General features: G+C 42.4%; 3 protein-coding genes across 4 annotated transcripts in view; all 3 read left to right on the top strand.

Moving 5' to 3' along the window:
- Positions 1–17,374: 17,374 nt before the first annotated feature.
- Positions 17,375–23,701, top strand: dusp5 (dual specificity phosphatase 5). Its single transcript, XM_071389311.1, has 4 exons — positions 17,375–18,007; positions 18,987–19,150; positions 20,281–20,500; positions 22,830–23,701. The coding sequence occupies exons 1-4, from the start codon at positions 17,644–17,646 to the stop codon at positions 23,282–23,284; spliced, it is 1,203 nt and encodes a 400-aa protein (XP_071245412.1). The 5' UTR covers positions 17,375–17,643; the 3' UTR covers positions 23,285–23,701.
- A 3,232-nt stretch (positions 23,702–26,933) lies between these two features.
- smc3 (structural maintenance of chromosomes 3) lies at positions 26,934–53,863 on the top strand. Of its 2 annotated transcripts, XM_071389309.1 has the most exons (30): positions 26,936–27,139; positions 27,799–27,874; positions 28,035–28,073; positions 28,198–28,265; positions 28,370–28,441; positions 28,548–28,627; positions 28,744–28,822; positions 29,523–29,640; positions 29,959–30,134; positions 30,372–30,452; positions 31,069–31,233; positions 32,218–32,339; positions 32,660–32,873; positions 33,054–33,157; positions 33,963–34,062; positions 35,641–35,801; positions 36,072–36,213; positions 36,375–36,525; positions 36,814–36,964; positions 39,286–39,439; positions 40,031–40,189; positions 44,348–44,455; positions 44,997–45,105; positions 45,359–45,501; positions 45,939–46,043; positions 47,298–47,510; positions 47,924–48,115; positions 51,298–51,475; positions 52,320–52,426; positions 52,622–53,863. In XM_071389309.1, the coding sequence occupies exons 1-30, from the start codon at positions 27,125–27,127 to the stop codon at positions 52,691–52,693; spliced, it is 3,654 nt and encodes a 1,217-aa protein (XP_071245410.1). In that variant the 5' UTR covers positions 26,936–27,124; the 3' UTR covers positions 52,694–53,863. The 2 variants fall into 2 exon arrangements, with proteins under 2 accessions (XP_071245411.1, XP_071245410.1); XM_071389310.1 differs by lacking the exons at positions 47,298–47,510; positions 47,924–48,115; positions 51,298–51,475; positions 52,320–52,426; positions 52,622–53,863 and adding an exon at positions 46,969–47,064 and having other exon boundaries at positions 26,934–27,139.
- Positions 53,864–65,066: 11,203 nt separating this feature from the next.
- Positions 65,067–72,089, top strand: part of rbm20 (RNA binding motif protein 20) — a 75,483-nt gene continuing 68,460 nt past the window's right edge. The window contains exon 1 of the mRNA XM_071389312.1: positions 65,067–65,656. Coding sequence (XP_071245413.1) covers positions 65,523–65,656 — 134 coding nt within the window. The 5' untranslated portion in view covers positions 65,067–65,522. The remainder of the gene's footprint in view (positions 65,657–72,089) is intronic.

Consider the following 72,089-nt stretch of genomic DNA (forward strand, 5'->3'; position numbering starts at 1 on the left):
TGTGTCCTGGGCCAACAGGAAGCAGTTTCCTCCCGCATGCCAAACATTGTCCTCTTCTTCTACAGTCGGGGAAACTGATGTTTGGACGACCTGTCTGATCTCAGCCAGCGAGTTTTAGTGCTGAATCCACATTTTGTGTTGTTTTGTGTGGATTGGAAAATGTATTTAGAGTTACAGTTGGTTTATGAGACTCCTTTTCGTGGCTGGTTACGTATGGGTTGTGAAATGTATTGAGAGTGACAGTGGGTTTATAAGACATTTCTAATGTCATTCTGGTTGCACAACTTACTCAGTTTGTAGTCACTGTGATGGAAAACACCTTTCCTATAAAATGCTCTTTAACAGGAAACAACTCTCTCAAAAAAGAAAATCACCTCATATGTTTCATACAGGAAGTTTAACAGGTGATCTACCCTCACCACAGAAACGAAATGTCTCTGTGTCACTTTGCATCTAAATAAAGGGGAAATACTTGTATTTTTGTCATTGGTTAACATTTTAAAGCACTGTTGAGACAAAGTAGCTTCTTTCACATTGTCGGCTACAACAAGACTACCAGCTGGTATCTTCTGCTTTCCCCCCTTACACTACATTAGGATCTCTCACCCTTTCACCCTCCATCCAACCAGCCTACGTGTTTTTCAGCCTGAGAAGAGGATCTCACTAAAAAACTGCACCAGCTCAGTTCTGGTAAATTTGACCTAAAATGGGCATCGCCACTGAGGTCATCAACATCCTCCTGATGATGGCAGCTGCTAATAAGTGTGTGTGTGTGTGTGTGTGTGTGTGTGTGTGTGTGTGTGTGTGTGTGTGTGTGTGTGTGTGTGTGTGTGTGTGTGTGTGTGTGTGTGTGTGTGTGTGTGTGTGTGTGTGTGTGTGTGTGTGTGTGTGTGTGTGTGTGTGTGTGTGTGTGTGTGTGTGTGTGTGTGTGTGTGTGTGTGTGTGTGTGTGTGTGTGCGTGCGTGTGTGCGTGTGTACTTGTTTGTGCGTGCCTGTGTGCGTGCCTGCGTACGTACATGCGTGTATGTGTACGTGAGTGTGTGAATGGCTGTCTGGAAGGCCAGTGAGTCACCGCGTAAAGCCCTGGCCTGGCCTGGCCAAACAAGACGTTAATGAACCCTGCTGCCGAGGGCTGCTAACATACGCATCTCCGCATTATATGGGATTGGCTGACCAAAGTTAATAGGAAAGTGGGTGGGTGATGGGGAGGATAGTGGGGAGACTATCAGTAACATTTCAACTAACTATCTCCTAACCCTAAACTGAACCCGTATACGAACCCTAACCTTAACCCTTATACTAACCCTAACCTTAACACTTACCCTAACCCTTATTCTAAACCTAACCATAACCTTAGCAAGCAGTTGCTTATCAACAGATAGTTTGTTGATAGTATGACCAGAGCATCTACAAGTGAACATACCAGACAATCCAAATAGTGTAAGTGTAACCGCCAAGTCAATTTCAAGCCAATGAGGGATAAGAGAGCCATAATATTCAAGTCATGCAGGCAGTGTCCTCTTTGCTCTTGAAATTGGTTGATCATTTAACCTTTTAGCATTGTGTAATGCTCTTTTGCTAACCTGTGGTCTGTCACAGTACTTTCTAAGGTAACACTCCACCCTACCCGTGTCTTCTGAGTGAGAGAAGTCTAGCCCATCTAATCAGCAGCCAGGGTACTTCTGAATGAAGAGGTTTAGATAACAAGGTTTTAACTGCAAAAGCAGCATTCAACTTCCTTTGTTGCAAGACAAATAGGGCCTTTTAAGGTCAATGCTGTGACCTTAATGCTGTGACCTGCATATAGGAAAATACTTTTATATTGGATATATACATTTCCAACTCCATCACAACATACAGAAAACAAATGAGACATCTGTACATTTCCAACACCATTCTTTAAGGGCAAAATTCAGGCCCAGAGATTTTCCCAATCAGCTTTAGGAACGGCCCTAATTATATGAATGAGAAATCGCTACTGTCTCTACACCTTAATTACTAATGTCAGAGAAGGCAATAATCTTTACAGGAACAAAGGAACCAATTCGATGGTATTCTCTGAATTACTACAGTACGTCGGCTAGAAACATCCGTGATTGCCCAGGGGATATTGCAGAAATTTTCTGTGAACTTCCTCCAGACAGACCTACTGTTACTTACGTATATGATTCATGTTTTTCAGGTTTGAAATACAGTTTGAGGTGGTTGGGTTGGTTGAGTCATACCGGTTCGTTTTGATCATCTGTCATAGAAATAGAGGGTTGAAAGAAAGGACCGCTCTCTTGTTCTCTCTCTGGGAGGCAGGGAGGATTTTATTGAACTGATGCGTTGAGTAACTGTAGAAACTTTGACAGCTGATCTGATTCCATGAAGTCCACTTGTACTTGTATTTGTACTACAGTTTTGGTGTATCCTTCAGCTGGCCAAAATTAGACTCACATAGCATTCTAATTGTGATTCTATGGTTCAGTAATGTATAATATACTGCTCCATTGGTGTATTTTTGCTCATGCTCTCTCTCCCAGCCCGTCTGACCCACATGTCTCTAACGCTGTCTGCTACCCTCCTACCCTGCCGATTAATGGTATTTTCTCACAGATGATAGCGCACAGGCTTAGTGGTGTAAGGGTACACACACACATGCACATATACACACAACCGTGCACTCGCACACACACTCGCACACACAAACACACACACACACATATGCGTCCTCTGCCTCTGATTTGTCTCTGCCTCCCTGACTCAAATCCATGAGTCACCAACGGAACAGATTACAGATGTAAGATCTTAATTTGATCACTCTTTTGTGGCTGAGAATTTTGAGATCCAAAAAGGCTTCTGCCGTTTCAAATATTCACTTTAAAATGTCAGAATTGATTTCCCCTAACAAATAAATGTCTCAACTCCTACAAAAAAATGTCCATTATTTATAATCCACATAACAATTCACATTTCCTGTGAATTATATGTGATCAGAGAAAAAGGGAGACACTCTTATAATGGGAGTTTTTCTGTTGTGATTTCTGCTACCATAGTTTCCATTATATGATGATTATGCTAGTAAAGCACCGGTAACTGAGAGGTTGAGACTAGAAAAGGACAGACTGTCTGGGAGAGTTCCTGCCTGTTCGATTACTCCCTGCTTAGAAATGCATAGGGCTTTAGCTCAGCAGGCTAACACAGTCTTGTGACGTGCATGAAACCTGGATTTGAACCCAGACGGTTATACTATAAGCAATCACGACCAACAGACTGGCACCCATGGTAAAAATAACTATCCTGAAAATTGAGATTTCCATTATTTATTCTCCTCATTATGATTCATAATTTAAAGAGGGGTTTAGATAGATACCTCTCTATCTCCTGAGGTTTAAAGAGGAATTTAGATAGCTACCTCTCTATCTCCTGAGGTTTAAAGAGGAGTTTAGATAGCTACCTCTCTATCTCCTAGGTTTAAAGAGGAGTTTAGATAACTACCTCTCTATCTCCTAGGTTTAAAGAGGAGTTTAGATAGATACCTCTCTATCTCCTGAGGTTTAAAGAGGAGTTTAGATAGCTACCTCTCTATCTCCTGAGGTTTAAAGAGGAGTTTAGATAACTACCTCTCTATCTCCTGAGGTTTAAAGAGGAGTTTAGATAGATACCTCTCTATCTCCTCCTGAGGTTTAAAGGGGAGTTTAGATAGCTACCTCTCTATCTCCTGAGGTTTAAAGAGGAGTTTAGATAGCTACCTCTCTATCTCCTGAGGTTTAAAGGGGAGTTTAGATAGCTACCTCTCTATCTTCTCCTGGGTTTAAAGAGGAGTTTAGATAGCTACCTCTCTATCTCCTGAGGTTTAAAAAGGAGTTTAGATAGCTATCTCTCTATCTCCTCCTGAGGTTTAAAGAGGAGTTTAGATAACTCCCTCTCTATCTCCTGAGGTTTAAAAAGGAGTTTAGATAGCTATCTCTCTATCTCCTCCTGAGGTTTAAAGAGGACTTTAGATAACTCCCTCTCTATCTCCTGAGGTTGTTGTCACTGATTGTCTTGTGGTGAAAACGATTCCTTTTCTTAGCAGCTCAGCCAGCCACTTATCAGGCAGAATCAGTCTTCACTAGTCAAGGTAGTGGGTTAGGCACGGTCAAATTATTCTCTCAATTCAATTCAAAGTGCTTTATTGTCATGGGAAACGTACGTTAACATTGCCAAAGCAGGTGAAATACATAATAAACAAAAGTGAAATAAACTATATAAAATGAACAGTAAACATTACACTCACAAAAGTTCAAAAGGAATAGAGACATTTCAAATGTCATATTATGGCTGTATACAGTGTTGAGAGTTTGATATCTGTGTGAGAAGGGGAAGGGGAGGGGGAGACAGGGCAGGAGGGGAAAAGTAGGAGGGAATTTTATTTATATATTTTTTATTTCACCTTAATTTAACCAGGTAGGCCAGTTGAGAACAGGTTCTCATTTACAACTGCGACCTGGCCAAGATAAAGCAAAGCAATGCGACAAAAACAACAACACAGAGTTACACATGGGATAAACAAACGTACAGTCAATAACACAATAGAAAATCTGTATACAGTGTGTGCAAATGAAGTAAGGAGGTAAGGCAATAAATAGGCCATAGTGGTGAAATAATGACAATTTAGCAATTAACACTGGAGTGATAGATGTGCAGATGAGGATGTGCAAGTAGAAATACTAGTGTGCAAAAGAGCAGAAAAAAACCCCAAAACAAATATGGGGATGAGGTAGATAGTTGGTTGGATGGGCTATTTACAGATGGGCTGTGTACAGCTGCAGCGATCGATAAGCTGCTCTGACAGCCGATGCTTGAAGTTAGTGAGGGAGATATAAGTCTCCAACTTTAGTGATATTTGCAATTCGTTCCAGTCATTGGCAGCAGAGAACTGGAAGGAAAGGCGGCCAAAGGAGGTGTTGGCTTTGGGGGTGACCAGTGAAATATACCTGCTGGAGCGTGTGCTACGGGTGGGTGTTGCTATGGTGACCAGTGAGCTGAGATAAGGCAGGGCTTTACCTAGCAAAGACTTAGATGATAGATGACCTGGAGCTACTGGGTTTGGCGGCGAATATGAATCGAGGACCAGCCAACGAGAGAATACAGGTAGCAATGGGTAGTATATGGGGCTTTGGTGACAAAAAGGATGGCACTGTGATAGACTGCATCCAATTTGCTGAGTAGAGTGTGGGAGGCTAATTTGTAAATGACATTGCCGAAGTCAAGGATCGGCAGGATAGTCAGTTTTACGAGGGTATGTTTGGCAGCATGAGTGAAGGAGCCTTTGTTGCAAAATAGGAAGCTGATTCTATATTTAATTTTGGATTGGAGCTGCTTAATATGAGTCTGGAAGGAGAGTTTACAGTCTACCCAGACACCTAGGTATTTATAGTTGTCCACATATTCTTAGTCAGAACCGTAAGAGCAGTTGGAGGCCAAGGAAGGAGTGTTGTATGGCATTGAAGCTTGTTTGAAGGTTTGTTAACACAGTGTCCAAAGAAGGGCCAGATGTATACAGAATGGTGTCGTCTGCGTAGAGGTGGATCAAAGAATCACCCGCAGCAAGAGCGACATCATTGATATATGCAGAGAAAAGAGTCGGCCCGAGAATTGAACCCTGTAGTACCCCCATAGAGACTGCCAGAGGTCCGGACAACAGGCCCTCTAATTTGACACACTGAACTCTATCTGAGAAGTAGTTAGTGAACCAGGCAAGGCAGTCATTAGAGAAACCAAGGCTGTTGAGTCTGCCAATAAGAATACGGTGATTGACAGAGTCGATGGTCGATGGAGACGGCTGCACAGCACTGTCTTTTATCGATGGTGGTTATGATATTGTTTAGGACCTTGAGCGTGGCTGAGGTGCACCCGTGACCAGCTAGGAAACTGGATTGCATAGCGGATAAGGAACGGTGGGATTCTAAATGGTCGGTGATCTATTTGTTCACTTGGCTTTCAAAGACTTTAGAAAGTTGCATATCGTGGGGACTATTCGAAGCTAGTGCAGTGCGCCACAGGATGTTTTTGTGCTGGTCAAGGGCAGTCAAGTCTGGAGTGAACCAAGAGCTATATCTGTTCTTAGTTCTCCATTTTTTGAAAGGGGCATGCTTATTTAAGATGGTGAGGAAGGCACTTTTGAAGAACAACCAGGCATCCTCTACTGACGGGATGAGGTCAATATCCTTCCGGCATACCCGGGCCAGGTCGATTAGAAAGGCTAAAATGTTTTAGGGAGCGTTTGACAGTGATGAGGGGTGGTTGTTTTACCGCAGACCCATTACGGATGCAGGCAATGAGGCAGTGATCGCTGAGATCCTGGTTGAAAACAGCAGAGGTGTATTTAGAGGGCAAGTCGGTCAGGATGATATCTATGAGGGTGTCTGAGTTTACGGATTTGGGGTTGTACCTGGTAGGTTCCTTTATAATTTGTGTGAGATTGAGGGTATCTAGCTTAGATTGTGTTAAGCATATCCCAGTTTAGGTCACCAAACAGTACAAACTCTGAAGATAAATGGGGGGCAGTTAATTCACATATGGTGTCCAGGGCACAGCTGGGAGCTGAGGTGGGTATATAACAAGCGGCAACAGTGAGAGACTTATTTCTGGAGAGATGGATTTTTAAAAGTAATAGCTCGAACTGTTTGAGCATAGACCTGGATAGTAGGACAGAACTCTATCTCTACAGTAGATTGCAACTCCGATGCCTCGAAGCTATAGGATGTGTCACCTTCCTCCTCCACAACTGTCCCACCACAACCCTCCCTCACATATTTCTCTACCTACCCAATGGGGAAGAGGAAAAGACAGTCACACCCTCGCTTACGCACACTTACACACACACACACACACACACACACACACACACACACACACACACACACACACACACACACACACACACACACACACACACACACACACACACACACACACACACACACACACACACACACTAAAAAAGGGAAGTTAGATGGTGACTACAGACAGTATGAGTCACTCACTTCGGCTCCATCGCCAGCCTCAAGAGACAACGTTAAAGGAAGGATGGTATAGAAGAGAGAGAAAGAGAGAGAGCGAGGAAGAGAGAGAGAGAGAGAGAGAGAGAGAGAGAGAGAGAGAGAGAGAGAGAGAGAGAGAGAGAGAGAGAGAGAGAGAGAGAGAGGGAGAGAGAGAGAGAGAGAATGTCAAAACCCACAGCTGTCTGCCAACCCACCTGCCAACTCATCCCCTAGACAGGCAACTGTAGGCCTATGTCTGATTTAAAACTCCCACAGTGGCAGCTACATGTAATTGTTCAAGACTTACTGTATGTGGTGTATAGCACTTTGATGATACTTCTTCAGCCCCTGATAGTTACACGGCGTGTGGTGTCTTACGTAAATTGGAAACAGTGTTACTTCTGAGTCAGATCAGACAGAAGGTTTGTTGTGGTGGTTTCAGTAGGGGGGCATCAATTCCATTCTGTCTGTCTGACATCCTACTTCAGATAAATCCCCCAAAAACGGATGACTTCTGTCTGTCTGACATCCTACTTCAGATAAATCCCCCAAAAACGGATGACTTCTGTCTGTCTGACATCCTACTTCAGATAAATCCCCCAAAAACTGATGACTTCTGTCTGTCTGACATCCTACTTCAGATAAATCCCCCAAAAACGGATGACTTCTGTCTGTCTGACATCCTACTTCAGATAAATCCCCCAAAAATGGATGACTTCTGTCTGTCTGACATCCTACTTCAGATAAATCCCCCCAAAACTGATGACTTCTGTCTGTCTGACATCCTACTTCAGATAAATCCCCCCAAAACTGATGACTTCTGTCTGTCTGACATCCTACTTCAGATAAATCCCCCAAAAACTCATTACTTCTGTCTGTCAGAATATCAAGTGTAATTTGACTTGACTGTTATAATTAAGCAATAAGGCCCGAGGAGGTGCTGTATATCTCCGTGTTGTGTCTTGCCTAAGAACAGCCCTTAGCCGTGGTATATTGGCCATATATCACAAACACCAGAGGTGCCTTATTGCCATTATAAACTGGTTAACAACGTAATTAGAGCAGTAAAAATAAATGTTTTGTCATACCCGTGGTATACGGTCTAATTTCCCATGGCTTCCAGCCACTCAGCATTCAGGGCTCAAACCACCCAGTTTATAATGGAATTTTAAATATAGCATTGAAGCTACTGTACACCCCCCCAAAAACCTAGCGATTAAAACACTAATGGAAACCGTTTACTGTTCTTGTTCCTCTTTAAAAGCAGAAGGGTAGAGAGAACACAAATATATGTTTCTATGACGTAGTGACGATACTGTAGGTGTTACCCAGATAGGATCTGTCTTTGTGTTTGTCTCATGCTATGTCAAGCCTGCCACAAATTACAAATCCATTTCTCGGACACTCCAACACCTGCTCCTGATGACGACAGAGAGTGTGAGTGTGCGTGTGTGTGTGTGGGGGGGTCAGGAGAAACTCTTCCTATGACGTGGATGTGCTCCAACCCCCCACCTCCACCTCACCTCCATCCCTCCCTCCCTGCTCTGGGTGAGTGGAGCTGTCTGTCTATGTGTGATTAGGGAGGTAGGAGTGGACCGGTGCAATCTGTGGTCCTGCTGCCTTTAATTCCGGCTGAGTGGATTTGGCTTTCTGCCTCCCACACAGGTGAAGAGAGGGAGGGAGGGAGGGGCAGAGCTGCAGGGATGGAAGAGGGGTGGAGGGGGATGACACAGAGAGTAGAGTGACAGAGTCAGAGAGAGAGAGAGATGGCAGGATAAGAGAGAGGGAATGACACATCCATCCCTCCCTGGTCCACAGGATAGAGAGAGAGAAAGAGAGTGAGAGAGAGAGAGAGAGAGAGAGAGAGAGAGAGAGAGAGAGAGAGAGAGAGAGAGAGAGAGAGAGAGAGAGAGAGAGAGGGAGGGAGAGGGATTATTTTAGAATTTTTTTTCATTTTTTTTTCAGATTCTTTAATAGGACCTCTTTATCTCTGTTGCATTTGTGCTGTTGGTGATCTCTGACATGGTTTCCCTCCACTGGACCCTGTGTTTACTTCTAGCGTCGGCCATTTTGTATTAATAATAGCTTCTGTTGTTGTGAAGTCGTGTGGAACGATGGCTTGGGTTACAGGTAAAATCCCTTTCTTTACTTTCCTTATTTTCCCTAAGACGCTTACAGAGGTTCTTGCAGGCACCAAATGATTTATAGTTCATATTCAATTCTCTCCCCCTCTGTACACACTTTCACACATCCCACACAGTCGCATGGCACAACACAAATGTCCAATTGTTTAGTGGAATGTTTTTGAGCTGGTAAGGGAATGTACTTCCTCCAACAACAAAGGCTGGCTTGCCCTTCTCTCCAATCTTCAGGAAATGTTCCAGAAAAGTTGAAGGTTGTTATTTTCAGCGGCTGACCGCTTTTCACACCAACGTTCCTGTGAGATGATGAATGTCACAACAACAACAACAACAAAATAAAGGATACTCTTGGTGCAAGTTGTGTGTTCTATTGAAAACCTCTAGGATCAGAAGGAAACATTCTCTCATCCTGTCAAACTTTTAAAAATCAGTAGCCTACAGCAGACCCCTTTATTGCAATAGATGGCCGACAGTATATGGGTCTTTCTTGTCTCAGTGTCCTCTTGAAATGATGACAACACACTGACAAGGAAATAACCAACGTCAGTATTTGAATGACTTTTTCACAATGTCACTCACTGCTTCCACTAAGTTTGCCCTCCATCCTTGCCTTGGTAGCTAACTGAAACCCAGTTCTTGCAGATACTGTCTCTACATTACGTATAGTCTTCCTCAATGCAGGCACGGATGAGATTATTTGCACTGTGCTCTGAGGTTTATGAGCCTAGCTCGTCTGACTCATACTAGGGACTTGAAACTCTATTTATAATTCCTCCTTGAAGTAGCATTAAAGGCCCACTCCGTTATTTGAAAAACAACAAAATGACAGCCCAATAAAGCTGAAAGATGGGGATAAAGAATTGAACCACCAGCCACTGTAAAACTCATGGATGGAGCTATGGATGCAGGGGCTGACAGTCCATTATGATCCATAGGCTTGAGTCCCAAATGGCACCCTATTCCTTATGTAGTGCACTACTTTCTCCCAGGGCCCATTGGGCTCTTAGTCAAAATCAGTGCACTATATACGGAATAGGGTGTCATTTAGGACATTGATCCAGTCTGACTTATACCATGGAGCTTAAACCTATATTGATTTCCTCCTAGAAGCTGCATTGAGGACTTCAGTATGAGGCAAACTCAATCTCGGCTAGTGCCTCACCACCGCTCCATCCACTCACCAAGTCTATTTATCTGTCTGTTTCCTTTCGCTGTAAGACGGCTTATATATATATTTCTGGGAGGTAGGGTGATGGGCGGGCAGATAGAGATGTGGGGGTTTGGAGGGGGGTGACTGACAAGCAACCCTAGTTGCTAGGGGGATGGGAAAGGGGTGGAAGACATGCTTTCAGGGTGGAGTTTTTTTACTCTGTGATCATAATGTTTAATAGTTTGTATTCATGTACAGTATATATACATATTTATACAATATACTCTGAGATATACACAGACTTTGTAGAAAGAGGACCGTAGCTTTGGAGGAGTAATATTGTTCTGTATATTGGAGAGGATTTATTGAGATATGGCAGCAAGACAAAGGGTGGTGGTTCAGACAGTTTCCACTGTCTGTCAAGTCTTTGTAGAATTCTCACAGTGGTTTCCAAATTTCCCCTCAGTTTGCCCTGTAAAGTCTGAAATGGCACCCTATTCCCTACATAGTGCACTACTCTAGGGATCCCATAGGGCTCTGATTAAAAGTAGTGCACTATGTAGGGAATAGGATGCCATTCAGAACGCAGCCTCTGACTAAAAGCGGAAGTTGACAGAGAACTGACTAAGCACCAAAGTAGCAGTGTCAGTGATGCCTCTGTTGTGGTTATGGCACTAGTACACCACAAAGATACACAACATAGTGTAGAGAACTACCAAAGTATGTACTTTCTATTCTGATCAAAGAGGAAATAGGGACAGGGTATTTCAATCCATCAATACCAGGCTTTCACTTTTCTTTGGGTCATTTAAGGTCATTATTAACAGATGTACTGGAGAGTTGAGTCTGCTGCACTGCAAAATTATTATTTTTAAACTAGCTGATAATGTTGACAGGAAATAATGACGCGTCGGCTGATAATGTTGACAGAAAATCTGTCGCCACCTGAGGCCCCTGCTATTTCTATTTTCACAGAGCAGACTTTCTCTCTGAGACTTCTGAACAACAGAGGTGGATAAAGATGAGACTTTATTTTCTTCTTCTCCTCTATCCCGTCTCTCTCTCTCTCTCGCTCTCTCTCTCTCTCTCTCTCTCTCTCTCTCTCTCTTGTGACACGGGAGGAGCAGTGGGTGGAATCTAGGGTGAGTCAGTCAAGTCTCTGGAGTGTGTGTGTGTGTGTGTGTGTGTGTGTGTGTGTGTGTGTGTGTGTGTGTGTGTGTGTGTGTGTGTGTGTGTGTGTGTGTGTGTGTGTGTGTGTGTGTGTGTGTGTTCATCTGTTGTGATATCTCGTATGCTCTTCTTTCATTTCCAGTTCGTTGTGCTATTCCGAGCCAGGGTCTTCACCCTGTAGTTACTAATAAAAGTGACTCCCTTTCTTGGGTAGCAAACCATCCCTTTATAAAGTATAAAACCCTTCATTCCATGGTAGTATTATTATCAGAATTGTCAGTTATTGAGAAATTCCCACTATAAACATTGCATTATTAGCTCGGAAGGGGTCAGTTTGAACATATCAAATCAAATCAAATCAAATGTTATTTGTCACATTACACATGGTTAGCAGATGTTAATGCGAGTGTAGCGAAATGCTTGTGCTTCTAGTTCCGACAATGCAGTAATAACCAACGAGTAATCTAACCTAACAATTTCACAACAACTACCTTATACACACAAGTGTAAAGGGATGAAGAATATGTACGTAAAAATATATGAATGAGTTATGGTACAGAACGGCATAGGCAAGGTGCAGTAGATGGTATAGAGTACAGTATATACATATGAGATGAGTAATGTAGGGTATGTAAACATTATATTAAGTGGCATTGTTTAAAGTGGCTAGTGAAACATTTTTTTACATACATTTTTCCATTATTAAAGTGGCTGGAGTTGAGTCAGTATGTTGGCAGCAGCCACTAAATGTTAGTGGTGGCTGTTTAACAGTCTGATGGCCTTGAGACAGAAGCTGTTTTTCAGTCTCTTGGTCCCTGCTTTGATGCACCTGTACTGACCTCGCCTTCTGGATGATAGCGGGGTGAACAGGCAGTGGCTCGGGTGGTTGTTGTCCTTGATGATCTTTATGGCCTTCCTGTGACATCGGGTGGTGTAGGTGTCCTGGAGGGCAGGTAGTTTGCCCCCGGTGATGCGTTGTGCAGACCTCACTACCCTCTGGAGAGCCTTACGGTCGTGGGCCGAGCAGTTGACGTACCAGGCGGTGATACAGCCCGGCAGGATGCTCTAGATTGTTAATCTGTAAAAGTTTGTGAGTGCTTTTGGTGACAAGCCAAATTTCTTCAGCCTCCTGAGGTTGAAGAGGCGCTGCTGCGCCTTCTTCACCACGCTGTCTGTGTGGGTGGACCAATTCAGTTTGTCCGTGATGTGTACGCCGAGGAACTTAAAACTTACTACCCTCTCCACTACTGTCCCGTCGATGTGGATAGGGGGGTGCTCCCTCTGCTGTTTCCTGAAGTCCGCGATCATCTCCTTTGTTTTGTTGACGTTGAGTGTGAGTTATATTGTGCAACAGTCGATGTCTCCATACTAGTTACTGTAGTCATAAAAATGGCTCCCCAATAATCCACATTGTTGGTCACGACCAACCCCTCTTAAAGAATGTATACAAACGTTCCTTGGAACTACTACCAACATTCCTTAGAATAGCTATTGTTAAAGGGCATCCAAATCAAGATAAAGAGAAAATGAGCTGAATTCCTTGGATCCACTGCCAGATTGGGAAGAAATTCTTTGTTATGATTGTGAAATCCCCATCAGCAATACATTACCATTTTTGGAAGGATTCATTTGGAACACACATTGTACAGCAGTCAGTGTCTGCGTCCCCAATTGCACTCTATTCCCTTTTTTGTAAGATTGTATTATTTATTTATTTTATTTTTTAAACAATACAAGACATACATACACAAACAACAACGCCATCACACCTGCCCAGACACACCTCCTCACACCCTCATCTCCAGCGCCCGCATCACTCTCCGCCACATGGCCTCAAACTGCACCATTTTGTTTCTCTCTGTCGCCTCACGTACTTTCAACATCTAGATAATAAAGCATTTGACCTTTCCATAGGGTTAACAATGGAGGATTAGTTGACTTCCTGTTTTTAAGTATACGTTTTTTCAAGATGATTGACGAGAAAGGTATCGCCAACCCATCGGGTATCTCACTGCACTCTCATATACCATGTCTTGAAAAATGCAGACAGACGCTGGCTTTGTCCCAAATGGCACCCTATTCCCTATGGGCCCTGGTCAAAAGTAGTGCACATTAATGGGAAAAGGGTGCTATTTGGGATGAAGCCATTGTCTTCATAACTGTGGTTGTCCTTAGAGTCACACTCCCTTTGTTCTCTCTTCGTTGTATGTCACTGCCCACTGGACAAAAACTGGTTGAGTCAACATTGTTTCCACGTCAATTCTCCCGAATCAATGTGGAAATCAAAGGTAACCAATCAGTCATCAACGTGAGGACATTTCGTATTTTTTTCACCCAACTTTTAACCTAGGTCTGATGAGATGGTGAAATGTTATGTTGATGTAACGTTGCATTCCAGTTAGTTGACAACAGTGGAGCTAAAGGAGGAGGGGCTTGTTGTAATGGAATAGTATCGATGGAACGGAGTCAAACGTGGTTCCCATATGTTTGATGTTCGATACCGTTCCATTCATTCCATTACAATTAGCCCTTCCTCCTTTAGCGTCTCCCACCAGTAAATCAAAACTAGACGTTGAACTGATGTCTGTGCCCTGTGTGTGACCGTTAACCCCCACTGCTAAAGTATGTAACCAACATTCCTCTGAATTACTACCAGTATTCCTGGCAATGAGAAATTAAGATATTGAGAGGAATATAGGTAGACATTCCATAGCCGATAGTGTTATGATTGTGACATGGACGGAATGGGCCAGGAATTGGGCCGGACACTTCTAATACAGCCCCTGCTCAGGGCCCACGTTATTAGACAAATTACAGATGTAGGATCTTAATTTGAGCCAGTTTTCTACCGCAGGGAAATAATCATGCAGCAACAGGAAATGTGAATTATTATGTGGATTATAATTAATGGAAATGTTTTGTAGGGGTTGATACATTTTTCATTAGGGTAAATCAAGTCTGACATTTTAAAGTGGAAACTACAAACTTTAGTAGCCTTATTAAACCTTGAATACACTACAAGTTTCATTTTCTGCTGTGCAGGAAAATTCTCAGCAACAAAAGAGTGATCAAATTGAAATCCTACATCTGTATGATAGTTTTTTACAAAGAAATCCCACACAGACAGCCCAAATGGACCAGCCCATCTGGCCTTTGCCCAAACTGCCCTATGACCAGTCGGCCCCTGGATTGTGAAATCCCCAACATCAGCAACACATTACCATTTTGGGAACAATCCTTTAGAACACACATTGTCCAACAGTCAGCTGAGGTGAGTAATCGTGTGTTCTTATTGGGGGAAATGGTGTTTTGCCATAGGAATTTGATGGGTTGTCAGAGAACCAGGAAGCACCTGTGTGTTGCACAGGGACCTGTCTATGTGGCGGCCATTGTGTGAGAATCTTTTTATAAACCCCATGATGGAAGTATCTATAGTTCTTCTTGAAAGAGGAAGCCACTGGATGCGTAGGCTACATACCACCACTGTGTATGTAAGTGTGTGAGCGTGTGTGCGTGTGTTTAAATGTATGTGTGTGTGGCTATATTCTTTCAGGAAGTCACTCAATGCGTAGGCTACACATACTACCACTCCAGAGAGAGAAGTGATTGTTTACTCTCCTGTAAATAAATAAACATCCGTAGCTTGAACAAATTCAGAGGAAGAGAGACCATGTGAGACGAATGATTTGGTTACATTGATTGAAATCTCAACCAAGTTACCCAAAAACCCAGTGCATTTTCATGGAATATAGTATGTCGGGACATTGACATGTCATTGAGCCTGTCTGGAGTGACAATGCTCCATGCAGGCATGCCTAATCAAACAAAGCCCAAGTGTTAGAGAAAACAAATACTATTTGAACCAACGTCTGCTTCCCGTATGTCTTGACATATGTGTTGTACATAAGTGAAGTATGTCCTGACATATGTGTTGTACATAAGTGAAGTATGTCCTGTGTTTTGGTTTTTGTGTATGTGTGTGCCAGGAGCTGCAGTATGTTTCCAGAAAAATGTCAGCTAAAGGGACAATAAAGTATTCAATCAATAATTACCACTAGGCCTAAACGGTCCTTATCACTGTCAGACTGTCTGTAGCTTCAGTACAGTATATTTAGTGTATCAGTCATTCACAAAGACCTCCCTGTAAGAAGGATTAAGGCCTGCACAGGCTGCAGACAACATCCTAAACATATTAGCTACAACACTGCACTGAGGCATGAACAAAACCAAGGCAATCCATATTAGCTACAGCACGTGCACTGAGGCATGGGTGTGTGTGTGTGTGTGTGTGTGTGTGTGTGTGTGTGTGTGTGTGTGTGTGTGTGTGTGTGTGTGTGTGTGTGTGTGTGTGTGTGTGTGTGTGTGTGTGTGTGTGTGTGTGTGTGTGTGTGTGTGTGTGTGTGTGTCGAAGACTAGAGAAACGGATGGTGGATGGTGTGAGTGCTTCCCACTCCTCAGTAAGAGATGTCACGGCCCCAGATTAAGCAAATACTGCCTTACTGCCTGCTGTCTGTTCTGCTACTAATACTGCCTTACTGCCTGATGTCTGTTCTGCTACGAATACTGCCTTACTGCCTGATGTCTGTTCTGCTACTAATACTACCTTACTGCCTGCTGTCTGTTCTGCTACTAATACTGCCTGCTGTCTGTTCTGCTACTAATACTGCCTTACTGCCTGCTGTCTGTTCTGCTACAAATACTGCCTTACTGCCTGCTGTCTGTTCTGCTACTAATAATGCCTGCTGTCTGTTCTGCTACTAATACTGCCTTACTGCCTGCTGTCTGTTCTGCTACGAATACTGCCTTACTGCCTGCTGTCTGTTCTGCTACTAATACTACCTTACTGCCTGCTGTCTGTTCTGCTACTAATACTGCCTGCTGTCTGTTCTGCTACTAATACTGCCTTACTGCCTGCTGTCTGTTCTGCTACTAATACTGCCTTGCTGCCTGCTGTCTGTTTTGCTACTAATACTGCCTTACTGCCTGCTGTCTGTTCTGCTACTAATACTGCCTTACTGCCTGCTGTCTGTTTTGTAATCCACTGGCATCCACCTTCTTTCCTTCCTGTTATCCTGGCACCATGGATCCCTGTTTCACTTACGTCAAGCTCACGTTTTGGACTAGCTAAGGAGCAGAGAAGATTGAAGTATTTTTTTCTCTCATTCTTTCTCTGTTTGTTTTTGTTTATTCTCTCTCTCTCTCTCACTCTGTCTCTGTGTGTGTCTGACAGAGAGAAAAATAGGCAGGCTACAAAGGAAGAGAGAGAGTAAAGAGAGAGAGACTCTCACTGTCTTACTTATCTTGTAGCATTATTCACATCTATCCATTCCCAGTCTAAGACACATACACAATGGCACAGTCTATCTAACTGTTGTCTATAGCCTAACATACAGTATTGCATGAGTCCAGTAGCATGACATTTAAGCCCCATTAGCCCATAATGAGATTACAACCAGCAGATATTGCCTAAAACAGCCGGCTAAACATGGAATAACAGACAGAGTTTACCTTGCTTTAGTCAATAGGCTACATAGTCCAATAGAGTCCTCTCTCTTTCTCAGACTATTCTGTCAATCATTGATTTAGTTTCCTAATTCATCGACCTATAGGCTATCAATGGGCTGGTGGTGGTGAGGTCAGGTGTATAGAAATCGAATCTAAATTGTATTTCTGTTGTATAGAGTCAATAGTCTCTATTGGGGCAGGGGGCATTTCAGATATTGTTAGTTCACGATAACACGGATAATATTCTAATGTCTACTCAGATATGAGAGGCGTTCATAGTATTTCGTTGAAGAATGCTGTTGTTGTGGTTCCTAGAATGGCCAGTATAAACATGAGAGCGAAAGGTTTGAATAGCCATGGGTAATAGTTAACTCAAACTGAGAGCATAAATTCACTTCACCCCAGACAGAGCGGGGTTAGAACGGTTAGAACGTAGTCAACACTCCGGCGTGGGCAGGCTCTCTTTTGATCATACTTGTCGGTGTCCATATATGGTTCGTGATGTCACGAGCCGGAGGTTCCGTCGATATAAAACCGATCCGACGGTATCCCCTTGGAGGAAATCTAAGCAACTACCAGTTTCACTAGGGCGCGTTCAGTTTACTCGTCTCTGGCGGCCCGTAAACAGTAATTGCTTATAAAATAATTCACACCGTTAGAGGCAAACATGAAAGTCTCAAGCATAGATTGCCGTCGTCTTAAAAAGATTATCAGGAAGGAATGTGGAACCTCTCTCATTGTGGATTGTCGACCTTATTTTTCGTTCTCGAACTCTAATATCAAAGGCTCTGTCAATGCCAACCTGAACTCGGTTGTTGTCCGGAGATCCAGAGGAGGGCCGGTACCTCTTCAGTTTGTGATCCCGGATGAGAAAGCCCTGTTACGCCTGCGAGAGGGGAGCATATCAGCAGTGGTGGTTCTTGATGACCGAGCTTCTCACTGGCAGAAACTGAAAAAGGACAGTATCGCACAGATAGTGATTAATACGCTCAATAATCTGGCGAGTGGGACAAACATCTGTTTCCTAAAAGGTGAGAATTGTTACAAAATTCTGAAATCATTGGACTATAAAACTCTAAATCCATTATAAGTTTGTCTGGGTAACTTTTTCACTAAGTGTCCAGGGCTAATTCACTGTCGGAAGCCACTTGAACACAATGTTTATTATAACCGATTGGCTTCGCTAATAAATTATGCTATTATAAAAACTATATTTTGGAGATAATAACATGAAATGGTTGACATTCAATATGCCTTATAACATCCTCCCTTTTTGTTTAGAAAACTATGTGTGTGACCCATATCCCCATATCTTCAAATCAACACATTTTTTAAAAGGCCTTAGTATAGTTTTCCATGGACTGACCTATGACGCAAAGTCATTGTTTTATTTGACCGTGTTGTAGCAACCCTCCCATTTGAACATTACACTTCTCAGCTCGAGCTCTGGTGAGATAAATGTAACGTGTGCGCCAAAGTAGTCCAGATGAGTCAGTGCGCGAAAGGCTTGTGAGAACTCGAGAACGTCATGACTGGTTGTTCTGAGAATGTTCTATGTGTGAAGGTTCACAAGGAAAGCATACATTTTCTATAATTCGTTTCGAACATTTATACCTCTTCCTTTCGACTATGTGTCAGAACCATTCATTTAAAGTCTGTCAGATTGTACTCATAGACCTAAATTGATTATTTTAATTGAAACGCAGATTAATTACTATGTTAGAATAAGGTTATATGACGTTATAATCCATTATAAGCACATCGTTTTCACGGCCTGGTATGAGACCTAAATCTAGTTGGCAAATGCTGACATTCATGACGCACAAATAACCATTTTATCATTTTTTATAATATTTTATTTTACCTTTATTTAACTAGGCAAGTCAGACAAAGCTGTCTTGGGTGTATAATTTCTTTAAAAATTTCCCCTGGTGGAATACATTCAATTGTAGGCTATTGAATTTCATAAAAATATTAAATGTATTTTGTATTGTTCTGTGTATTTACCAGGGGGGTTTGAGAACTTCCATGGCCAGTACCCTGAACTTTGCACTGAGGTCGTGAAGCCCGTCGGCGTCGACCAGAACAACGGAACCGAAACCGGGAAATGCAGGCCGGGTATCGCCCTATGCTGTGAGAAACTGGGCTCCAACCTCAAACCAGATTACGATCAGGTATGGAAACGAAAACAACTTCCTTTTTTAGCCTGCTGCCTATTCTTTCAGGGTTAGGTGGCTAGCCACTTCCCCTAGGTTGGGCTGGGGTTTAGGGTTGAGGCTGTGGCTGCAGGGTTTTTGACTGAGTGGAATATCCCTGTTAGATAAGAATGACTGTTCTGTACTCGGTTTAGTCATACTGTCTTCTTGGCAATTCAAAATAGATTTATATAGCTGAATGTACTGTATGTTCAGAGATATTTGTGGACTTGATAGAGCACATTTAGTTTCATTCAAGGAAAGACATAAAAAAAACAAAAAGCCTACTCATAGGATTATAAAAGGCACATATTGTCTAGCTGATCTTAAATGTACAGCTGTACATTCATAATGATATATTTTGTCTATGGAGTCAGATATGTTACTGACCATTCTCACAACAGTGGCCACCACCATTCAACATTCTCTCTGTCACACGCTTGATATTAGCTTTGACCTTCACTGCATCCCAGTCATCAAGAGAAGATGGCCACTAGTCAGAGACCCCCAGCTGACATCAGAAGTCCTTTTATAACCTTTTCATCCCTGACCTTTTCCCTACCTCTTACACCATCACGATAGGCTAACACAATCTGTTTACAGTACAGAAAATGTACTATTGCGTCTTGCACCGTACATGCCTCTCAGTATTTCCATTGATATATGTACTAAAGGTGTAGGATCTTAATTTGATCACTCTGTTGCAGAATAACTTTGTAGTGTATTTGAGGTTTTAAAAAGGTTTCTGAAGTTTGTAATTTCCACTTTGAAATTTCAAACTTGATTTTCCCTTATGAGAAATATATCAACCCCTACAAAAAAGTCAATTTATAATAATCCACATTTCCTGTTGCTGCAGGATTATTTTCCTGCTGTAGAAAACTGGCTCAAATTAAGATCCTACATCTGTATTTGATCTCTACCCCCTCCCCTCCCCATTGTTGTGTCTTTAGGGAAACCCTGTGTTTCATGTACTGTATCTCTGCCACACTCTGTCTCTACCGCTCACGGATTTAATATCACTTTGTTGTGTCTCCCCTCTATCTTGGCTCACACACTGTGGTTCTTATGTCTAATATCTCCCCCCTTTATCTACCCTCTCTCTTCAGGGCAAGCCGGTGGAGATCCTTCCTTTCCTGTACCTGGGCAGTGCCTACCATGCCTCCAGGCAGGACTATCTGAGTGACCTTGGAGTCACAGCCCTGCTGAACGTCTCCAGGAGGGACACCAGGCCCTCCAAGGGCCACTACGACTACAAGTGGATCCCGGTGGAGGACAACGTCACAGCAGATATCAGCTCACATTTCCAAGAGGCCTTCCAGTTCATTGGTGAGTGTCGTGGTCTGGACATTTTGTTCTCTCTTTTTTCCTGCTCTCTTCTCCTTTTTTTCAGATTTCTTCTCTGCTCTTTTCTTTTTTCTTCTTCTCTCATGGAAAAGATAGGATTCCAAGTCCATTAACAAAGGGGATGGGGCAACTCAATTAAAATAGTTAATGGCTTCACTCCTCCCCCCCCACTGCCAATCTAAAAGGAGGACAGGCAACAACCTCTCACTAATCTGTTAGCCTCATCTGCCTTCTCTCTCTCTCTTTCTCTCTCTCTCTCTCTCGAAATCCCCAGATTGGCTTCATTCAGAGAACAGCTTCTGTGTGCTCCCTCTCCTCACTCCCTCCCTCCACCTCTCTCTCATCCTCCCCCATTTTAAGTTTAAAAAGAGATTCTCTGCAATGCCGTCATTGCCTCCCGGCTCACAGTTAATCTCGGCTAGTGGCTTATTGCGGGTTATTACCGGGTGTGGTCAGTTCACTCAGTCAGTTTGTCAGTGTGACAAATGTTGTTAGCTAGTTCTACTTACTAATGGTGGGTGGACGGTTTTTGAAGGAGAGAGACTGTGTTCACAGACACAAAGGTACACAAAGGTTGTTTAGTTATTGTTTATCTGGGTCATATTCATTAGGGCAAACCGTAGCGAAATGTTTCGCAACAGAAAATGAAAACATTTAAAGCATTTATTGGTCAACTTCAGGTAGTCACGCCCTCCCTGTTTCAGTCGTTTTTATTCTGTTTGGTACCAAAGTAACTCAACTATGGTGCATGTGTTCAGAGACAGAGCCTTGAGGGAACAGAGAGTGAATGTGTGATAGAAAGAGGCTTGAAGTGTTGGATAATAGCGCTCACAAAGATGTTGAGCAGCCTGCACTTCTATTTATAAATGTAGTATCCAGGCACAGCCGAGGACAAGCTTGAATCTCATTCTCACCCACCATGGAGGCCTCACCTGACCTGTATCAATGGTGGAGCTGTTGCTGTTGCTGTTCTTTGTTTTAAGCCCCCACATTTAAGCACCTTTGCCTAAAGCCTGTAAGCATTACGTAAGACAAAGAGGTGTCCTTCTCCGCCCAGGGCTGAATCTTAACAGAGGATGTCTCCTTGAAAAAACATTATCTTCAATTAAATAAAATCCAACTGGATTTATCACATGCGCCAAATACGATTGGTGTATACTGTACGGTGAAATGCTTGCTTTCGAACCTTTCCCAACGACGCAGAGTTTGAAAAATAATTACACAAAATTAAATAGTAACTAACACAAGAGGAATACAAATAAAATACACAAGAATGGAGCTATATACAGGGAGTGTTCAGATATTCACTCATTGCATCCAAATCTAAAACAATAGGCTTGTTTCTCTTTATGAAGAAGACACATCCCAATTCCCCTAACCTCTGGATGAATTCAATGTGGTGGAGGTAGAATATTCTTCTGTCAACCAACCATTTAGCTGGAAATAGAGGATAAAAACAGCAGTCAAAAACATCTTTAGGCACCCTATTCCCTAAATAGTGCACTACATTTAACCAGAGCCATATGGGTTCCAGTCAAAAGTAGTGCAATATGTAGGGAATAGGGTACCATTAGCCAGAGGATGGGTCATTAAAACACCCACAGGCTCTCTAGCTGCCTCTCAGAAAGCCTCCCAGCACTCCAGATGGGAGCAGCTTAATGATTCATTCATTTGGTTTTCACAGGATCGGAGCTGTCAGAAACTATCGCTGGCTGTTCCCCCCTGTGGCTCATACATGTGTGTGTGACACAGATAGAGATAATCTAGGTTTGTGTGTGTGTCAGATAGTGTGGAGGAAGTGCATGTAATACTGAAGTAGAATAAGTTCCCTCTCCCAGCCGTGGTGAACTTAGTATAGTACTGCTCAGCTCCCCCACAGGCACGTAGGAGAGAGAGACATGGTCTCGTGTGCAGCTGTGCAGGGTGAGTCAGTCAGCCCTGCCGCAGTGTGTGTTTCTAATGGGAGAGTGGTGACTGAGTGGCAGCAGGGCTCTTATAGGTTCTGTGTGGGCGAGAAGAGAGGAAGAGCGAAGGGGTGGGGAGGCAGGTGATGATTAGACACTGAAGAACGGGATTCAATCTCTGCGTTCACAAACTAAAATAGCTCTGACAGCACTCGTTTCCTGTGAGAATTTAGCCAGAGTGGTTCTATTCTAGGATGCAGTTATCCTATTCAATTCTTCTATATTTGAGTTACACAGTGTAAGTGGCTACGTGGCCATACTCCATTTCTGACCAAATGTAACAATGTATTATAGCTTATGTTTATCATGTCATTAACGTAAATGTTACCGTTTTGTCTCCTCTCCAGATGGTGTGAAGCAGACAGGGGGTAGAGTCTTGGTGCACTGTGAGGCCGGCATCTCCCGCTCCCCGACCATCTGTCTGGCCTATATCATGAGTACCAAGCGGCTACAGCTCGAAGAGGCCTTTGACATCATCAAACAGCGCCGCTCCCTCATCTCGCCCAACTTCAGCTTCATGGGCCAGCTGCTGCAGTTCGAGTCTGAGGTCCTGTCTTCGACACCTATTACCGTGGCAACGACCCCCGAAACCGCCACCGAACCCGCCACGCCCTGTTGCATCGGTAAAGAGACGGTCTCCTTCTTTGGGAGTTCGAAAGAGTACACATTCAACAACAATAACTTTGACTTTGAACCTTCCACAGTTTTCGCCCCCCTCCCTACCTCCTTCCTCACCCCCATGCCTCTTCAGACTCCTCCACTCCGCCATTTTAAATTGAGCCCTATAACTGCACTGCCTTAAGATGTTACTGTTTAGTAGGTCTCAGATTACTTGAAAAATAACAATAACAAAAAACAAATAAAATGCTCTATTTGTCTGGTGCTGGCTCAAGCCAGTAATGAAGTGGAACGGCTGGCTATACAGAAACAAAGACTGAGAGAAGATATTGCGTTGATCGTCTATATGGGATTTTTCATTCAAGTTGGGAAAAGTCCCTGAAATTCAGACTACAGTCTTTGTTTGAACTTTGAACTGCAGCGTGAAACCACAAAGACTACTGCAATACATGCCTTAGGTTGATAATGTGATGTTTTGCCTATTCACATGCCGCATCGAGGCATTTTAACCTAATTTATTTGATACATCTTGTCCGTCTGATTGTCTGTGTTTTTTCTAAATACAAATGTGGATGCCAATAAATGTTTCCACCAGAAAGTACCTTTGTGTTCATGTTCTCTTTTTCTCAAATATGAACCTTATAATAATAAAATTGTGATATATATATATGAGGCCCTATAAAGCCATGTTATATATACGTATATAAGACAGGGAAACATTGGAGGAGGCTGGTGAGAGGAGTTATAGAAGGACAGGCTCATTGTAAAGGATATGGAAACCAGGTTTGACACCGTTCCATTAATTCCATTCCAGCCATTACAATGAGCCTGTCAAATCAAATCAACGTTTATTTGTCACGCCGAATACAACAGGCGGGATACAATGCATAGTCCGGGTAGCCATTTGATTAGCTGTTCAGGAGTCTTATGGCTTGGGGGTAAAAGCTGTTGAGAAGCCTTTTGGTCCTAGACTTGGTGCTCGGATACCGTTTGCCATGCGGTAGCAGAGAGAATTTTTAGGGCCTTCCTCTGACACCGCCTGGTATGGAGGTCCTGGATGGCAAGCAACTTAGCCCCAGTAATGTACTGGGCCGTACGCACTACCCTCTGTAGTACCAGGCGGTCGGAGGCTGGGCAGTTGCCGTACCAGGCAGTGATGCAACCAGTCAGGATGCTCTCGATGTTGCAGCTGTAGAACTTTTTGAGGATCTGAGGAAACCATGCCAATCTTTGTCGTTTCCTGAGGAGGAATAGGCTTTGTCGTGCCCTCCTCACAACTGTCCTGGTGTGTTTGGACAATTCTAGTTTGTTGGTGATGTGGACACCAAGGAATTTGAAGCTCTCAACCTGCTCCACTACAGCCTCGTTGATGAGAATAGGGGCATGCTCGGTCCTCCTTTTCCTGTAGTCCACAATCATCTCCTTTGATTACGTTGAGGGATAGGTTGTTATTCTAGCACCACCCGGCCAGTTCTCTGACCTCCTCCCTATAGGCTGTCTCGTTATTGTCAGTGATCAGGCCTACCACTGTTGTGTTGTCTGCAAACGTAATGATGGTGTTGGAGTTGGGCCTGGCCATGCAGTCGTGGGTGAACAGGGAGTATTGGAGGGGACTGAGCACGCACCCCTGAGGGGCTCCAGTGTTGAGGATCAGCGTGGCAGATGTGTTGTTACCTTCCCTTACCACCTGGGTGCGGCCTGTCAGGAAGTCCAGGATCCAGTTGCAGAGGGAGGTGTTTAGTCCTCCCACCAGCCTCCACAGGGCAACATGTGCTACTACTTACAACTATTAAGCCTTTCTTTGTCCCGGGTGGGACATATAGGCCACAACAATCTTCTGCCACCAGAATCTGTCTTTGGCCACAGCAACATGCACAAGACAACATACAACATCAAATATTGCCAATCAATAAACCGTCCCTAGGAGGGGTGCGTCACTTGAGTGGGTTGAGTCACTGACGTGATCTTCCTGTCAGTGACTCAACCCACTCAAGTGACGCACCCCTATACTCGCCCTCGTCTCAGGATGGTAAGTTGGTGGTTGAAGATATCCCTCTAGTGGTGTGGTGGCTGTGCTTTGGCAAAGTGGGTGGGGTTATATCCTGCCTGTTTGGCCCCGTCCGGGGGGTATCGTCGGACGGGGCCACAGTGTCTCCCGACCCCTCCTGTCTCAGCCTCCAGTATTTATGCTGCAGTAGTTTATGTGTCGGAGGGCTAGGGTCAGTCTGTTATATCTGGAGTATTTCTCCTGTCTTATCCAGTGTCCTGTGTGAATTTAAGTATGCTCTCTCTAATTCTCTCTCTCTTTCTTTCTTTCTCTCACTTGGAGGACCTGAGCCCTAGGACCATGCCTCAGGACTACCTGGCATGATGACTCCTTGCTGTCCCCAGTCCACCTGGCCCAGCTGCTGCTCCAGTTTCAACTGTTCTGCCTGCAGCTATGGAACCCTGACCTGTTCACCGGACGTGCTACCTGTCCCAGACCTGCTGTTTTCAACTCTCTAGAGACAGCAGGAGCGGTAGAGATAGTCTGAATGATTGGCTATGAAAAGCCAACTGACATTTACTCCTGAGGTGCTGACCCGTTGCACCCTCGACAACCACTGTGATTATGATTATTTGACGCTGCTGGTCATCTATGAACATTTGAACTTGGCCATGTTCTGTTATAATCTCCACCCAGCACAGCCAGAAGAGGACTGGCCACCCCCCATAGCCTGGTTCCTCTCTAGGTTTCTTCCTAGGTTTTGGCCTTTCTAGGGAGTTTTTCCTAGCCACCGTGCTTCACTACCTGCATTGCTTGCTGTTTGGGGTTTTAGGCTGGGTTTACATCAGCTGATGTAAGATAAATAAATTTGATTGATTGATCACAATCATTATTTGAACCGTATTTCAAACACAATAACAAAGTAATCAGTGGAAGTTGGTGGGAGGAGTTATAGGAGCACAGGCTCATTTTAAAGACTGGAATGGAATAAATGGAATCAAACATATTTGATACCATTCCTTTGATTCCATTCCAGCCATTAATAAAATGAGCCCATCCTCCTATACCTCCTCCTACCAGCCTCTTCTGACACATATGCATAATTAGGATAATGGATACATAACCATACAGTGGTAGGGCTAGGCCAAGAGATTAACATTAGGCAACAGTGACACCTGCAGCGAACTAAAAACAGAGAGATCCAAACTAGAACACTCCACTGGCCACTGACTTTGAAATGCATGCATGGACACTCCCACAAATGTAGTCTATGATTACTACATTGTAGCAATTTTGAGTTTATTAATGATACAGAAAGAAGCATTGTTGACCATGCATGCTTAGACTTGCCTAGTTAAATTAAGGTAAAAAAAAAAGATTACATAAAAAAATATATATACTCTGAGTGGAAATCATAGAACATCATTCAGTGTCACATTTAGGAAACGATTATAAGAATGGGTGGCCTGTTTCTTCTCTCTCGTGTTTAAATATCCCTCCCTCAGTCCTTCGTTAGGCGAAAAAAATACAGTTTTTCAAAATACAGTATTTCAGTTTTAAATACTGTACCAAAATATACTTTCTCAGTCAGCTCTTTGGCGCCCAACAATCGCACGCATGAGGACCATACCAAGTACAAATAATGGGGATGTGATAAAACAGAATACTAATAATAAATATGTTGTATGTATTTGTATGAATCAAGTTCACATTTATACATATCCTTTGTAGATCGATATTTTAACGGGTAAACTAGTAACATTTTATATTTCGATTGTATCTAATATTCATTCATCTAAATATCTATGCTCCCCCTCTTTTCTCATTATTGACTGTTCCATTTCATCCCGCTCGTGACGCCATTTTCCTTGTTGTTTCTCTTTCGCCAGGATATTTCAACAAACTTGGATACATGCATTTTGAACAAATATTCACAATAATCACTTTAAAGGCCCACCTTCCCTTTATTGAAGGAGAAGGGATATTTATTTAAGTTGTTTGTTTCGCTTTCTGAGGAAAGTTCCTGATTAGGCGACCATGTACATCAAACAGGTAAACTAGCGGCGCGAGCTCCATGTCGTCGACCCGCTCTCTGAAAATGATGCTTGCGGCCTAGCCAGATAGCTAGCTTTAGCTAAGAAGTACTGTAAATAAATAAACATTTACATGTAGCTAGCTAGCTGGATATAGTCTACAATACTGCACTTAAAAAAGTAATCTACAAAAATTGTCATGTGCCGGATTGCAAACAATTCTGGACCATGTCTGTCAGTAGGCTAGTTAGCTCAGGTACTAGTAGTAGTGATGCTAGTCGCTAGCTAACGTTATAGTAGCTAGCAATATGTGGTAACTTTCTTCAATCCAGCTAACATAACTAGTTAGGGCAGCTAACTATTTTGCCAGTTAGCTATCAAGACAAGCCATTCATAAAGTAGTCACATTAGCTACCTATTAAGATAACGTTGTTTGTTATTAGCTAAGCTAGCTCGGAAGATACTGCCCCATCCAGCTTGCATAACATTAGTTTGCCTATTGACATAGCTAACAAGCTAGCTGGCTAGCAATTGTTGGCAGCTAATTTCAACATCCTGTGAAAATAAACTATTAATGGATGTCTGAATCGTTTATTCAATGCAATGGTGCTGTAACCAGCAAGCTTGGATAATTTCAGATTTGTGATAGCAGTTGCACTTCCCTTTTTGTCCTCTCAGGTCATCATCCAGGGGTTCCGAAGTTACAGAGACCAGACTGTGGTGGATCCTTTCAGTCCAAAGTCCAATGTCATCGGTGAGATTCTGTAAAGTTTACTCTCTCCCAAAACCTCTAGCTATCTTTAGTCATCAACAACACCTCACGATGTAGGTAGAGGAAACAATGGGCTGCTGCCTGTCCATCCATTGATTGATTGACTGACATTCCCCCCCCCCTGTATGTTGTTTTCTCACAGTGGGAAGAAATGGATCTGGGAAAAGTAACTTTTTCTACGGTAGGTGCGCGCTCTCCCCTGTCCTCTTCTGATGTTTTCTACCATATGAAATTAGAAGAATATAAAACATGGGGATGCATTTATTTGCTGTATATAACAAAAACAAATGTTTGTTTTCTTTCAGCCATTCAGTTTGTGCTCAGCGATGAGTTCAGCCATCTTCGCCCCGAACAGCGCCTGGCCTTGCTCCATGTAAGTAGTGGAAGTTATACTAACAGTAATGGATATTATATAATCCTCAGTCTGTTGTTAACCCCATAACACTGTTATAACAATGTTATTCCCTGTCACTGCAGGAGGGAACTGGTCCTCGTGTCATCTCAGCTTTTGTGGAGATTATATTTGACAATTCTGACAACAGGTTGCCGGTAAGATTCTCACCAAAAATTATTGTCACCTTTTTGACTATTTAGTCAGTCGTGTTTAGTTTGATATCTCTCCGTTCGTTTGTCAATAAATTCACTCTCCCTCCAGATCGACAAAGAGGAGGTGTCCCTCCGCCGTGTCATCGGCGCCAAGAAGGACCAGTACTTCTTAGACAAGAAGATGGTGACGTAAGTGTCTGTTGACTACACGCCTGTTGTGACTGAGCAAAGATCGAAAATTGCCTCTCTGTTTGAATATGAAATCATCATGTAATCAGCAGTCATGTATGTTGATTTTTTTGCAGTAAAAATGACGTGATGAACCTCTTGGAGAGTGCTGGTTTCTCCCGTAGTAACCCCTACTACATCGTCAAGCAGGGGAAGGTAAGACGGCACTATGAACATATGCTCTAAACAGGCTCCGTTGTGCAACATTCATTGGTTATTTGATGCAAACATGTTTCTTTGCACCACTGTGCTGACTATATATCTGTTCATACAACCCAACGTCTCATACAGTGATATCTTAGATAACATGTTTTTCCTTGTCTGTAATCTGTGTCTAGAACAACCATATAACTTTCTACATAAATTTATACAAAGGATACCTTTAATATGTTTCGTCTCTCAAATGGCTACCCAGACTATTTGCGCCCCCTCATCTTTATGCTGCTGCTACTCTGTTATTAACTCTACCTACATGTACATATTACCTCGACTAACCGGTTACCTCGCACATTGATTGCTGTACCGGTACTCCCTGTATATAGCCTCGCTATTGTTATTTTACTGCTGCTCTTTAATTATTTGTTACTTTTATTTCTTATTTTTTTTAGGTATTTTTCTTAACTGCATTGTTGGTTAAGGCCTTGTAAGTAAGCATTTCACTGTAAGGTCTAAGGCCTGTTGTATTCGGCGCATGTGACAAATAAAATTTGATTCAACATGTATCCAGATCAACCATATAACTATACATATGATGTTTCATATGTTTCCTCTCTTTATCCTGTATCCAGATCACTTTATACGTAAGTTATACATGGGTATCGTTCATGTGTGTTTCTTCTCTTTATCATGTATCCAGATTAACCAGATGGCTACAGCCCCTGATTCCCAGCGTCTGAAGCTGCTGCGTGAGGTGGCAGGAACCAGGGTGTACGACGAGCGCAAGGAGGAGTCCATCTCCCTCATGAAGGAAACAGGTACAGTAGAAGGACCAACGTCTCTCTATATGTCTACGATGACACCATCTAAGACTCTGTTCACATGCATTCAGTCACCAGATCTAAGCAGAGGTATTCTGACTCACTACCTAAGATGGGCTTTGGCACAAACTTTCAAAATAAATGCGGCTCTTTCAATTTCCAAATTATTTTCCAAGGAAAAGCTATATAATTTAGTTCCCAGAATAAGCATCTCCCTTTCCTATTACAAATGGCCCTTGGTTGGGCCACCACAACTGTAGATATAACTGTAGACCTAAATAACATACTGGTGCACTGTTTTTGTGTTTCCCCCAGAGGGTAAGCGAGAGAAGATCAATGAGCTGCTGAAGTACATTGAGGAGCGTCTCCAGACCCTGGAGGATGAGAAGGAGGAGCTGGCTCAGTACCAGAAGTGGGACAAGATGAGGAGGGCTCTGGAGTACACTATCTATAACCAGGAGCTCAACGAGACACGCGCCAAGCTGGACGAGGTAATAAGAATAAAAAAAATCAACAAAATGTGTTTGTGGCGTTTGGGTCGAGAAAAATATATCTGTCAAATCAAATTGTATTCATCATGGGCACAGGATGTCTAACAAAAAGTAACTTTCAGTTGGTAAGGGTTTGCTTTTGTGGTCTGGCCTTTCAAATTCTTCCTTTTTTAAATGGCATTTTGATATTTTTGATTGCATAGTTAACTGTTCTTTAAATTCTGTTTCCTCTTTCAGTTGTCCTCTAAGAGAGAGACCTGTGGAGACAAGTCCAGACATCTGAGAGATGCCCAGCAGGATGCCAGAGACAAAGTAGAGGTAAGTGATTCTGCATACAGTATTTGCACAGAATGGCTTGGAGTGTAAATGGATCTGATCAGCTTTTCACACTACTGAACCAAGCTGTACTGAGCTGGCCTGGTTACGCATCCATCCACCACAGTTCCTGTAACTGTGATGAAAAGGACTAGGGGGGGGTTTGGGTTAGGGGAGGGTTTGGCCGGGGGGGGTTTGGCCGGGGGGGGGCTCATCGCGCTCTAGCGACTTCTTGTGGCGGGCGCCTGCAGCCTGATTTTGGTCATCAGTTGAATGGTGTTTCCTCCAACACATTGGTGCAACTGGCTTCCGGGTTAAGCGGGCTGGTGTTAAGAAGCGCGGTTTGGCGGGTCATGTTTCTAGGGGGCGCATGAGTTGACCTTCGCCTCTCCCGAGCCCGTTGGGGAGTTGCAGCGACGAGACAATATTGTAATTGGATCGCAATTGGAAATCACGAAATTTAAGAGAAAAAGGGGGTAAAACAAAAAAAGGTTTCTATCTTAGGGCTCTTGTGTATGCAAACCTGACCAGCTTTTTTTCTATTTTCTCTACAGTCAGTGTCCATCTAGTCTATGTGTTATTCCTCTCATTACCTCCTCTCCTCTTCCTCCCACTGTAGGAGACGGAGCGTGTGGTGCGTGAGAAGAAGTCTAAGATCAGTGCCATGAAGGAGGAGAAGGAGCAGCTGAGCTCAGAGAGACAGGAGCAGATTAAACAGAGGACCAAGCTGGAGCTCAAATCCAAAGACCTGCAGGAGGAGCTGGCCGGCAACAGCGAACAGAAGGTAGGGGAGCACAGTGGATGGGGGGATGAGTGTGTGCGTGTCTGAGATAGAGAGTGGTGTGTGTGTAGTTGGCAACAGTGAACTGAAGAAACGGGGCGGTCAGAAACCTCCTCATCTGCGTCACTGTGTGTGGGTTTAGATGTGTGTGTGAGACCCGCCATCCTTACCTACTACGTACCTACCTCTCCATCCTCGAACAGGAGCCTCTCCATCTGCGTCAGTGATAATCCCCCCCACACCTCCAACACCCCCTACCTCTTCTCCATCCCCCCCCCCCTCTTCTTTTCTCAGAGGGTAAGGACAGAAGCCTCTCCATCTGCGTCACTGATTCACCACACACCTCCATCCCTCTCCCCCTACTGCTAGTCTTAACCTCTCTTTCTCTCTCTCTGCATCCCTTCATTCTGGGCAGTGGCCCAAGGGAAGAGATCTGGCCCCAATCCCTGTGTGTGTTGCAGATTAGACAGCAGCATCTCAGCGAGGTTGGATTAGGCCCACCTGGCCGGGAGAATGTTGCAACAGCTTTCTTGTTAGCTTTGTTTTGTTGGGATGGATGGAGGGGGGCAGGAAGAGGGAAGTAGGGAGAAAGCGGGTGGGTGTACCTGCGTCATTTGCCTTTCTGACTGCTGTGAGTCACATGATCCTATCTGAGTGATATGGATCAAAGCAGACTTTAGGAAGCTCCCCGGGCGGCGACGACATCGATGAAGGCAGCTCCCGGCACCTCTCTTCTTCAGAGGGGTTGGGTTAAATGCAGAAGACGCATTTCAGTTGAATGCATTTTTGTGCAACTGACTAGGTATCCCCTTTCCCTTATGGTTGACATATCTAGAGTTATCACGTGTGTAGAGAAAAGATTATCTGCTGGCGTTTGAACTTATTTCAGTGATGACCCCACACACATATGAGTATCCTCAAATGCCTCTGAGTGTAACCCGTTGTCACCATTTGTTTCTATTTAATAATAATGAATTCCTCCTCCAGAAACGTCTGCTGAAGGAGCGGCAGAAGCTGCTAGAGAAGATAGAGGAGAAGCAGAAGGAGCTGCAGGAGACTGAGCCCAAGTTCAACACTGTGAAGGAGAGGGAGGAGAGGGGCATCGCCAGGTCTGTAGGAAACCCCTACACTGCTCAAGGCTCAACAATGAATTAATCGTTTAATAGGCAACAACTTTTTAATGTATTAGTAAAAGGATATTTACTCATTTTCCCCCCATGTAATGTTAGTTACACCTGATGTTGAGCCACTAGAAAGTGAATGAAGTTGGTTCTCTCGTAATCCTCATTGGTGAAAGACTGGAGTGTGTCCAACACGGCACCTTATTAGTAGGCCACTAAATAAGGAATAAGCCCCCCCTTCAGAATTTTTTCCCTGAACTTCCCTATGTACCTTTTAACACCTCCTGTCATTCCCTCGCTCCACCCAGACTGGCCCAGGCCACCCAGGAGAGAACAGACCTGTACGCCAAGCAGGGCCGTGGCAGCCAGTTTACTTCTAAAGAGGAGAGGGACAAGTGGATCAAGAAGGAACTCAAGTCCCTGGACCAGGCCATCAACGACAAGAAGAGGCAGATTGCTGCCATCCATAAAGACCTGGAGGACACTGAGACCAACAAGGAGAAGAACCTGGAACAGTATAGTGTATGGAGCCTAACTCATGACTCATTATGCTATAGTTCAATTGGAACTATTATGGTTGATTATAATGCCTTATAAGAATGATTTTGTTTAAATAGAATGTTCGATTCTGTTCTAGATTTCACTCTGTTCTATAATTCTTGGGATCAAGTTTCTATCTGACTGGTCTGTTTTCCTCTGTAGAAACTGGACCAGGACCTGAATGAGGTGAAGACCAGGGTGGAAGAGCTGGACAAGAAATACTACGAAGTCAAGAATAAGAAGGACGAGCTGCAGAGCGAGAGAAAGTAAGATCATGATCCATATCTTAATCATTTGTTTTGCTCCATCTTGTTTCTTGGGTTGAGTCATTGCACTGCTAGGCAAAGATATTGATTTGAACCTGTAAATCTTTACTTCGTCTTCTCGCTTTTCTTTCTTCTTTACTGCTTTTTGGTCAATGTTCGTTGAGTCATCATTTGCGCTTTTATATATTGATTCTAACTTGTAAATCGTAACTTTCTTTGCTCTTTTATTTTTTACTCTGCTCATTGAGTCATGGTTTGCACTTTAAATATATATCTACTTAGAAAATATGTATTTACTTTGTCTGGAATACAAGACGAAGGCCTATTAGCCATGACTCGACGTCCACTGTGTTAAAGGTTGGATGGTTGTTCCCCTTAAGACTTACATTCATCTTCCGCCTGGCAACCTTTATTTCCTTATCAGACTATGGTCTGCTCTGCTGTGAATGTCAGCATGCCTTTCTCCTCTCCTCTCCTTAACAATGGAGAGGTATTTATAACACTGTGAGATGGATGTTGGATGCTGCCTGGAGCTTTGCACTGTGTGCTGTAGAGAAGGGCCTTGAGATACTGAGTTGTGTGAGGAGGGAGAAGAACAGAGACGATGAATAGAATATGACATATGGGCCATTAAAGTTTACAATAGAGCTGCTCTAAAAATGAAGGCATTTTCCTGGAAATGATTCAACAAAATTATCATCTACAATATTTGCCCTGGCTGCATAATTTGGTACAATGTCTTTTGGACTGAATGACAAGTTAATGCATTAAACTAGCAGTGTGCTTGTCTGTGCGCCTCCACCAGCTATCTGTGGCGGGAGGAGAACGCTGAGCAGCAGGCCCTGGCAGCCAAACGAGAGGAGCTGGAGAAGAAACAACAGCTCCTTAGAGCAGCCACCGGCAAGGTCAGTGTGACTTCCTACTCAACGAAACACACACACACTCGCACCTTAGTATGCATCGTCATATCATGCATATCATCATACTGCCACCGGCAAGGTCAAAATAACCTCCTCCCCCTATGGCGTTAGATTGACCTATGAGTCATATTAATTATAGAAGACCCACTTTCACCTCTACATGAATGTCTATGTAATCCATATCATCCTACTAGCCTTATGCTAAACCATGTGTGGAAGTTCCATTTATCTATGAATCAATGCCAGATTAGAAAGGACACACACCTTCCTCTTTACATGTAATCATACTAGCCATGTGGTAAATCTTCTGAGGCAATCATAGATTACAAAGGTCACACCTTTACACACACCCATCCATTTATATACTCCCTGCCCCACGGCCAAGGAGAAAGAATACACACACCTTCACACGGACACACATTTCCACACGTTTCCTGTTTACTACCGGTCATGTCATGGGCCTGGTGTTACGGATGAATTACTAAGTCCACACCATGAAATAAAGGCTGCACACACACGCCGTCACACTACCTACTCAACCGATGGCTCGGCTTTAGCAACAATGAGTCACTGATGAAAGCAATCCCACCTGAACACTGAAGACTCACTTTGTGACTCCATTATTGGGGAAAGAAAGAGAGGTAGTGATTTTGTGACTCAACCAATTATTAGGGAAAGAAATTGCGTAGAGGTAAAGAGAGTCTAACAAAGAATCAGCCCACCCCTTTCTCCCCACTCTCCTAGAGATCTACAGTGTATGTCTGACTCAGCTGCTTATTACTTTTTCAGTTACACTCTAATCAGTCCTTTCTTCAATCAAATCTCCTCAAAATGACGTTCTATCAAAATTCCAGATGGTTACCTTGGTGATTGCCGTCTTTACTTAGCTTGAGTGGTCCGGTCGAAGCTGACTTATACCCGGGACGTCACAGAGAGAGTACTTATCTTTTGGACTACAGAATGTGGAAAATCACTATTTTCACCTACGTAGACTAGAGATGGGCATTATTATTATAAATATCCAAACGGACGTTAGTTTTCAACGACTTCCGAGAGTACATACAAAGATAGACCATGACGTTTTAATAAAACAACAGTTTGGCCGTTTTTATGACTGGGCCCCATAACAAACAAACAAAAGAGGTGTCGGTAGCCTACACACTTTACACGCATGTGCCTTATTGTGGGTCAATCAAAGCTTCACTACCATCAAGGGCTCCATGTGTAGCAAGTGAAGTGGGACATTTCTAATCCATGCTAAATGGATTTAGAATTACGGAATTAAATTGGCTAAATGAGGATTAGGCTACAATGAGCAACCAACGGGTAGGCTGTTTTAATATGAATTGAGTTGTAGACAAGGACGTGGGGATCAAAACAAGTGCTTTCTTTAAATCGCATCTATTTTGACTGTCCAAATATCTGAAAAAAATTCTGGATATTATTTGAAATCTTTTTAAATGCCCATCCCTAAGGAAGACACTTGTATGACGCCACAGATAAATATGCATTTAAAAAGTGTTGAAATGTTAAGGTAAATCTAGCTGTTTTTGTCCCCACTAGGCCATTCTGAACGGTATTGACAGCATCAACAAGGTGCTGGAGCATTTCCGCAGAAAGGGGATCAACCAGCACGTCATCAACGGTTACCATGGCATCGTCATGAACAACTTTGAGTGTGAGCCCGCCTTCTACACCTGTGTGGAGGTCACCGCGGGAACCAGGTGAGTGACGGGCTCTTTTTCAATAGTATTTTTTTTCTATTCCTTATGTCGTTTCTTTTCTCCTGGATTGGAGAACACATTGGAGGAGAAGATCTGAGTTTCTTCCTCTCTGACCTCCGGTGTGTTTTGAGAAGGAGACGGGGAGAGGGGACACGGCGAATCGTGGAAAGACCATTGAGAAAGCCAGAGAGAAGCTTGTTTCCTCAATGTAAAAGTAACTGTTACTCAAACTTATCGGCTCATACTCCTTCATGTCCCCCTTCCGACTAGGTTGTTCTACCACATAGTGGAGACAGACGAGGTGAGCACCAAGATTCTGACGGAGTTTAACAAGATGAACCTGCCTGGAGAGGTCACCTTCCTGCCCCTCAGCAAGCTGGACGTCAGGGACACCGCCTACCCTGAGACCAACGTAAGGGAATATTCTTGAATGGAATCGTCCTAAAAGTGTAACCAAGCAAAAAAATCAAACATACCTCAAATACTGTACTATGTATTTGACCCAGGCCTGCTATGACTTAGGGTCGTCAAAGAGCGTTAAACTGACCTATATTTCCTCTCTCTCTCCTTTAGGATGCCATCCCCATGATCAGCAAGCTGCGCTACAGCCAGCAGTTTGACAAGGCCTTCAAGCACGTGTTTGGAAAGACCCTGATCTGTCGTAGCATGGAGGTGTCCACCCAGCTGGCCAGGGCATTCACCATGGACTGTATAACTCTGGAGGGTAGGTATCGACTTACGTGATCAAGATGACAATTAATGTAAATGACACCAATTCTTGTCTGCCTTTTACAGTCTATGTTCAAGTAACTAGAGGTTTCTTGGTGTAGATTTTGAAGTGTTTCGGTTTTTGTTGTTGTGTTTGTGATCACGGGTGTTTTTCTGCTGGGTAGGTGACCAGCACAGTACCATACCAGTTAGTGTGGTGTGGGACAGTTTAGTTATTTTAATTGTAATTTAATTTGTTATTTTTATATATTTTTTGTAATTGTTTTGTTACTGTGTCTCTCAGGTGACCAGGTGTCCCACCGCGGGGCGCTGACAGGGGGTTACTATGACACCAGGAAGTCACGTCTGGAGCTGCAGAAGGACATGAGGAAGGCTGAGGAGGAGCTGGGAGAGCTGGAGGCCAAACTCAACGAGAACCTCCGCAGGAACATCGAACATATCTTTTAACTCCATTGTTAGTTTGTTGGTTCATTCATTCACACAGATCCTCCCCTAGTCCTCTAAATTAAAGACCCAAATTGTAGGGCCCTATAAAATTAGATTGTTTTTGTCTGATTTCCGTTTTGTTTCCCCCAAAATTCCGTTTTCTCCATTTTGTTTTTCCATGTTTCTGTTTTCCCCTGTTTCTTCAGGTTTTCTTTATCAAAATCACACTTTTAAAAAAAAAAAAGGGGGGGGGGGGACAACTTAATTGGAAATGTGTATTTTTGGGTGTAGTTACCCTTTTCATTCTAGTGCACACCAAGCACTTGGCTGTTGTTTAAATCAAATCAAATTTTATTAGTCACATGCACCGAATACAACAGGTGTAGTAGACCTTACAGTGAAATGCTTATGAGCCCCTAACCAACCGTGCAGTTTCAAAAAAATACGGATGAGAATAAGAGATAAAAGTAACAAGTAATTAAAGAGCAGCAGTAAAATAACAATATATACAGGGGGGTGCCGGTACAGAGTCAGTGTGCGGGGGCACTGGTTAGTTGAGGTAGTATGTACATGTAAGTAGAGTTCATTTGTGTTTTTGTAGCGCACGTGATGGTAGAGATTGCAAGACAAATACTGATGCAAATAACCATATCATTCTGCCAGGTAAGCATAGGCTATTTTGTAGTTATCATTTAAATGAAAAGGTTTTTGGGAAAGCCTTTCCATCTAACAGAATACTTTTCATTAGCATCATCGCTAACGGCTACACAAGGTGGCAGGAAATACGAATAACTGATGCATTCTGTTAATTTATTATGATAAACTTCGGCAAATTAATATTCAATACATTTAGTTAATTCCCTACTAAGTTCAATGCGTTTTTTGAATATTGTTGAATTCCGTTTTAATGTCTGGATTCCATGATTCTGTCCGTGTTTTCCGCATCGAGGGTTTTATAGGCACTGTTTTTGTTTCTGATTAGTCAGGAATACAGGCATGTGTGGATTTGACGCATTTACCATGGTCCTGTCTCAGTCTAGCTTGATGTACACTATCTCAACTCCCTACCCTACAGTGGACCTGAAGTGAGTCAGACACCAGAGATACTAATATGCCATTTTAGTCCTAAATACAGGGGCTCAGTAGGTGATGGTGTGTTGTCGTCTCTCTTGCGCTAAGTTGGAGGAGATTTAATGTGTAAGAGATGAGCAGGTTTCGTATTGAAATGGATGGGATAGTGTGTGTGGTGTTTCATGTCATTTAGTTGTAAAACATGGGGATTAAGCAGGTAATGGAGTGTGTCATGTTTTCCTCTCCCTGGTTCTCAGGAGGTTGTGTGTGATTGGCTGGTTGGAGGGGATTTCATGCAGCCAGGTTATGTCTTGAACCCAGCAGCAGGAGGGAGGAGGTGTGTGTAGGTGGATGTTGGAGGATTACATGTATAATATGAGTGTGTGTGATGGAGAGCCAAAGAGGATTAGCTAGAGTGTGAGAGGGAGAGCAGGAGCCCTCAGACCTCTTTCTCTGTGAGTCACTGGTAGCAGGCAGCACCAGTGCGTGTGCGTGCTTGAGTTGATTGTTGACATGGCATCACTCCTGTAAGCCCCCAGCAATGAGTCAGAGGTTCAATCAATGATTTTAAAAGCATGTTTTTTTTTAAAATATATATTTTTTTAATCTACACCACCTCTGGCCCTTAGCTAAGCTTGCCATTAGGGAGATGCCTGTCTGCCCCTTTAAAGACTGATTTAAAATAAAACAATCTGTAGTTGCTACATCATTTTTTGACTTAATTATGATATGGACCCATTTGATTCTTGAAGAATCAAATTTAGAAATGCCTGATGAGCTTAGTTCAGCTGTCATACCCCATCATACCCCAAAATATATACGCTTGTTTTACGCCAATGTTTGTAAACAAAGTAAATGTAAACTATATAGACTCAAAACATGGTTAAAACTATAATTTTGATATCATGGACGGTGAATTTGAGAGCGGTTACATTTCTCCAGCCCCGTCCCTCAGCTTTTAACCAAAACGGGCAGGGAGTCCAATTTTTTGTTGTTTAAATTGCTGATGGCCACTTCAATTGTATGGAAAACGAAAGCTCTAGTTTTGGATGATTTGAGTTTAACCAATACAATGTTATATGCTTTGAGCCTCTCCAAAAGTGTGTTATAAATCCCAAAAACAAACCAACCAATTGAACAATGATATCCATCATGTATGAAGTATGTTCCTTAACCCTCTCCTGTATGTATCAACAATGAGATCTATAGGTTATATAGGTCCTATTTGTTTATAAAGTATGTTCCTTAACCCTGCATCACGTATCAACAATGAGATCGACCAGCTGATGAACCAGATGCAGCAGATTGAGACCCAGCAGAGGAAGTTCAAGGCCTCCAGAGACTCCATCCTGTCTGAGATGAAGATGCTCAAGGAGAAGAGGCAGCAGTCCGAGAAGACTTTCATGCCGAAGGTGATGTTGAGTTGGACTTCAATGTGTCTCTTGGTTTCTATCGGGCCCTTTTCAAGGGAATCATGAATAAAATGTAGCCGTAGTTGACTGAATCAGACCTCGATCCAAAAAAATGTCAGATTGTTTTGAGATTCAGAAAAGTACCGTAACATCCAGGAGGATGATAAGAAGGGTGTATTTTTATACCCTACAAACGTCAGTATCATGCTACCATGGCAAGCACCACGCCTTTTTACATTTGAGAAAATGCAGCAGTCTGAGAAGACATTCATGCCTAAGGTATCCTACAGTTATATAGCTGACTTTATGATTGTTGCTGTCTTCTTCCGTCTAGACTTCTTGAATTATCTTGAACATGTAGTCCACCAGTTGAACACATTAACATATTGCTGCACTGTACTAGCATAAACTGTGCCTGCTGCTTGCAAACCAAATGTCATCTTTTGGGCATTGATTAAAGTAATTTCAATCCGTTCAATCTCTCCTCACAGCAACGCTCTCTCCAGTCTCTAGAGGCCAGTCTCCATTCCATGGAGTCTACCCTGTAACTCTTCCTCTCTTAACTATCTCTCCTCCGTTCTCTCCTCACAGCAACGTTCACTGCAGTCTCTAGAGGCCAGTCTCCATGCCATGGAGTCCACCAGGGAGTCTCTGAAGGCTGAGCTGGGGACAGACCTGCTCTCTCAGCTCAGTCTGGAGGACCAGAGACGTGTGGATGACCTCAACGACGAGATCAGACAGCTGCAGCAGGTAAGGAGACAGCTAATGAAAGACTACAGGGGGAACAAGTTTAAACGGGGCTCTGTGTGTGGATGTATGGTTGTATGTGGTGTTTGAATGGCTGGATAGCTGGATGGTTTTACCTACTGTTAAGACCTTGACGTCGAAATCAGACCGCTTCAACATGTAAACATTACAGCTAGAGACAGGGAACACGTTTAAAAGGGGCGCAGATTATATCTAGAATGAATGAATTACATTTTTATTTTTGTCAAATCACGAATTGGCAACCCATCCCTTATGGATTAATTGACACATAAACAAACATTATAATAATTCACTGTGGTATTGCAATGATCATTCTTCTTCTGGTGTTCTCTGCATTGCGCATCGCATAAAGAGTGAAAAAAGGTCAATCAATACATAATAGTAAATAAGGTTATCCAAACAATAATTATATTCCTAGAGCAGTATAATCATACATGCATGCATGCATATACAGATAAATAAATACAGAAAAATTAAACAGAAGGCATTTAAACCCAGTCTGGCACAAAGAGAAGATTCATATGGGAGACAAGCCTATACACAATCTATATACACACGTACAATTTACCACATAGAAGGTAAATATTTTTACAATTTAATTATAGGTAGCCCTTTTCTTTTACTCCAGGCTTTATCTAAATATTCCACAAATGGACACAATGGACCAAAAAATATGTGTTTCTCCTCATCGCTCAGCCACATAATGACAGGGTATATCTGGTGTGCTTTCTGGAATAAGAGCAAGCGTATATCGTGGTAGAAAGGGCAATGAAGGATAAAATTAGTTTAATTCTCCATTTCTTCGAGGTCATAATAGTTACATAGTCTTTCCTCTTCCATTTCACCACAATACCGACCTGTTTCAATACGCAGAGGCAATATCGCTGATCTGACCTGTGCACATAGCGAGCTCTTGCTTTTAGGTAGGTTATACATAATATATCTCTCTCACACGAATTCACCCTTAATCAAACAAAAGGTTCTCAATTTGGGTTTATAATTAATCTCCACCCATTTTTCTTTCCCAAATTGCATCAACTGTTGTTTTTTAATCGTATCTATGTCCCCCTTAATTTGGTTTTCGTACAGATGTTCACAGTCAGATTGTTGAAAAAGGTCGGACATTTCAGTTGCCCAGGCTCCCCCTATGGGTAGATCCCATTAAAAAACTTGACTAGCTATTCTGGCAGTTGGCATATCCAACATTCTATTCCAAAGTCTCAACATACACGCCCTCCATCTCACTTCACAGGGTTCCCAGCCCATGTCCCAAGTTATTGCAAGTATAGATGCAAACTTGTGGATACCTAATAAGTAACATACTGCTCTGTTATGGACATGTTAGTTTTTAAAATGCCTCTTAGCAACCCACACTCCTGCTGAATAGTCCAGAACAGGACACTGTCTGACACAGTTGGGAATACGTAGCGTAACCAATATCTTTGAGTGTTTTGGTTTTCCTATTAATCCCCCAAGAGTTCTACTTGCTGAGTCGGCCAGGGCAGATGTTCCGTATAGAAAGATAATATGTTCATCAATAAAAATACCCAAATATTTATAATTGCTAGTAAACTCAAGAATGTCTTCACCAAAACTGAAAAACACTTCTCACTTTAGAAAACCGGGTATTATCTGTGTTTTTGTCTGGTTGATCATGAGTCTCCATCTTTTACTCCAATTGACTGCACATAATAACATGTTCTGCAGGTCTTGGTCGGTTTCTGCCATCACAGTAATATCATCAGCATATAAAAGGATACTTAGCATTTCATCATATCTTACTCTAATATTTAACTGTTTTAAATTATTTTGCCAAATAATTTATAAACATAGCAAACAAAGTGGGTGATAAGGCGTCTCCTTGTTATACACCCGGGGGTGTGGGAAACCAATCTGTACCATAACATTTCCCATCAACCCCTGTCTTTAACAAACTATAGGCTAAAAGATCCCTATTTACAAAATCCATTTTTTAATTGTATTTAATTTAACCTTTTATTTAACTAGGCAATACAAAGTCAAAAGCTTTCTGGAAATCAATGAAACATGCAATAGTAGGCTTCTCTTCGTGTAATATATTTCTGATTATTGTACAGACCGAGAAGATATGAACTATACAGGCTGTGGACTTAGAACACCATTTTGTTCTTCCACCAGAATGTTTTTATCCTCCAAAAAGGTCAATAGCCTATTGTTGAGGATGGATGAATATAATTTATAAACCGTACTTAATAAACTTATGCCTCTATAGTTCAGTGGCACTCTCGGGTCATTTTTTTAAAGATTTGGGAATGGGATTCACTATAGACTTGTATGGCAGTATACTGTACCCAAAAACAAATTTGGAGCAAATTATATAGGACTTCAATTAATTATTTTTATTTTTATTTATTTGTAACCTTTATTTAACTAGGCAAGTCAGTTAAGAACAAATTATTTTTTACAATGACGGCCTACCGTCTATTTAGGGGATTTTAAACTTCATTAGGCCAAACACTTTCAAATTTTTTGCAGCGTCAATCACTTTCTTAACTTTTGCAGACAGCTGCTCATTTAAGTATGGGTTACATATATATGAGGGTTCTGACATTTTATTTTCCATTTTAGTTCTCAGGGAACATATGTCTTTATAAAATGATTCCTCAAAATATGCTACATTTTCGATCCCTGAGAACAAACTAGCAAACCCCTTCTCCCACTCCTTAAGAACCTGTGTAATATCAGAGTTCAGCCCTCACCGCTCTTCCCTGACTTCCATTGGAATTTTCTTATGTCGTTTTGGTAACACCTTGTTTATTTGGCTCAAACTGTTGAGGATGTATTGCCTCAAGGTGTAATAACTGTCCTCTCTTATATCTCTGTTTAAATAGGTGCAGTCTTTTATCAAACGCATGCTGATTTTTCTTAAATTCGTTCCTAAAATGTTCTCTTGTATTCCTATCTTTACACTGTAAAAAATAAGTACTCAGCCTTGCGCATTACTGACCATAGATCCTTTAGCTTATCATTCCAATAAGACTTGTTCGGCTTGTAAACCTTCCTGGACTTCTTTATTCGCATTCTTTCTTTCCTATTTCAGAATATATAATATCACAATGTTTCATACCACACATCTAAATCAAATGTTGTTTCTTGGCAAGGTATTGATGAGTTCCACCAGAGCTCTACATGCCAGTTCAGAACATAGAAAGTAATTTAGCACATTTATCTTCTTGTAATTAGGCCTGTACGGGGTATGTATCTTCTTGTAATCAGGCCTATACTGGGTATGTATCTTCTTGTAATCAGGCCTATACGGGGTATGTATCTTCTTGTAATTAGGCCTGTACGGGGTATGTATCTTCTTGTAATTAGGCCTATACGGGGTATGTATCTTCTTGTAATCAGGCCTATACGGGGTATGTATCTTCTGCCCCGAATGATGTAATACCTGGTTGAGAAAGTTTGTGGATATTATCAAGAATACAGACATTGAGTGAATGAATACCGAAAGTTCACTTGATTCTAATTTGTCCCCAATGATAGAAGAACATTTTGGCTTATGATCATTTCACTGTCTTGTTCCTTCCGTTGTTATATCATACATGGATTGTTAACAGCTTTGTCTTTGCCTTTTTGATACAAAAAGATACAAACACCCTCAGACTCACAGTCGATTTTTAAGTGGCCTCGATGAGTTGAGCGCTAGCTAGCTGCGGTGGTGTGGGCACTGCATTCACAGCCAACCACACAGACACACTACCAGCTGCTCACAATGACCACCTCAGTAGCCACCTCAGCCGTTCTATCTGCTAACGTTATGCAATCGTCCCCGATTTATAGAAATAGACTCATGTTCTGTACAGGAGTAGGTAGACGGGCTGTGACCCTCAGTCTCCTCTCTCTTTCTCTCCCCGCCTGCAGTCCTTTCATATTTTTTTTTCTTCTCTAAATTCATTTTTCTTTCTTTCTCATGAAGGCTCCTTTGTTTGGAGTGGGGGGGGTACGCTCTTTCTCTCATCTATTCTATTACGAACAGAGGGAGTTTGAAATGTGTTCTGTATTTTGTTATGAAAGATGAGGACATGAATGTTTGTTGTGTTTGTGTGTGATGTGTTGTTGTATGAAAGGAGTAATTCATCATGTTATCTTTGTGTGTAGGACAACAGGCAGCTGCTGAATGAGAGGATCAAGCTGGAGGGGATCATGACCAGGGTGGAGACGTACCTCAACGAGAACCTACGGAAACGCCTCGACCAAGTAGAACAGGTATGGTGTTACACAATGTGCAACACTAAACCTAGAACAGGTCCGGTTCCACAGTAGAGGTACGGTTCCAGAATTTTCCAAACAGAAACTAGAACCGGTCCGGTTCCAGAATGTCTAGATGGGAACCTAGAACAGTTAGAATTCTAGAATATCACAATAGCTACATCTTTATTTATTTATTTAATCTTTTTTTTTTTTTTTATCAGTCAGAATTTATTTCACAATGTCTCGTGACCCCACGCCAAATATTGACACAACATTAACATTTTTACATCAACAAATAACCTTCAATTCATTACATTTTAATCTGTTATCAAAATGAAAAGAAACCATTAAATAAATACTCGATAAAATGTAGTTTTCCTAAATATCTTTCTCAAAAACATTTGTATGTTGTCCCATACAATAATCTGTACTCTTTATTTTTTGTTCCCGACTTTGAATACCACTGCTGTAGGAGATGTATGAGCTGAGAGAGACAGGGAAGTGCTTGTGAATGTGTTTGTTACTAACTAACTTCTTTCTCCTTGTGATCCTGTAGGAGTTGAATGAGCTGAGAGAGACGGAGGGAGGCACCATGCTCACAGCCACCTCCTCAGAGCTGGAGGGAATCAACAAACGCATCAAAGATACATTGGCACGCTCAGAGGGTAGGTCACACACACACACACACACACACACACACACACACACACATTAGCAATAGAAAGAATGGAGCTCACAGGAAGTATTGTGTTGGTCTCTCTTGAACAGTAGTACGTTATTTGACCTGAATTGATGAAAACCTACACACAATCCTCAATATCAATAGAGGTACAACTCAAGTACAATTGTTACATCTTCAAAGTGCCAACGTAAATTTTTTATTTTTTTTAATGGTATTTGTCCCTGTTCATCCCCCAGACCTGGACGTGTTGATTGACAAGGCGGAGATTGAGGTCAAGGACCACGCCAAGAGCATGGACCGCTGGAAGAACGTAGAGAAGGAGCAGAACGACGCCATCAACCATGACACCAAGGAGTTGGAGAAGATGACCAACCGACAGGTCCGCCTTTTGAATCTCCAGCTATATTAGAGTTCAGTGTTTCCATTATTTTGGATAGATTGGGGGTAAGGCCCTGCGATAGACTAGCATCCTGCCCAGTTGGTGTACAGAAACAGGAGGTGGGCTCCTGCTCCTATGAGCCGTTCTGGCTCGCACAAACCAAGGATACTTACTGTACCTGATTAGGATGCCCATTGACTGACGCCATGACAACCGCTAATCTTCCTGCGGTCCATACACATGACTAAAAATACATAAGACATAAGACTTGCCAATTTACATTGAAAGAGGACAGTAGGAGACATGAGAAACATTTGATAAGCCGATATTAGAATAGTTTAAAATACCTGACAGGGAACACCTGTTATTGCTCCTTGCGTCTCTGATCATTGCTGATGCTGTGTGGTAATAAAGTACTGTTACTACTCCTACTACAGGGCATGCTGCTGAAGAAGAAAGAGGAGTGCATGAAGAAGATCAGGGAGCTGGGGTCCTTACCACAGGAGGCCTTCGAGAAGTACCAGACCCTCACACTCAAACAGGTGAATTCTTTCTCTCTCGGGATAAACACACACACACACTCTCTCTCTCTAGGAGTACACACACACACTCCCTAGGGATAAACCTGCACACATACTCTGAACACACACTCTATAGGTAAACACACTCTCTCTCTCTGGGCTCCCTGTCCTGTTTTTAACTTTCAGGACTTTGATTAGCAGCCAAAGCCAAACAGTCACGACGACAATAATCTCAGAGAGCCTCCTCAAGCCTCGATCGAGGGGCCAGGGCCTGGTCACATACACACGACTGAGACACCGCCCACCCACTCTCACACTTATGAAAGCAGCAGCAGCCACCTCACTGTGACTCAGACACCTAGTTAGCCGGCTCCCGCCGCCAGACGTCCCTGGGCACCTCGGTGTGTGTCGAGTGGGCTGTTGGCTCATCTCTCATAAGTGTGTGTCTCCTTGACAAGACTAGAAATATCCCATACTTCGTGAGGATGAAGGTTAGCTTCCTTAATCTTTCTCCCTAAGACATTGAGTCTTGATTAGCCGGCCAGGTCAGATAGTGGATTCTAGAAGTGGATGAAGCCAAAGGATGATAGTCTACCTCTTATACAGCCTCTCTTTGATAGGTCTCTTGACTTGACATAGAAACTGAAGATTATTAATAGTTTGAGTGTTTTGAAGGAATACGTGTCAGAGTTGGGATTATGGTTATTTCAACTCCTCTTCATACTCAAGTGATGATGATTAGAAATATCATCTTTGGCACTTTGCCATCGAGCTTTTCACTTAAAATGTGTATGTCTACAATACAGCATGCGTAGTAACGCGTTACCTCGCCTCTTCATCCAAATGTTCCTCCCCACAAGTTGTTCTGTAAGATGAAGAAGTACAGCCACGTGAACAAGACATTTTTAATGTTACCCTAACTCTCTCTTCCTCCCCCTCCCTCTAGCTGTTCCGTAAGCTAGAGCAGTGCAACACAGAGCTGAAGAAGTACAGCCACGTGAACAAGACATTTTTAATGTTACCCTAACTCTCTCTCTTCCTCCCCCTCCCTCTAGCTGTTCCGTAAGCTAGAGCAGTGTAACACAGAGCTGAAGAAGTACAGCCACGTGAACAAGACATTTTTAATGTTACCCTAACTCTCTCTCTTCCTCCCCCTCCCTCTAGCTGTTCCGTAAGCTAGAGCAGTGCAACACAGAGCTGAAGAAGTACAGCCACGTGAACAAGACATTTTTAATGTTACCCTAACTCTCTCTCTCTTCCTCCCCCTCCCTCTAGCTGTTCCGTAAGCTAGAGCAGTGCAACACAGAGCTGAAGAAGTACAGCCACGTGAACAAGAAGGCCCTGGACCAGTTTGTCAACTTCTCTGAGCAGAAGGAGAAGCTGATCAAGCGCCAGGACGAGCTGGAGCGAGGACACAAGTCCATCATGGAGCTCATGAACGTGCTGGAGCTCAGGAAGTACGAGGCCATCCAGCTCACATTCAAACAGGTACGTTGTCCTCACTGGGCAAGTACCCAACCCCTTCATTAGGTGACCGGTACGCTTCAACCCTTGAATCAAAACCTCAATCGAGTCTCAAAATGGTCTCTAACAGATAGATAGTGATGCCTTCTGCACATACACCTGTACCTCTGAGCAAGGTCTCAATCAGAGACTTCAACCCCCCGAATAAGTCATTATCCTTCAACAGAAATGTTCATGATTTAACCATATGAAAGTCAAGACCCCAAATGAAGGACATGGTTGTTGAGTTCTGTCAGCATGAGTTCAATCAAGCACATTCACATTGCTGTATTGATAATAGTAGTTTTTACTTACAAGCTCTTTTCATTTTACAGTAATAATCTCTGTTCCAAAGTGACTAACCATATCATGACAAATTCCATCTTTCCTCTCCTCAGGTGTCTAAGAACTTCAGTGAGGTGTTCCAGAAGCTGGTTCCAGGGGGCAAGGCCACCCTGGTGATGAAAAAGGGTGACACGGAGGGTGGTCAGTCCCAGGACGAGGGGGAGGGGGGCACCGACAGCGAGAAGGGCTCAGGCTCTCAGAGCAGTGTGCCCTCTGTAGACCAGTTCACCGGAGTCGGCATCAGGGTAAGAGTGTTTGTGCGGGTGGGTGGACCGGTGTGTGTGTTTGAGAGTGAACCCAAGAACCACGAGAGAGATTTGTGATAGTGAAAATGTCATATGTACTCCGAATAGCTTTTTTAAGATATTTCTTTCTCCCAATTTTACACAAAGTAATCAAAACCCATGCATGGGCAAGAAATGATTAGTTTCATTATTGACTCTATCACATTATCCTAGTTTGCTGTTGCTCATGTCACCTTTTCTTCCTAATGTTGAAAAAAGGTACGGTTCTGTCGTATTTCCAGGTTCATGTAGAACAGGGATGGGCAACCCTTTACCATTTTTTTTTTAAAGAACTCAGTTGGGGTCTTAACCTAATGTTGGAAGGTAGAATACACAAGTTGAAATTTCTAAGTGTAGTTGAGCATCGTCTGTTACCTTCATGTATGCGAGACTAGTCAAGTGGGCCATTGCTCAAGGAGAGAGACAGTCGGACATTGCAGCACCAGGTAGGCCTAGCCTATAAAATATGATAGAGAACGGACTAATAACTAGGTAGCCAATTCAAAACATATCTTGTACCCTCTAGTTAACTGTTTAGCTGTTATTAGCATGTGTTAATGTTTTCGGCATGACTCAAAAAACGTTCCACCGACACAGGCGAATAAGGCCATACAAAGTTTATTGACTTTTTTGAATGATTCATATGATTAATTTAAAAGATTTTGACAACACTTACGATTCACTTTGCCTTTGTATTAGTTGCGATTCTGTTCAATCGCAGTGAATCAAAATAATAATTTGTGAATCGTAAACAGTTATTTTAGGAAAAATATTTAATTAGCCGTTTCTTTTGGATTATGTGCCTTCAACTTGTTTTGTAGATACTTTCAGTTGATTTGAACATTCACTGTTTGGGACATTGCAACTCAATAGATGCTAGTCTGCCTGCAAAATAACCACTTCTAAAATAAAATGACTAATCTCGAAAAAGTACATTTCCTGAAAAAGATTTGTGGGATTGCTTCAGCTGAATAAAAAGATTTGTAGCCTACCATAGCCAATTGATCTTTTGATATATTGAATGAGCAAATTATTTTAAAAGGCATTAAAAAACGTATTTGGTTATAATGTTGCAATGTTATACATCAAGGGTGGTCAACCATACTCAAGGAGAGCTAATGGGTGTGCAGGCTTTTATTCCAGTCCCCCTCTAACAAACCACATTTTAGAAATGAGCTCCTCAACCGGACCTTGATAAACTGTCTCTGATGTGTTTAAGCAGGGCTGCACATCCTGTAGCTCTCCAGACTGAGGGTTGGCCACATGTGTTTTATACAGTTGCCTAAGTGCCTTGCACCACGACAGGAGATGTTATATGGGATCAGAGAGCAGTCTCCCAGTGTCGATACCACATTAGGCTGATTTTTTTTATACGTACATAGAGACGACACCAATTGTTGGTCATGGAAATTTGTTAAAAAGTCATGAAATTCGATATGTCAATGTGTATGTAGAAAGTATTCATACCCACATTTTGTTGTGTTACGTCCTGAATTCAAAATAGATAAACATTTAAATGCATATCACCCATCTACACACAATGCCCCATAAGGACAGTGTAAACATGTTTTCAGATTTTTTTAAACTACTTTATAGAACATTTTATACAGAAATATCTAATTTACATAAGTATTCACACCCCCATAAGGACAGTGTAAACATGTTTTCAGATTTTTTAAAACTACTTTATAGAACATTTTATACAGAAATATCTAATTTACATAAGTATTCACACCCCTGAGTCAATACATGTTACAATCATCTTTGGCAGTGATTACAGCTGTGAGTGTTTCTGGGTAAGTCTCTTAAGAGATTTGCACACCTGGATTGTATAATATTTGCCCATTATTCTTTTAAAGATTCTTCAAGCTCTGTCAACTGTTGTTGGTCATTGCTAGACAGCCATTTTCAAGTTTTGCAATAGATTTTCAAGCCAATTTAAGTAAAACTGTATTAGTCTTGGTAAGCAACTCCAGTGTATATTTGGCCTTGTATTTTTAGATTATTGTCCTGCTGAAAGGTTAATTTGTCTCTGTCGTTTGGAAAGCAGACTGGACCAGGTTTTCCTCTAAGATTGTGTTTTTAGATTATTGTCCTGCTGAATGGTTAATTTGTCTCTGTGTCTTTTGGAAAGCAGACTGAACCAGGTGTTCCTCTAGCTCCATTCCATTTCTTTTTATCCTAAACTCCCTAGTCCTTGCCGACGACAGGCATACCCATTACATGATGCAGCCACCACTATGCTTGAAAATATGAAGAGTTGTACTCAGTGTTGTGTTGTTGGATTTGCCCCAAACATAAAGCTTTGTATTCAGGACAAAGTTCATTTCTTTGCCACATTTTTTACAGTTTTACTTTGGTGCCTTATTGCAAACAGGATGCATGTTTTTTTTCTTTTTTTTCTTACATGCTTGTTTTCACTCTGTCAATAAGGTTAGTATTATGGAGTAACTACAATGTTGTTGATCCATCCTCAGTTTTCTTTTACCACAGCCATTAAACTCTGTAACTGTTTTAAAGTCACCATTGGCCTCATGGTTTCCTTCCTCTCTGACAACTGAGTTAGGAAGGACGCCTGTATCTTTGTAGTGACTGGGTGTATTGATACACCATCCAAAGTGTCATTAATAAATTAGCCAAGCTCAAAGGGATACATTTTTACCCATCTGCCAATGGGTGCCCTTTGCGAGGTATTTGTGGTTGAATCTGTGTTTGAATTTCACTGCTCGACTGAGGGACCTTGCAGATAATTGTATGTGTCGGGTACAGAGACGAGGTAGTCATTTATGTTAAACACTATTATTGCACACATAGTGAGTCCATGCAACTTACTTGTTAAGCAAATGTTTACTCCTTAACATGTTTAGGTTTGCCATAACAAAGGGGTTGAATACTTACTGACTCAAGACATTTCAGCTTTTCATTTTCTATACATTTTTAAAACATAATTCCACTTTGGCATTATGGTGTATTGTGTGTAGGCCAGTGATACAACATCTCAATTGATTCCATTTTAAATTCAGGCAGTAACACAACAAAATGTGGGAAATGTCAAGGGGTGTGAATTCTTTTTGAAGGCACTGTATGTGTATATCCTTTTCAATAATATTCCACATTTGTTTCTCTGGTCTTGCCCCGTCCAGGTGTCGTTCACGGGGAAGCAGGGGGAGATGAGGGAGATGCAGCAGCTCTCTGGAGGTCAGAAGTCCCTGGTGGCCCTGGCCCTCATCTTCGCCATCCAGAAGTGTGACCCCGCTCCTTTCTACCTGTTTGATGAGATCGACCAGGCCCTGGACGCACAGCACAGAAAGGCTGTCTCGGGTAATAACACCATTCGTATCAAATAAATATATTATATTTTTATAGCATATTTTATACAACACAACCACTCAGACTGCCTTCCTTGGATAAGAAGTGATGGAATAAGTGTGTTGAATTTACAGCTAGCCTTTCTGTCTTGATTTTCAATGGGTGGCAGGTAGCTTAGCAGTTAAGAGCGTTGGGCCAGTAACTGAAAGGTCACTGTTTCAAATCCCCGAGACAAATCGGTCGATGTGACCTGGAGCAAGCCACTTATTGCTCCTGTAAGTCGCTCTGGAGCGTCTGCTGAATGATAAATGTATCTGTAAAATACATTTTCTGACTTTACTAAGTCTGTTGAATTTACAGCTAGCCTTTCTGTTTTGATTTTCAATGTTCGGTCATCCACAACCCTTGCCTGGCTGCCCGAACTCCTTGCTCCGGCCAAACGCTATGCCCATGGACGTTAGTTTCTTCTTCACAATGAGTTTGGATCTGAGTACCTCCCCAACGATTTCTAGAACACAAACACATTCTGATTGGTCCCAGAAACTGATGGGTTGGGCCAGAGCCAGAACACACATGGGCAAAGCAGCAATTTGAAAATTCTTCATTGGCTTTGATACTCTTGATTGGTTAGAAATGATCCAATCGCTGTTGACTTTGTTTTGTACAACACCCATCATTTTGACGTCACCACAAACGGCTTAAATGATGGAAGTCTCAGACTGAAGTATATAGAGCAGTGGAAGAATTCAGTTTGAGTCGTCAGGCAACCACAATCCTTCAACAAGCATGAAGAAATGTAAGCATTATAAATCACTATAAATCTCTTATCCTTACCAGTGTGTAATGTGTGTTCCAGATATGATTGTAGAGCTGGCGGGCCATGCCCAGTTTATCACCACTACGTTCAGACCTGAGCTTCTGGAGTCAGCCGACAAGTTCTACGGAGTCAAGTTCAGAAACAAGGTGAAGTTCCTTAAAAGTTTATACGTTGGTCCACATCGGTATGAATGCGTGTGTACTGGTTACTCACTCACTGGCTAGTTTTAGACTAGTTTAATAACCTCTGGCTTTCAGAGACGTGAAAAGTATGTTTCATAAGATGGTTGTCTCATTGGAACTCAGACACAGGCATTGGTGACTCACTGTGTGTGTTTCCAGGTGAGTCACATTGACGTGATCTCGGCAGAGCAGGCGAAAGACTTTGTGGAGGACGACACTACCCATGGTTAAGAATAAACAACTCTTCATCTTCCTCATCCACCTCCGTAGTGCACTGCCTAACTCTGAGCCTTCAGTCCTCTCCACTCCGACAGAACTCAACCAGAACTCTATGGTCAGCCATTATTGGAATCTATTCTCATTCTAGCGTCAGAACTCCCAGGTCCATCGTCTAGCGCTCAGTAGCTCCACCACTGTTCCCTCCTCTATGACATCGTTATGACGACATCCATCATCTAGCGCTCAGTAGCTCCACCACTGTTCCCTCCTCTATGACATCGTTATGACGACATCCATCATCTAGCGCTCAGTAGCTCCACCACTGTTCCCTCCTCTATGACATCGTTATGACGACATCCATCATCTAGCGCTCAGTAGCTCCACCACTGTTCCCTCCTCTATGACATCGTTATGACGACATCCATCATCTAGCGCTCAGTAGCTCCACCACTGTTCCCTCCTCTATGACATCGTTATGACGACATCCATCATCTAGCGCTCAGTAGCTCCACCACTGTTCCCTCCTCTATGACATCGTTATGACGACATCCATCATCTAGCGCTCAGTAGCTCCACCACTGTTCCCTCCTCTATGACATCGTTATGACGACATCATCGTCTTAGCGGCCGAGGAGGGAAAATACAAGTTCATTTTGTTTTTTTTCTGGACTGTTTTTATTTTATTTTTAACACCGTTTTCAAGTGGTCATGTTGATGTTTGAGATGAGGGTTGAATTTCAGTGCTGGCGCAGCCTTTGACCTCATTGTATGTAATGGAAAATTGAGAACTTTTCAGATTCAAATGCATGTTATTTTTTTTATTTGAAACTGTTGGTCTGTGCTGATGTTGTGCTGATGATTTTTCATCATAAATTGGTTGGTCACTTTGAATCTCAAACTGTGAGGTAAAGTGAAAGACAGAAATAATAACCAGTTTGTCAGAATAATCTTCCATGTTTAAGATATGACATATTATTAACTTGTTGTAACGTCGTTACCAGAAAAATGGTTTGAAACATTCGTAACATTTTTTTATTCTTTCTTTTTGTTAACGGCGTCTTGGCATTCCCTGTTGTAGGTCATTGTCTTGTAACCAGTTAGTTCTACACTGACTGCAGCATTTGAACTAGTTGTTTTCTCCCTGTTACTCTATTAGAAAATAATAAAAATCGTATAAGGACATTTCCTGAAGAGAAGTTGTGTGCATTTGTAGTGAAGTAAGTTGCAGTGTGACATGTGATCTGTGTAGCATTATACCACTGGGTGGCGCTAGGTCACAAACTCTTCACCTCCTGAACCATACATATGTCTGGTAACGACATGGACCACGAATAAGATGAAGTTACACCACGAGGTGTAATGAGGGACCTATAATATACATAGTGAATGTCTAGAGGAGTGGCACAGAGAGTGATTTGAGATCATGACACTTGATATCACCAAATGAGCCTACTGGTGTTTCATACTGGAAGATGTAATATCAGACATGGGGATCATATCAGTGAAGAGGCTAGTTACCAGAAACCCAGTTCAACATTCAACGGCCACCATTGAAGGAATTTCAATCTGCCATGCGGGACACCTAAATATAAGAAAGAAAATAGATTTCTACCAATGAGCCTGACAGTATTTCTGAAGTTGGTTGATAAGATGATCTGAAACAGTATAGTGGTATGACTAGTCAGGAAGGTAATGAAACCCAGATTAGCATCTGATCAATGGCCCTAATTGAACCATTGAATGAATTTCAATCTGCCATGTGGGACACCCAGAAGTTAATTGTGATCCTCTCGTCTCCTCACACTTTTTATTTTCTGTGATGAAATCCCCATGACCTAGCCTGGCCCAGCGTCTGTTTGGGCTGTCTTGCCAGTTACGACCAGGGTAACCCAGTGCCCTGTTAGTGAATGTGAAAGGGTGTGACCCCCCCCCCCAGACCATGTGCCCACAGTCAGCCAGACATCTGGGATAGATAGTCATATGCTTAATGACCCTACTGACTGTGACTACAGTACACTGATTACTGACCTAACTGACCACCAGACTAGTCTGCCAACAGAACACCTCATACCCCTGTGCCCTGCCAGGCCCAAGCCATTAGCCAGGGAACAGGCAATACTCCATACTCTCACTGTCCCTAGTCAGCTGACCTGAACTCGGTTTTTCATCCAAATGTCAAGTAATTGCTGTCATGATCTGACATCTATCCAAGACTACCCAAGCAATGTTGCCCCTCTCGTCAGCTGAAATGAACTCAGACCCCCTCCTCTCGTCAACCTGCTCCTCCCCTCCATACCCTCCCACTCATCTACCCCTCATATCCTGTGGAATCAGAGCTACATATTCTGCCCCCTATTCCCTTTATAGTGCACTACTTTTGACCAGGGTCCATAGGGCTCGGGTCTAAAGTAGTGCACTATATAGGGAACAAAGTGCCATTTGGGATGCACCCACAGTAATCAACAGATGATCCCAAGCCCATAATCAGGCCAGAGACATAAAGCGAGAGACTAACTTCAATAAACCACAACATAAATCTGTCCGGGATGTACAGCCATTCACAGCAACAAGTTAATTTGTTGTCCGACAGGTGCCGTTATACTGCTGGTACTGTACAAATCAGACCTGGGTTAAAATACTGTTTGGAATATTTCAAATGCCCGATCTGGGCTTGTCAGGTGCAATTGAACCAATAGAATAGCTACAAAATAGCAAATCCCACCCATCTGGCACTCCAGGCAGGTTAAAGCAATCGCAAAAAGGATTTGAAATTTTTCTAATACTGTTTGAACCCAGGTCTGATTCTGTGGTGGTGGTGAGGGACCCGTTATTAACACTGGATGCCCTGTCCTTGCACTGCGGTGGTCTGGTCTGACAGGATCTGTAAAGTGTCACACATCCAATAAACATGTCATGGGGGAGAGGAGACGTCAGGGAGATGAGACAACAGTTGTTAGGCAGGCTACTAGATGAGAGTCATGTTCACAAGGGCACCTCATGTGCAACTCCAGGGTCATGTTCATTAGGGCAGGCAACAGAAAATGCTTTTTATGTTTTGTAATTGCAACAGAAAATGAAAATGAGAATGAGCAGATAGCGATCCCTCCCTGTTAAGTCAGTTTAGTTCCGTTTGGTGCCTAATGAACCCAGGGCTATGGTTGTCTGAGTGGAACTGGGGCTGGACGACTGGGGTTGGGGCTGCCCTCCCCGTTGCCCTCGCAGGAGGCCAGTTTAGTGGTTCAGACACCATGGATCCCAATGGAGATGAGATGGATTTAACCTCTAATTCAATTACTGTAATATTATATCAGTAGCACTTTATTTGATGGGACTGGTATTAAACTAGTGTTTGTTTGGTAACTAACTACCCAGAACTAAATGGTGTTGGTTTCAATGTAGCCCTTAGAGAGTGAGACATAAAATAAAGCTACAATAAATCAAACTACAGTTTAATAATGGTTCTTTAACAAATGTGTTGAGTGAATTTTGTTGGATTAAACTACAGTTTAATAATGGTTCTTTAATACATGTGTTGAGTGAATGTTGTTGGATTAAATACAGTTTAATAATGGTTCTTTAATACGTATGTTGAGTGAATGTTGTTGGATTAAATACAGTTTAATAATGGTTCTTTAATACTTGTGTTGAGTGAATGTTGGTTTAAGCTACAGTTTAATAATGGTTCTTTAATAAATGTGTTGAGTGAATGGACCCCTACAAATCAGCCGGGCTAGACAATCTGGACCCTCTTACTAAAATTATCTGCAGAAATTGTTGCAACCCCTATTGTTGCAAGCCTGTTCAACCTCTCTTTCGTATCGTCTGAGATTCCCAAAGATTGGAAAGCTGCCGCGGTCATCCCCCTCTTCGATAGGGGGTGACACTCTAGACCCAAACTGCTATAGACCTATATCTATCCTACCCTGTCTTTCTAAGGTCTTCGAAAGCCAAGTTAACAAACAGAATACCGACCATTTCGAATCCCACCGTACCTTCTCCGCTATGCAATCTGGTTTCAGAGCTGGTCATGGGTGCACCTCAGCCACGCTCAAGGTCCTAAACGACATCATAACCGCCATCGATAAGAGACATTACTGTGCAGCCGTATTCATCGACCTGGCCAAGGCTTTCAACTCTGTCAATCACCACATTCTTATTGGCAGACTCGACAGCCTTGGTTTCTCAAATTATTGCCTTGCTTGGTTTACCAACTACTTCTCTGATAGAGTTCAGTGTGTCAAATCGGAGGGCCTATTGTCCGGACCTCTGGCAGTCTCTATGGGGGTGCCACAGGGTTCAATCCTCGGGCCGACTCTTCTCTGTATACATCAATGATGTTGCTCTTGCTGCTGGTGATTCTCTGGTACACCTCTACGCAGACGACACCATTCTGTATACTTCTGGCCCCTCTTTGGACACTGTGTTAACTAACCTCCAGACGAGCTTCAATGCCATACAACTCTCCTTCCGTGGCCTCCAACTGCTCTTAAACGCAAGTTAAACTAAATGCATGCTATTCAACCGATCACTGCCCGCACCTGCTCGCCCGTCCAGCATCACTACTCTGGACGGCTCTGACTTAGAATACGTGGACAACTGCAAATACCTAGGTGTCTGGTTAGACTGTAAACTCTCCTTCCAGACTCACATTAAGCATCTCCAATCCAAAATTAAATCTAGAATTGGCTTCCTATTTCGCAACAAAGCATCCTTCACTCATGCTGCCAAACATACCCACGTAAAACTGACCATCCTACCGATCCTCGACTTCGGTGATGTCATCTATAAAATAGCCTCCAACACTCTACTCAACAAACTGGATGCAGTCTATCACAGTGCCATCCGTTTTGTCACCAAAGCCCCATACACTACCCATCATTGCGTACTGTACGCTCTCGTTGGTTGGCCCTTGCTTCATACTCGTCGCCAAACCCACTGGCTACAGGTTATCTACAAGTCTCTGCTAGGTAAAGCCCCACCTTATCTCAGCTCACTGGTCACCATAGCAGCACCCACTTGTAGCACGCGCTCCAGCAGGTATATCTCACTGGTCACCCCCAAAGCCAATTTCTCCTTTGGTCGTCTTTTCTTCCAGTTCTCTGCTGCCAATGACTGGAACGAAATGCAAAAATCTCTGAAGCTGGAGACTCATATCTCCCTCACTAGCTTTAAGCACCAGCTGTCAGAGCAACTCACAGATCACTGCACCTGTACATAGCCCATCTGTAAACAGCCCATCTATCTACCTACCTCATCCCCATACAGTATTTATTTATCTTGCTCCTTTGCACCCCAGTATCTGTACTTGCACATTCATCTTCTGCACATCTACCATTCCAGTGTTTAATTGCTATATTGTAATTACTTCGCCACCATGGTCTATTTTTTTGCCTTATCTTACCTCATTTGCACTCACTGTATATAGACTTTTTGTTTTCTCTGTTCTACTGTATTACTGACTGTTTTGTTTATTCCATGTGTAACTCTGTGTTGTTGTATGGGTTGAATTGCCATGCTTTATCTTGGTCAGGTCGCAGTTGCAAATGAGAACTTGTTCTCAACTAGCCTACCTGGTTAAATAAAGGTTAAATAAAAATGTTGTTAGATTAAGCTACAGTTTAATAATGGTTATTTAATAAATGTTTTCGAGTGAATGTTGTTGGATTAAACTACAGTTTAATAATGCTTCTTTAATAAATGTGTTGAGTGAATGTTGTTCGATTCATTTTTGCTGTAGTTGGAAATGTGGTAATATAATTTTAAATCATAGCCAATGACCTACAGTATGTCTATGGGAATACATAACATCCACAGTTTGTAGTTTACAGCTGTTACCCTAGCCTGAACACCCTCAACTACAACCTAGCCCTAGCTTCATGTCCACATCCCGGGTCGACCCTAACCCTAGCCTCAACCTTAACTCTTTACTCAGCATCAAACGTCATTAGAATGTCCATGACATTTGTTTTGCTACTTCAATCTTTTGGTTAGCAACACTAGGCTTGTTTCATCCTGTGCTTTTACAATCCCAACACCTCGTGTTAACTAAGTGTTGGTGTGTGAGTGCTGTTCAATTCCATAAAACGTTCTCAAGTCTTTTTTCACAACCATTTAAAACAGTCCTCTTTGTACCTCTTCCTCAAACCTAAAACCCCACTAATATAACACAGGAGGCAGTGTATCTGAACCCAGTGCCATGCTCTGTCACTATGTAATTTTAGTTCTCCATAGAAAAAATGCATCTGCCATACCCGTGTGAACAATGGAATTTACGAGCTGTTGTCATCGGCGACGGCCGGTGCCTTCATTCCTTTTTTAAGCCTATTTTATGAGGTCAGGCGTTCTCCCCATAGATATGGAGGTAGCAACAGGGACCAACGAACAACGTCCTCTGTGGATTGGGGGGCCTGGGGCTCCAGGCATAAGCGACTTAGAGCCCCAGGCCCCAGTAGGGTTAGAGTGAGCATGAGAGGGAGAGAGAATGAAAGAGCAAGATAATGAGAGAACAGACAAGGCGAAATAGATACCTTCTTCTCACGCCATGGCCTTAGCCACAGCTGACCTGTGTGTGTGTGTGTGTGTGTGTGTGTGTGTGTGTGTGTGTGTGTGTGTGTGTGTGTGTGTGTGTGTGTGTGTGTGTGTGTGTGTGTGTGTGTGTGTGTGTGTGTGTGTGTGTGTGTGTGTGTGTGTGTGTGTGTGTGTGTGTGTGTCCTTGCGCATACGTCAAATACCCGCAGTCGAGTCCAAACACAGAGGGTTTAGCATAATCCTGGACTAACCGGTGCCGCCGCACATTGACTCTGTACCGGTACCCCCTGTATATAGCCTTGCTTGTGATTTTACTGCTGCTGTTTAATTTCTTGTTACTTTTATTTTCTACTTATTTATTTTTTCTTAACACTTCTTTTTTGACTTCTTAAAGCGTTGTTGGTTGAGGGCTTGTAAGTAAGCATTTCACTGTAAGGTGTATTCGGCGCATGTGACAAATAACATTTGATTTGGTAATGCCATAAAGGTAGCATATTCAAATGGATTTCATTATAAAGCTAAGCCTAGATAATCTAGTTAAATCCCCCGCAAAATCAACATACCCAACCCCTTCATGGGAATGCCCTGCTGCCGTGTTCTGGGGAATGGAATTCTCAGCTGTATTCTCCGTGAACCTTTCTGTTCTGGAAAACTGATCGTATGGAGAGGGAAGGGAGCTGCTCTTAACCAATCAGGCCCGGGTGGATTGTTATGGTGGTCTGTGTTTTGGTGAATTATTGTGACGAAGTGATGAGACTAAACCATAGTCTGACAGGGACACACAGAGCTGTTCGTTTCACTTTCATTTATTGTTTGTCAAAAATGGTTCCAATCCACAGGTTCCTCCCACCTCTCCCTCAAATCTTCTCTTCTCTTTTGTTGGAAGACATTTTACTATTACTTAATCGAACTGCTCTTAAATGATGATCACTTCAATGTTTGGTAAACCTGTACATTTTACATGTCAATTGGTTTGTCTACTACAGATTCTGAGAACTACATAATGATTATGTATGTCTGTAAAGTAGAAACATAAAGCTTATGATAGACAGTGCATTCGGAAAGTATTCAGACATCTTGACCTTTTCCACATTTTGTTACGTTACGGCCTTATTCTAAAATGGATTAAATAAATAAAATCCTCATCAATCTACACACAATACCCCATAATGACAAAACGAGAACAGGTTTTTATAAATGTTAGCAAATTTATAACAAATAATAAACAGAAATAAGTTATTTACATAAGTATTCAGACCCTTTGCTATGAGACTCGAAATTGAGCTCAGGTGCATCCTGTTTCCATTGACCATCCTTGAGATGTTTCTACAACTTGATTGGAGTCCAGCTGTGGTAAATTCAATTGATTGGACATGGCAAAATGATCCATCGGGGGAGAAGGGCCTTGGTCAGGGAGGTGACCAAGAACCCGATGGTCACTCTGACAGAGCTCTAGAGTTCCTCTGTGGAGATGGGAGAATCTTCCAGAAGGAAACCATCTCTGCAGCACTCCACCAATCAGGCCTTTATGGTAGAGTGGCTAGACTGAAGGCTTCAGGATAAGTCTCTGAATGTTCTTGAGTGGCCCAGCCAGAGCCCGGACTTGAACCCGATCGAACATCTCTGGACAGACCTGAAAATAGCTGTGCAGCAACGCTCCCCATCCAACCTGACAGAGATTGAGAGGATCTGCAGAGAAGAATGGGAGAAATACAGGTGTGTCAAACTTGTAGCATCATACCCAAGAAGACTCGATGCTGTAATCGCTGCCAAAGGTGCTTCAACAAAGTACTGAGTAAAGGGTCTCAATTAGCAAACATTTCAAAAAATACTTTTTTGCTTTGTCATTATGTGTAAATTGATGAGGGGAAAAAACAATTTAATACATTTTAGAATAAGGTTGCAACGTAACAAAATGTGGGAAAAGTCTGAATACATTCCCGAAGGCAATTGTAACTCAAACGTACTACTATGATGATAACTATTATGATTTTACTTCACAGTCAATACAAATCTGATATTGACAAGGTCAGAGATGTACTTTATGTAACAAATAAAATACAACTTTATTGGTCGCGCATTAACATGTTACAGCAGGTGCAGCAGAAGAATTGTGTTTTCTAGCTCTACGGTGCGGTAATACAATATCAATTCAATACGCAAATAATCCAGAAAGTCCAAAACAAGAAAGAAATGCATCCCTTACACAGTAAACATGTATCCAAAAGGAAGTTTCTGGGGTCTTTTTGATTGGTGGGGGTGGGGTCACACTGCTTTACAAAAAGTGCATTGGCCAATACAGTACTGTAATACTGTAATATATGCCATTTACGTAGCAGACACTTTGATATAAAGTGAAAACAGTCCACACATTTTGGTATGTGACCCCAGTGGGAATCGAACCCACAACTCTAGTGCCATGCTCTTATGAACTGAGCCACGTACAGGACCACTACAAAACATAAGTACAGTACAATACTGTAAAATACAATACATAATTGCAATACAGGTAGAAGATGTATGTTTGCCATCCCTAAGAGCGCACCAACCTCCTTCAGGCCATGGATGAAGCATGCAATGATTTCACTCCAGACATACAGTACCAGTCAAAAGTTTGGACAAACCTAATCATTCAAGGGTTTGTCTTTATTTTTTATATTTTCTTCATTGTAGAATAATAGTGAAGATATCAAAACAATGAAATAACACATATGGAATACTGTAGTAAAAAAGTGTTAAACAAATCAACATATATTTAGATTCTTCAAAGTAGCCACTCTTTGCCTTGATGACAGCTTTGCACACTTTTGGCATTCTCTCAACCAGCTTCACCTGGAATTGAACTCTCAACCACTGAACATTCCGAAATTAAACTTTCGAACACTGAACGTCCTAAAATAGAATTCTCAAACACTGAATATTCTTTTTGAAAGTTTCATTACTCTATTCATCAAGGAACAAGTCAACATTAAACATGTCGTCCCCCACGAATAATGAGGGACCTATGTAACGAATTTCACGACTCTCGGTTGAACGGGGTGAGGGCCATGACTTTTCAAAGTTTTCATGTTCAATCTCTTGTTATAGCGCCACCATCATCGACAATCAGTGTAATTTCGTAAATGCCAGATTTTTATGGCAAGATGCACCATTCACTCAAGTTTCGTAAAAATTGGACCAATGGTGTCTGAGATACCGCGTGGAACGTACAGAGACAGATCCACAGTCCCCTCCCCGATTTCATCGCAGGGGACAAAAGCACCTTTCTTCCTTCTGTCACAGGCTCAGTACAGTGGTAGTATCTATCTCGCGGGCCAAAAATACACGCGTGTGTGCTCACACGCTTGAGTATGTACATGCCTGCATGCTCCCCCAGAGTTACCGGGGGTTGTCAACAAGAAATCTATCAGCTTTGCCATCACTCATCAAAACAGATGATGTGTAGATGTAGAGTTGATGTCTCCTGTCCAGGACACTGGGCCCTGAGCGGCCTGTACTCTCTGCATTATCATGATTTATTTGTCTATCTAGTTAGAAGACATTTGTCTCCCTGTCCGTGGTTCTAGCACATTGGGGAGGCTGATCTGTCATCACACAGTCAAAAGCGTTAGGATTTGATTAAGAGACGTACATGTTTTCAGGGATACAGAGGTTGTTATGAACATGACGCCGCTGAGTACACAATGGTTGAATCAACGTTGTATAGACGTTCAATTGACGTCTGTGCCCAGTGGGAGATGACACATTTAACGAAGTGTTATACATGTGAAATTGTGAAGTCCATTATGTTCCATCAGTAGGGTTAGGTTACAACTGAATAATAGAAGAAAGCTTTTCAGGGAGAAAAACATCCATTGATGAAACAGTGGTCACTACTAGTTTGAAACAGGTGATACATTAGACGGGTAATGCGGAGTCATACATGTGAAATTGTCCGTTATGTTCCATTGGTAGGCCACTATTACATAAGGTGTGTTTTTATTCTGTCTGAATGATGTGGCTATAACATCAAGCCAGCCAGGATTATCAAAGAAAACTGTTGTGCTTTTATACTATATCTGGCAACGAGAAGAGAGGAAATCCCAGCTTAGACAATCCTCTACTCTTGTCCTGTGGAAACAAGCCTAGGGTTGGTTGCCAGACATAATATTATGCCCCCGAATAACCGTTTCTTGAATCAACTCCTCTGTTTAACGTTCATTATTCCACAGTTTGCACCCACCACCACCCTGTCCCTTCAGGCAGTGATACCACAGTCTGCACCCACCACCACCCTGTCCCTTCAGGCAGTGATACCACAGTCTGCACCCACCACCACCCTGTCCCTTCAGGCAGTGATACCACATTCTGCACCCACCACCACCCTGTCCCTTCAGGCAGTGATACCACATTCTGCACCCACCACCAACCTGTCCATTCAGGCAGTGATACCACATTCTGCACCCACCACCAACCTGTCCATTCAGGCAGTGATACCACATTCTGCACCCACCACCACCCTGTCCCTTCAGGCAGTGATACCACATTCTGCACCCACCACCAACCTGTCCATTCAGGCAGTGATACCACAGTCTGCACTTTTAAGGACTTAAGGACACAGTCTGCACATTAAGGACTGTCTTTTGTGTAAAGTAAGCAAGGGGAAGGGGCTGACACTCTCTCACTCCTCAGTCAGCCAGCACTATTCATCCTTTGGAAACCTGTAGAGAGGGTAGTAGCTGGCTCTTTAAGGGTAAAGTGAACTGGTAGAGAGGGTAGTAGCTGACTCTTTAAGGGTGAAGTGAACCGGAAGAGAGGGTAGTAGCTGACTCTTTAGGGGTAAAGTGAACTGGTAGAGAGGGTAGTAGCTGACTCTTTAGGGGTAAAGTGAACTGGTAGAGAGGGTAGTAGCTGACTCTTTAGGGGTAAAGTGAACTGGTAGAGAGGGTAGTAGCTGACTCTTTAGGGGTAAAGTGAACTGGTAGAGAGGGTAGTAGCTGACTCTTTAAGGGTGAAGTGAACTGGTAGAGAGGGTAGTAGCTGACTCTTTAGGGGTAAAGTGAACTGGTAGAGAGGGTAGTAGCTGACTCTTTAAGGGTAAAGTGAACTGGTAGAGAGGGTAGTAGCTGACTCTTTAGGGGTAAAGTGAACTGGTAGAGAGGGTAGTAGCTGACTCTTTAAGGGTAAAGTGAACTGGTAGAGAGGGTAGTAGCTGACTCTTTAAGGGTAAAGTGAACTGGTAGAGAGGGTAGTAGCTGACTCTTTAGGGGTAAAGTGAACTGGTAGAGAGGGTAGTAGCTGACTCTTTAGGGGTAAAGTGAACTGGTAGAGAGGGTAGTTGCTGACTCTTTAAGGGTAAAGTGAACCGGTAGAGAGGGTAGTTGCTAAATCTTCCACTCAGTACTTTTCTTCCCCAGTAGTGATTTATGATTGAAAGGGGTCCCAGGACTTTTGGCTCAGGCACAGATGTGTAACCCCAGACAGACAGGCCACCACAAAATGTGAATAATCTGACACTGTGTCCTAGGGAATTAGGGACTGGGAGCAGCCCCTACACACACGCATGCACACGCACACATGCCCGCATACACACACACTCACACATGCACACACATGTGTGTGCCTGCTTGCATGCGTGTGTGTGTCTGTGTATGTGTGTGTATGTGAGCATGAGGTGATAATCAACAGCGTGGCGTAAGGAGGACTCTTCCCCTGTTGTTACACACACCGTCCGAATATGATGCACACACTACCGCCACAGGGCCAGCAGGCAGGGACTCCCAATTTGGTCAAGAGCCTTTTAACTTACCGCCCCCTCCCTCCCTCCCTATCCCTCCCTATCCCTCCAAACCTCCCCACCTCTGTCGTTTCCTCAAACTCTTCATTCAACTGTGGTCGTTTACCTTTGAACACCCACCTCCCCTGGGGTTTTACTTTCTGTCACTGGGGAGAAGAGGGACGAGAGAAAGCAGAGAGAGAGGGAGAGAGAAAGCAGAGAGAGAGGGAGAGAGGGAGAGAGAGAGCTAAGGCCAGGGGCTTTGCTGGATGCCATTGTCGCTGTCTGTCAGGAGAAGCACTGGGGAGAAAGTGAGAGGGAAGAGAGAGGAAAAGTTCCTGCTGAGTTAAAGTAGTCCACAGGACCGCGCGCACAGTATTCAACAGCTTCCCTAGGCTATCGGTCGGCCATCGCAAGGGAGAGAGAGAGGGAGAGAGTTACACCAAAGGATTTTTTATTTATAGCCCCTCCAACGGCGACAGCCAGTAACAACTTTTCTGAGGGGTGTGTGTGGTTGGTTAGTGGAGATAAAGGACTAGTTAGTGATTTTGTTTGGCCATGCAACAGGCCTGGGATAAGGCTCTCTTTGAGGCTCACATCGAAGGTGTCAAGAACGGCCAAACTGGTGAAATGTCGGGGAAAAGCCAAGGAGGATATTTGGGAGCCAAGACGTCCAACGAACACTTCCAGAGGTAAGGGAAATATTGCTGCAAATATATGCACATATACCGGTATGCTATGTGCCATAGACAGGCTATGTATGGGAAGACAGACATATATATATATATATATATATACTGTATATATTAAATATATATTATTAAATATATGCCATGACTGGTATCCCAAAGGTATGTATGAAAATGAATTAGTTCCAAGGGAGATTTAGGAGGAATTTATCAATAAATAAATGTCTCCTTAGCTGCATTGAGGGAATTCCAACTTCCGAGGAATAGGGATGGAAAATTAATTTGTTGAAGGGAGATTTGGCAGGCTGGTATTCATGCATATATCTTTCTCTAACTAGCTACGGATGATGGAACTCAAACTTCTGAACAATAGTCTCAAGGAATACTGTAGTCGGATGGTGGCAGATGAGTTATAGTGTATATACGTTTTGTAAAAGCTGTGGAAAGAGGGGAAAAAACACTTCCCAAATCCTCAATGTCATCCCTGTGAGCAAGATGGATGAGGTGGAAGGGGTGGGCTCAATGGCCTACAGTGTTTCTGTACAATCATTTATTTCACTGTGGCTCACTAGTGTTCATTCTCCCATGGAGCGGAGTAGCACGGTCTCAAACAGAGTTTTACAGACAGTCTCACCATGGAAACAGTCAGGAAGAGAGGAAAAACAGAAAATATTAGAACAAAGATCTTTTATAGAAGAGCTGTCTCACTCAGTCTCAAACACACACACACACCTGTATATGTTTATAACAGACAGTAAGGTCTCATATTGAAACACAAGCAGGACTGTGCTCAAAGTAAAGTAGGCAGGACGGACTAAAGGCAAAACTGAAAATAGTAGATTGAAGTTCTAATTTTGTTGAAATTAAAATACATTTGCTAGTCATAGTTATATAGAACTTTAGTATGTTGAAGAATGTATTAGTCGTTTCTCATAATATTTGTGTTTCCTAAACATCCCCTTTGTTTTGATGTTATTATACTTTTATTTGTTTGTTTTTTATTATTTCTACTATAGAGAATATTAGCACAAAAATCCATTGGGTTCGACTGAAGCCCGTGCTTATGTGAGTTGAGGAACTTTAGAAGTAAATGAAAGTATTAGATCTCCCTCTTAAATAATGAATACATCATTGTTTTTGTTAAGTAAATAAGCAATAAACAGCCCAAGAGATTCTACAGACGCCAGTAAATGAACGTGAGCTAAATACCAGACCTTTTATTAACAACTTGTAACAACCGTTATTTGAGACGTTGAATGGAGACCTTGTGATAACAACCTTATTGTTATTTATATAACTATAACGTTATGGAATATTCTGTTCTCAATATAGTGTATAATAAATCTAATATATTTGTTTTTAAGAGAAATCACAAATACAATGTTTACCACTTTTGTTATAGCTTTTAGCTTCTCCTGTGCCAAATTAACTTTCCATTCAAACACATTACACAAGTTGTTGTAAATAGATATTTTATTTATTTCACTAGTTTAAAATACAACAATATTTATTATCGATAATGAAGAGATGAATTGAGTTTATTGAAGACTATCTCATTCTATGAAATGTTAACTGACAATTTCCTCTAATCCCCCTACAGTGTAGTTAGATATCCACTTCATTTTATTATAATGTCCCATCTTATGCTTACATTGTCAGTGGAACAAATGTCATAGCAACAATAAATTGTTTTTGATATCAGATTCAACATTTAACTTTTTTTATGTATCTTATGTGTACAATGTAATAGCCTTTGGTGTCTTCTTCAAAAAGTTCATTTGATACAATATCTACAGTAATGACACATATGTAACTTCCCAAACCAGGATTATTTTCAGGTGTGTAAAGTTTACCAGCGTCAGTGTAATATAACTGATTATCAATCTTCTATTATGCAACCTTGAACCTGACTTACATGTTGAAAAAAATTGTATTATCTTATTTGCTAATCATTGACATATTTTCCACTGATTAAATATAACTTTGTGAATGTATTTTAAGAAAGCTGTAATTATTGACTGTATTAACATTTTATTCAACATAGGTGTGAATACTTATGCATGGGTAGTTTATACTGGATTTAGTCTGGTTTATAATAGATTATCAATGTTAACTTCTCAATGTTGACTCTTATATAACATTGATTATCAGTGTTAACTTTTACAATAACAAAGTAAGTATTTGTTTTGCTACTACTTGTAATAATAAAGTTGGCCCAACTGTTTACTGGCATGAAGCCGATGTACTGTCCATGTCTTTGTACACCTAGTGTACATGCAAAAGGGTACAAGCAGTATTTTAGTGCACTAATATGTACGATTTGATCATAGAAAACCCCACATTTTACCATGTAAACCAGTGAGCCGTGGTAAAGTAGGCTGTTTGAGAGAGGAATATTGCACAGTTTAAAGGGAGTTTATGGGGACTTATCATGATGGAGTAACTAGAAAAGGGGAGAGATCGTAGTTATGGGGACTTATCATGATGGAGTAACTAGAAAAGGGGAGAGATCGTAGTTATGGGGACTTATCATGATGGAGTAACTAGAAAAGGGGAGAGATCGTAGTTATGGGGACTTATCATGATGGAGTAACTAGAAAAGGGGAGAGATCATAAGTAATATGTCATATTACATGTCTCGAGGCTTAAAATATATAAGATGTAATTCAGTATAAAAGTGGTGAGAGAAGCGATCTGCTCGATCAAGACAAGAGAATGCAGCACGGCACGGGCTCTTAAATGTCATTTTACCAACAAATGTACATTTATCGCCCTTATTGCAAGCAAAATCTATATTTTTACAGTTACATTAGAATTATAGCCCAGTGAAACGGCACAGGTAGGTGATTTTTCTTGACGTTTCGATTTTTGATCGTCGTCACAGAATATAATATGAGTCTATGAACTAGGCCTTATGCGTTTGAGTTTGAGACAGTAAATAGTAGAGTAAATATGTGGAATTTACACCCCTGTTTGACACGCCCTCTAATTAACGATAAGGATAAGAGTAAGGATTTGACCGGGGATGGAACGGAAAAGAGTTAAATGTGTGTGTGTGTGTGCACACCCGTGTGTGTTTGTGTGTGTATTTGCACACGGGTATGCACGCGTGCGTGTGCAGAGAGGCGTAGGATCAAGCGGCCATGTTTGTGTGTTGCTGAGCTAGAAAGTGAAATGTTAGAGCAGTCCTTATATGGCTTGCCTGCCCACTCATTCTATTTTAAAACAGCAACAATTTCTATATACGCAGACCCCTCACCTGACACACAACATGGTTTATAGCCGTCCATCAATTAGAAGATGATAGAATGATTAACCTCTCTACACATGATTTATAGCCTACTCACCAGTCCTAACTAATAATACACATTCATTTTGGGTCACAGTACACTTAAAGGGAAAGTTCAGGCTATTACAAATGTAGACATTTGTAGTCTCTCCTTGACCATAAACTGATTTAAAGATAAGAAAACAAATATGTACATTTGAAATTTGGTTGAACTATCAACTTGCAACCATTTCTTGAAATGTGTGTAATGACATATAACTACATAGTAACCACAGTAGCAGCTAATTCAATGAAAAATGACCTCGACCAGTGAATTGTAAATAAATCATTGTTTCATGTAGAGAATCTGCTTTAACTCTGGACAGATGTGGAGATAACTGATTATTCGGATTATAGATCAAATGTCTTTTGTTAAAAGGAGAAGTCTTCAGTCGCGGTCTTTGTCAAAAACAAGACTCCATTCATTTCTTGTATTTTTCTGGAGAAATTTGTCTAGGTAAAGCCACTGATGGAATTACTTTTACACATCAATGTACGCTACTTGTCTGTATACAGTTAAGCAGTAGACCCTTATGTGCTCTCTCTCTCACTACTCTTTGTTGAGTCAGTTAAGTTTTGATGTAACCTAGTCTCAGTCCAGCTTTAGAGCACCTGTCACGCCTGTGTGAGTTATACTTTTACAGGACACAGGTTTTCTATCTTGGCGTAATGGGAATACCAGTTCCTGAGGCATCTTAACATATGTTAAGGCTTCACACAAGTAACCATAACATAACATAGCCCAGTACTGTAGTTTATGTACTATACATTACTACTACCGCAGGTTCTATACATTACGGGAATACCAGGCAGTTCCTCTCTTAGCTGTTCCTGAACCAGGAACCAGGAACCATATGTTAAGGTTTTACACCCAAGTAGCCATAACATAGTACAGTAGGGAAGTTTATGTATCGCCTTACACAGTGCTTCATTTATACTGATACCTCTCTGTCTTACACACTCTCCCCTTTCTCTCTCTCTCCACTTTCTCACTCTCTCTCTTTCTCTCATCCCTCTTTTTCCCCAGCTGTGTGCTTTCTATCACCCTGCCCAGTTTGTCAGAGAAGGGGAAGTTGCCTCTGACCACTCTTCTTAGGCAGCACTGATTAGCGCCACAGACACCATTCTAGGCCCACAACTCATCTGCAGCCTGAAACGCAGGGCTGTTTTTCTTCTGCCATTTAGTTCTCTCTATCTCTCTCGCTCTCACTTCCCCCCTCACTCTCTTGCTTTCTCTCCCCCCCCCTCTCACCTACAGCCCCTACAGAAGGCCTGCCTCCTCAGTGAATGTTCCTCTGAGACTGTAGAACATTTTATTGTTGTGGATTATGTTGTTTTCTTTCTATTCTTCTCTAGCTGTTGTTGTTGTTATGGATGCTGTTGTAATATTCCTGTTCTTCTCTAGCTGTTGTTGTTGTTATGGATGTTGTTGTTGTTGTTTTTCTATTCTTCTCTTGTTGTGATGTAGTAGTAGTTGTTGTTGCTTCACACTTGACGTAGTGAGACTCCTATTGCAGACACAGTATGTCCATACTGTAGTATGACTAAGGGTTTAGACTAGCTAGGGGATAGCTGTCCATACTGTAGTATGACTAAGGGTTTAGACTAGCTAGGGGATAGCTGTCCATACTGTAGTATGACTAAGGGTTTAGACTAGCTAGGGGATAGCTGTCCATACTGTAGTAGGACTAATGGTTTAGACTAGCTAGGGGATAGCTGTCCATACTGTAGTAGGACTAATGGTTTAGACTAGCGAGGGGATAGCTGTCCATACTGTAGTATGACTAAGGGTTTAGACTAGCTAGGGGATAGCTGTCCATACTGTAGTATGACTAATGGTTTAGACTAGCTAGGGGATAGCTGTCCATACTGTAGTATGACTAATGGTTTAGACTAGCTAGGGGATAGCTGTCCATACTGTAGTAGGACTAATGGTTTAGACTAGCTAGGGGATAGCTGTCCATACTGTAGTATGACTAAGGGTTTAGACTAGCTAGGGGATAGCTGTCCATACTGTAGTATGACTAATGGTTTAGACTAGCTAGGGGATAGCTGTCCATACTGTAGTATGACTAATGGTTTAGACTAGCTAGGGGATAGCTGTCCATACTGTAGTAGGACTAAGGGTTTAGACTAGCGAGGGGATAGCTGTCCATACTGTAGTATGACTAAGGGTTTAGACTAGCTAGGGGATAGCTGTCCATACTGTAGTAGGACTAATGGTTTAGACTAGCTAGGGGATAGCTGTCCATACTGTAGTAGGACTAATGGTTTAGACTAGCTAGGGGATAGCTGTCCATACTGTAGTAGGACTAATGGTTTAGACTAGCTAGGGGATAGCTGTCCATACTGTAGTAGGACTAAGGGTTTAGACTAGCGAGGGGATAGCTGTTCATACTGTAGTAGGACTAATAGTTTAGACTAGCTAGGGGATAGCTGTCCATACTGTAGTATGACTAATGGTTTAGACTAGCTAGGGGATAGCTGTCCATACTGTAGTATGACTAAGGGTTTAGACTAGCTAGGGGATAGCTGTCCATACTGTAGTATGACTAATGGTTTAGACTAGCTAGGGGATAGCTGTCCATACTGTAGTAGGACTAATGGTTTAGACTAGCTAGGGGATAGCTGTCCATACTGTAGTATGACTAATGGTTTAGACTAGCTAGGGGATAGCTGTCCATACTGTAGTATGACTAAGGGTTTAGACTAGCTAGGGGATAGCTGTCCATACTGTAGTATGACTAAGGGTTTAGACTAGCTAGGGGATAGCTGTCCATACTGTAGTATGACTAAGGGTTTAGACTAGCGAGGGGATAGCTGTCCATACTGTAGTATGACTTATGGTTTAGACTAGCTAGGGGATAGTTGTCCATACTGTAGTATGACTAATGGTTTAGACTAGCTAGGGGATAGCTGTCCATACTGTAGTATGACTAATGGTTTAGACTAGCTAGGGGATAGCTGTCCATACTGTAGTATGACTAAGGGTTTAGACTAGCTAGGGGATAGCTGTCCATACTGTAGTATGACTAATGGTTTAGACTAGCTAGGGGATAGCTGTCCATACTGTAGTAGGACTAATGGTTTAGACTAGCTAGGGGATAG

Source organism: Salvelinus alpinus, chromosome 2, assembly GCF_045679555.1.
Source record: "Salvelinus alpinus chromosome 2, SLU_Salpinus.1, whole genome shotgun sequence".
Lineage (NCBI taxonomy): Eukaryota > Metazoa > Chordata > Actinopteri > Salmoniformes > Salmonidae > Salvelinus > Salvelinus alpinus.

Bases quoted from the DNA above. Each gene is read 5' to 3' on its own strand.
- smc3 (XM_071389309.1), top strand. The intron at 30,453-31,068 runs GTAAGTGATTCT...CTCCCACTGTAG, and splicing joins ATGCCAGAGACAAAGTAGAG to GAGACGGAGCGTGTGGTGCG. The intron at 40,190-44,347 runs GTAAGGAGACAG...CTTTGTGTGTAG, and splicing joins AGATCAGACAGCTGCAGCAG to GACAACAGGCAGCTGCTGAA.
- dusp5 (XM_071389311.1), top strand. From the start codon at position 17,644: ATGAAAGTCTCAAGCATAGATTGCCGTCGTCTTAAAAAGATTATCAGG. The intron at 19,151-20,280 runs GTATGGAAACGA...CTCTCTCTTCAG, and splicing joins TCAAACCAGATTACGATCAG to GGCAAGCCGGTGGAGATCCT. The intron at 20,501-22,829 runs GTGAGTGTCGTG...TCTCCTCTCCAG, and splicing joins AGAGGCCTTCCAGTTCATTG to ATGGTGTGAAGCAGACAGGG.